This window comes from Bubalus bubalis, chromosome 11, assembly GCF_019923935.1.
Source record: "Bubalus bubalis isolate 160015118507 breed Murrah chromosome 11, NDDB_SH_1, whole genome shotgun sequence".
NCBI classification, from domain to species: Eukaryota; Metazoa; Chordata; class Mammalia; order Artiodactyla; family Bovidae; genus Bubalus; species Bubalus bubalis.
In genome coordinates this window covers 85,881,574-85,952,069 of record NC_059167.1, presented here as the reverse complement: position 1 = coordinate 85,952,069, position 70,496 = coordinate 85,881,574, and the positions used below count along the sequence as shown (strand labels likewise).

The window sequence follows — 70,496 nt, the reverse complement described above, 5'->3', positions numbered from 1 at the left end:
AGGAGTACTGGAGTGGGGTGCCATTGCCTTCTCCAACAGCTGTAACTACTTGCCTGTAAAAGCCTGAAAGAATCTTCACCAAAATTTAAGTGGAGGTAGGGGTGGGGAGGAGAAGGCAATGGCACCCCACTCCAGTGTTCTTGCCTGGAGAATCCCAGGGACGGGGGAGCCTCGTGGGCTGCCGTCTATGGGGTCTCACAGAGTCAGACAAACTTAGCAGCAGCAGCAGCAGCAGGAGTGGGGAGGTGGAAGGGGGAATGGACTGGGTGCTGCAGGGGAGGTTATCACTGAGGGGGCAGGATTTCAGCAACTCCTTTTCTTTCTTTACTTTTCTTCTGGCTTATCCGAGTTTTCCAAATATTCCACAGTGTTTCCTGAATTCATTGTCATTCGAAAATAATAGAGTGAAAAATCAACCTGCTCCCCGCTGTGATGCGTGGCCGCCTCCATGCTAGGGATGGGGGTGGGAGTGCGGTGTGGGGAGGGAGCCCCCGGCAGCGGAGGGGCGAGGTCCCCCCCTCCCCTGTCAGGGAGGAACCCCCCTACCCCGGCGGGACGGCCCCACGCTCCTGCTCGCTTGGGTTGCGCCTGGCTCAGACAATGCGAACACACAATCATTCATTATAACTCAATTACAGTGATTAAAGCTGGTGGCATGCAGAGGCAGGAGGGAGTGTTGCCAACAGAATTTACACTCCGTGTCATCAGCGAGAGATAACAGCAGCTGACGCGGCCGCTCGCCTCCCCTGCCATCTGCTCGGCGCGGGGGCCGCCCGAGGGGCGAGGTGCTGCCGGTGGACCACGCGGCGGGGCGGCGGAGAACTGCTGACTCGGGCTGCCCCCGGGCTGGGGCCGCGACCGCACCGCGATCGCTGAGGAAGCTGCCCTCCGCGCAGACAACGCGGCCCAGAAAGCCAACATCTGGAATGGGGGATGTGGGGAGGCGACGGTACCGGCTCTTCTGGGTTTGTGCCCGCCCATGGCGGAGGCTGATACTGGAACATCTCAGTTTTGCTCCCGTGCTCCTGATGGGTAAACTGAGGCCCAGATCCATGAGAGATGACACACAGGAAGGCAAACCTCATCTGTTTCGCTCTCCTAGGAACTGTGCAGAGAGGAAAGCTGGAAAGTTGGGCCCCTAGCCCTCTGGACTCCGGGGAAGGGGAGAGGCCAGACTTAGGCTTGAGACCTGAAACGGTCAAAGGTGGTGACAGGAGGGGCCCCAGGGGCAATGCAGGGGACACCAGCCACAGGGCAAGGACGCTAGGGGCATGAGGTGGGGCAGTGAAATGGCCATCAGTCAGCAGGCAGCGGATCAGACAGTGGTGGGCTCTGGGCAGGGTGACTCAGAGGGACTAGGAGGATGAGACAGGCCATGGCCTGGGCGTGTATCACCATGAGGCAGAGGGGGGACAGGACAGGGCTGCCTTTTTAGGGGCAGAAGTGTCATCCCAGGACACCAGGCCTCCAGGTCTGTCAGCACCAGGAAACAGGAACCTGTCTATTGGACATGCAGATGAGTGAGTCCCTTATCTGGAAAAGTCTCCATTCTGAGCCCCTGTGGAGTAGAGGTGGGGTGGGGGAAAGAGAGCTCAGGGCTCTCATGTCCCGGTTACTCTGTTACTTGTTCAGCACGCTTTCCAGCTATGCCAAGCTCTAAGGCCATAGTCACCATGGGTAGCACAATACCACAGCTAGAGCTCATGCCCAAATCCCACCACAAGTCTCATTTGCTAAACTGTCAGCAGCTCCTTGGGGGCTTCCCAGATGTCTCTGTGGTAAGGAACCTGCCTGCCATGCAGGGGACACAGGAGGCAGCAGGTTTGATCCCTGGGTCGGGAAGATCCCCTGGAAGAGGGCATGGCAACCCATGTCAGTATTCTTGCCTGGAATATTCCATGGACAAAGGAGCCTGGTGGGCTATAGTCCATGGGGTTGCAAAGAGTCGGACATGACTGACTGAGCAGGCACATACACAGTGGTTCCTTGCTTCCTCCAGGATACATCTGACACCCCGCAGGTGTTCTCCCTTGAGCCTCATCTTTCTCCATTGCCCCAGGGCCTTTGTACATGCTGTTCCACAGCTCTGCCCCCTTCCTTTGGCCTTCCTCATCCCACTGGTCCCTCAGAGCCCAGCATAGGCCTCCCAACCTCCGGGAAGCCATCCTGAGTTTGGAGCCATCTGGGTGCCCCTCCTCTGGATTCTCATCCCTCCCCCAGCCCCATGCTAGTCCCCTTGGAGCGCTGACCACAGAATGTTGGGGTCACCTGGGGACAGGTCTGTTTCCCACCTGCAATCCCGGTAGCAACGGGTGAGCAATGGCCAGGTCCTGTGCATTTCTGGAGTCTCAGGGCTGACTGGATAGAAGCTTGAATGTGGATGAGGGGCCCAAACAGGAGCTGACACAGTGGCTGCCTCACAAAGACTGGCTCAGGAGAGCACACAACCAAGCCCGCAGGCTGGGACAGAGGTCACTGTGAGAGTGAAGAGGGAGGGAGGGGAGCTGAAGGGGTAGCAACCCCGCTTCTGCCAGTCCAGACCTCTCCTGCAGCCATGAGGGCCACTCAGTCCATGGCTGACAGGCCCGCTCTGTGCTGCCTCTCTGGCTCCCAGGCAGGTCAGACAGGGCAGGGCTGATGGCCCAGGGTGAGGCTCGGAGCTGCTGACTGCTGAGGCCAGAGACAGAGAAGATGGGGCTGCCGCCTTCCCTCTCCACATCCCGTGTCAGGCCACCTCGACCCCAAGCAGTCAGCCACCGGGGAACCTTGGCGACATGGTACAAGAGCGAGGTCCAGGCGGGACCACATCACCCTGCCCGGAAAGCAGTCCCTGGAATTCCCCAAGTAGAACCAAAAGAGGAAGATGAGGAGAGGTGTTGGAGGTGGGGGACGTGGTCGGGGAGCCTGCGATGCAAAAGACACGCAGAGTCAAGAAACCTAGGTTTTAGTTTCAGTCTTGACTGGGGCTGCGTGAGGGACACAGAGAGTCCAGTGTTCTGTGGAACTTCCATTCCAAATCACTTGTGCTCTTGGGGCCTCAGTTTCTCCATCTGTCATGGGAGTCATGGACTTGATCTGGTTGGGGGAGAATTCTTTTTAAGCAAGGTGAAGACGCATTGAAAATCATTGCCAATGATAGGCAATCTCCTGGCATAAACCATAATGAAAAAGAATATAAAGAAGGAATGTATATATGTGTATAATTGAGTCACTTTGCTGTATAGCAGAAATTAGCACATTGTAAGTCAGCTATACTTCAATCAAAAGAAAAAGAAAATCATTGCCCACAGAGCAAGAAAGTTTTTCTTTCTAATTCTCGAGGATGCTGATGAGTCCTTAGCACCTCTCAAACACCGCCCCATTTCCCTTTCAAGTAACAAAGAGGGAGTCAGGAGGACTAGAAAAGAGGTGTGGTTAGATTTGTTGACATTACATTTAGTAGTATGGAGACCTTTTTTAAAAGATGAGTGATACCCATTTGCTGCTGCTGCTAAGTCACTTCAGTCGTGTCCAGCTCTGTGCGACCTTATAGACAGCAGCCCACCAGGCTCTGCCGTCCCTGGGATTCTCCAGGCAAGAACATTGGAGTGGGTTGTCTTTTCCTCCTCCAATGCATGAAAGTGAAAAGTGAAAGGGAAGTCACTCAGTTGTGTCTGACTCTTCGCGACCCCATGGACTGCAGCCCACCAGGCTCCTCTGTCCCATTTAGGAGAATGATATAAAGCTTCTCTCTTAAATGCTTATATTTAAGCTTTAAAAGTGAATTTATTTAAAGAATAACTACGAAGTAACTCCCTGCCTGGTGAGTTTTAGTAAACCAGGGCACCAATCACCAGATGATAATTTACAAATGACTGCAATTCCTTGATCCTTGGGTTCAGAGGGTGCTGTGTCAGCAGGGTAGCTCTGCCCTTGTTGGGGGCAGGGCTCAGAGGCCTGACAGCTGTAGGTCCTGGAACCGGGCCAGCAGGGTCAGAGGCAGGTATTACACCCTGATAAAAGTGAGTCAACTGGTAACATCGGTCCTTGGGGCTTCCCAGGGACTAGGGAGTATGTCCCCAAACAAGCTTAAATGCAAATAACTTTCATTGACACGCTGATCTACATCATGCATGCACAGCACTTGGCACTGGTTTCCAAATAGTGCTCTGCAGAGAGGGCCGCCTCTCTGCTGTGCTCTCCAAAGTGACTCAGGCCTGTGGGCTCCCTCTCTTCCTCCTTCCTCCCTCATACTTTGTGCCTGCCCTCATGGGAGATCCTGAGGGTCCTCCAGGCAGGGGTCACCAACCTCTGGGACCTGATGCCGGATCATCTGAGATGGAGCTGATGTAATAGAAATAAAGTGCACAATAAATGTATGTGCTTGGATCATCCCGAAACCACCCCCACCCCAGGGTGGGGAAAACTGGTGCCAAAAAGGTTGGGGACTATTGCTCCAAAGAGTAGCCTCCAGCCCCAGCATAAGGGATCTGTAAAACCTTTAGCCATCCAGGAGCAAACTAGCTCATCACTACAGAGGGGCAGGCCACTCAAGGGCCAGTGTGTCTAAAATGCCTTTCTTTCTCTCAACCCACAACTCCTGTTCATCCTTAAATACTTGGGACAAATGTGATCTCCTTTATGGATATCCTGTTCTGACCCTCTTAGAGCTGCCTGATCCTCCTCACCCCCATAATATGCTGTCCATACTACTTATTAACAACACAGTTTTATAACTGCTCTAATTGTTCAAGTTTGGTTTCCCCACTGATGAGTACACTGCTTGAAGCATGAACAATTCTCTTTGTACTCCATGTCAGTCCCTAGCCTCTGACACTGGCTATGCTCTGTCTGTGTATCTATTCAATCAGTGGGTGGCTGGATTGGCTTGGCTTAAAGTTCTGAGCTAGTTTTCAGTTTCCATTCACTCTACTTCTCTATTTAAGGAGAGGGAACTTTATGTTGAAAGCATGGTTCCTTCAGGCATTCGGTAACTATTTACTAAGCACATATCATGGGACAGGTACTCTGTTAGGAGCCAGGAGTATAGAGCAAACCAGATTTGATCTGTGCCCTCAGGAAGTTCACAGTCAGGTTGGAGAATGAGGCAAGCGACACATGGAGAACAAGAGAAGGATTTCAACATCATAATTACTTAGATGTAAACCACTTAAAATTTAATCTACTTTGAAAGGAAATTCAGGTAGAAGATCAATGAGGTTAAGTAAAAACCTACAACTCTGAATTTGAAGTATCAGTAGATAGGGAACCATATCAATATCTTGTAATAACTTGTATTGGAAAAGAATCTGAGAAAAAATATAGAATACATATTATATATCTATATCGGTTCAGTTCAGTTCACTCAGTCATGTCTGACTCTTTGTGACCCCATGGACTGCAGCACGCCAGGCCTCCCTGTCCATCACCAACTCCTGGAATTTACTTAAACTCATGTCCATAGAGTCAGTGATGCCATCCAATCGTCTCATCCTCTGTTGCCCCCTTCTTCTCCCGCCTTCAATCTTTCCCAGCATCACGGTCTTTTCAAATGAGTCAGTTCTTTGCATCAGGTGGCCAAAGTATTGGAGTTTCAGCTTCAACATCAGTCCTTCCAATGAACACCCAGGACTGATCTCCTGTAGGATGGACTGGTTGGATCTCCTTGCAGTCCAAGGGACTCTCAAGAGTCTTCTCCAAAACCATAGTTCAAAAGCATCAGTTCTTTGGTGCTCAGCTTTCTTTATAGTCCAGCTTTCACATCCATACATAACTACTGAAAAACCATAGCCTTGACTAGACGTACCTTTGTTGGCAAAGTAATGTCTCTGCTTTTTAATATGCTGTCTAGGTTGGTCATAACTTTTCTTTCAAGGAGCAAGCCTCTTTTAATTTCATGGCTGCAATCACCATCTGCAGTGATTTTGGACCCACCCCCCACACCCCCTCCCCACAAAAAAAAGTCAGCCACTGTTTCCACTGTTTCCCCATCTACTTACCATGAAGTGATGGGATCAGATGCCATGATCTTAGCTTTCTGAATGTTAAGCTTTAAGCCAACTTTTTCACTCTCTGCTTTCACTTTCAACAAGAGGCTCTTTAGTTCTTCTTTGCTTTCTGTAATAAGGATGGTGTCATCTGCATATCTGAGGTTATTGATATTTCTCCTAGCAATCTTAATTCCAGCTTGTGCTTCATCCAACCCAGCGTTTCTCATGATGTACTCTGCATATGAGTTAAATAAGCAGTGTGACAATATATAACCTTGACATACTCCTTTTCCTATTTGGAACCAGTCTGTTGTTTCATGTCCAGTTCTAACTGTTGCTTCCTGACCGCATACGGATTTCTCAAGAGGCAGGTCAGGTGTTCGTTTCCAAGGCAAACTATTCAATATCACAGTAATCCAAGTTTATGTCCCAAACAGTAATGCTGAAGAAGCTGAAGTTGAATGGTTCTATGAAGACCTACAAGACCTTCTAGAACTAACACCCAAAAAAGATGTTCTTTTCATTATAGGGGACTGGAATGCAAATGTAGGAAGTCAAGAAACAGCTGGAGTAACTAGAAAATTTTGCCTTGGAGTACAGAATGAAGCAGGGAAAGGGTGATAGAGTTTTGCCAAGAGAACGCACTGGTTATAGCAACACCCTCTTCCAACAACACAAGAGAAGACTCTACACATGGACATCACCAGATGGTCAACACTGAAATCAGATTGATTATATTCTTTGCAGCCAAAAGTGGAGAAGCTCTATACAGTCAGCAAACACAAGACCAGGAGCTGACTGTGGCTCAGATCATGAACTCCTTATTGCCAAATTCAGACTTAAATTGAAGAAAGTAGGGAAAACCACTAGACCGTTCAGGTATGACCTAAATCAAATCCCTTATGATTATACAGTGGAAGTGAGAAGTAGATCTAAGGGACTAGATCTGATAGATTGTCTGATGAACTATGGACGGAATTTCATGACATTGTATAGGAGACAGGGGTCAAGACCATCCCCAAGAAAAAGAAACGCAAAAAAGCAAACTGGCTGTCTGAGGAGGCCTTACAAATAGCTGTGAAAAGAAGAGATGTGAGAGCAAAGGAGAAAAGGAAAGATATACCCATTTGAAGGCGGAGTTCCAAAGAATAGCAAGGAGAGATAAGAAAGTCTTCCTCAGTGATCAGTGCAAAGAAATAGAGGAAAACAATAGAATGGGAAAGACTAGAGATCTCTTCAAGAAAATTAGAGATACCAAGGGAACATTTCATGCAAAGATGCGCTCGATAAAGGACAGAAATGGTATGGACCTAACAGAAGCAGAAGATATTAAGAAGAGATGGCAAGAATATACAGAAGAACTGTACAAAAAAGATCTTCAGGACCCAGATAATCACGATGGTGTGATTACTCACCTAGAGCCAGATATCCTGGAATGCGAAGTCAAGTGGGCCTTAGGAAGTATCACTATGAACAAAGCTATTGGAGGTGATATATATATATAATATATGTATATAGCTGAGTCATTTTGCTATACACTTGAATGGTACAACATTGTAAATTAACTATACTTGAAAAGCTATCAGTAGATTTCATGATGTATTTTATCTTTAACAAATATACAAACACACACATATCCTATCTCTGCTACTGGAAGGAGCTAAATACAGTGACCAATCCATTAGCATCAAGCTAACTCCCAGTATGGCTTCTAAATACTACTTCCCACTAAAAGGAACTAGGGCTTCTTGGAGAAATGGCTGACTCCAGATTTCAGACAGAAAATGTACAAGATGAGAATGTTGTACTAGTAAGCAATGAAGCTATCAAAGACTACCACTGCTGCTGCTGCTGCTAAGTCACTTCAGTCGTGTCCGACTCTGTGTGACCCCATAGACGGCAGCCCACCAGGCTCCCTCGTCCCTGGGATTCTCCAGGCAAGAACACTAGGGTGGGTTGCCATTTCCTTCTCCAATGCATGAAAGTGAAAAGTGAAAGTGAAGTCGCTCAGTCGTTTCCGATTCTTAGCGACCCCATGGACTGCAGCCTACCAGGCTCCTCCATCCGTGGGATTTTCCAGGCAAGAGTACTGGAGTGGGGTGCCATTGCCTTCTCCGAAAGACCACCACAGGCATATCAAAAAGACTCAGAAGGTGTCTTCAAGAAGTTGTCTAAAATAGGATGATTTGAGAAGCAATAAGGATAGCTCAGTTGATAATGAATCCACCTGCAATGCAGGAGACCCCGTTTTGATCCCTGGGTAGGGAAGATCCCCTGGAGAAGGGAAAGGCTACCCACTCCAGTATTCTGGCCTGAAGAATTCCATGGACTATATAGGGTTATATGGGGTTGCAAAGAGTCAGACATGACTGAGCAACTTTCACTTTCAAGGATAACTCCATTTGACTGAAATGTATCAAATATTTACAAATCCACAAGTTAAAAGTGATATTTTAAAAGAAGAAAATCTTTGAGAATACTAGGAAACTAGCTTATTACTTTGAAAACTGAAAAATAAAGTAAAATAAGTAGGTATTTATCTTGCATTTAAACTCTACCTCAAGATAACCAAATGGTTCATGAGGGGTGGTTTCTTTTTATAGCAGTATCCAAGCAAATAGATGAAGGAGTAATAAAATACCACATTTTGTACCCCCTAATGAATTCATGCATCTAGACAATGATCATCCATGACTGCTATCAGACAGAAAGAGAAACATCTAGATAGTACCTGCCTCCTAATGGGTCAATGAGATACTCTTGCTGTTCCTCGGCCCCCCTGCAACTCCCAGTGAAATCTGGATCTAATCAGGCTCCAAGATCTAACTACAATTTAGTGATCAGCACAATTCAGAATATGAGAAGCTTTGGGGACAAATAATTTTGTTTCTTCAATACATTAATGTGTGTATGTATGTGCAGGTATGTCAGAGAGAGAGAGAGAGAGAGACACGGAAATATGAAGAAGGAAACTATAAGACATATCAATTATAATCACTTTGTATGGACTTTATTTGGGATCCTAATTCATATATACAATGTTTAAAAAAAAAATCATGAGGCAATTGAGGAAATTCAAATACAGAGTGGGCATTTGATGACATTGAATATTACTGTTAAGTTTTGGGGTGGCTTAGTGGTATAAATATCACAGATATATTTTTAAAATAGATTTTACTTTTTGGAGATATTGAAATGTTTACTAGTTAAATGATGAAATGTCTGGGATTTGCTGCATAATATTCTGGTGGTCATGTATAAATAGAAGGGGTCTAGGGATAAAACAAGGTTAACCCTGAGCTGATAACTGTTGATGCTGGATGATAAGTATATGGAGATTCATGATACTGTTTTCTCTACTTTTGTATGTTTGGCATGTTTCCTAATAAAAAGCCAAATGGATTCAATCCATGATGTCTCTGCATGAGATAGTTGCCCATGCAATCTACAGAATCATTAGAATCACAAAAAATCTAGGCCGGAGAAGATCCAGGGATTGCTCACCCAGCCTTCAAGCATGACTCCATAGATAAGACCAAGATCTGGAGAGGTCTGGTGACATAGCCAAGGTGACATGGTGAGCTTGGGGCTGTGCTCCTCTGCCTCTGGGCACGTGCACCTATCCCCCCCACCCCACACCCAAATTTCCCCTCTTAGTCACCAGAAACGATGGTGAACCTTATCAAGTCCTGATTTTTCTGGCTTTCTTTCTTTAGTCTTCAATTATGAAATATTTCAAACATATAGAAGATATTCAGTTCAGTTCAGTCGCTCAGTCGTGTCCGACTCTTTGTGACCCCATGAATCACAGCACGCCAGGCCTCCCTGTTCATCACCAACTCCCGGAGTTCACCCAAACTCATGTGCATCGAGTCGGTGATGCCATCCAGCCATCTCATCCTCTGTTGTCCCCTTCTCCTCCTGCCCCCAATCCCTCCCAGCATCAGGGTCTTTTCCAATTGATACTACTAAAACTACCACATAGATTTTTAAAAATGGCTATGTCCCAGTTGTGGTGAGCAGGGGACACTTTTTGCTGTGGTGCAAGGTCTTCTCAGTGTGGTGGCTTCTCTTGTTGTGAAGCACAGGATCTAGGACACGTGGCTTCAGTAGCTACAGATCCGGGTCTCTACAGCACAGGCTCAGCAGTTGTGGTGCATGGGCTTAGCTGCTTGTGGGATCTTCCTGGACCAGGGATCAAGTCCATGGCTCCTGCATTGGTAGGTGGATTCTTATCTACTGCACCGCCAGAGAAGTCCAACCACATAGATTTTTTAAATGTGAATATTTTGAGATTTTCTTCGGATCTTTTTTTAAAGGTAACAGAATGTGATGATGGATAGAGCCAAACTCCCACCTTCCTCTCCCTTCCTTCCCTCCTCACAGATACCAACATCCTGGTGGCAGGCTGTGTTCTTTCCACTTGCGTTTTTATAGTTTGATGTGTATACTCAAATTTAGAATTGTTTTGTGTGGATTTATATTTGGCATAAATAGTATCATATCATATATTTCCTTTTGCAACTTGCTCTTTTCACACAACATTGTGTTTTTGAAATTTATCCAAGTTGATGCATGCAGATCTAGCTCATACATTTTAAAGCCTCCATACAATTTCTTTATACAAAAATGTATAGATTTTTCTTTATTCATTCCTCCAATAATGCGTTATTGCATTACTGGTTATTTACAGTTATTTTTGCTGCTTCAAACAATGGGGCAATGAAAAATCTTTGCATGTATCTCTTTGTGTAAGAGTTTCTCCAGCGTGTGTACTTGGAAGCAGAATTATCAGGTCATAGAGTTGTGTTGCTTCTACTTTGCTGTTGCCAAATGCTCTGTGAAGTGGGTGACCCAGTTATGCTCCCACAAACAGTGTCTGACGATACTAGTCATTCCACATCCTCATGGAAGCTGCATGTTCCTAAACTCAAAACTTGCCAATCCAACGGGAACGAGTTGTTCTCTTTTGCTTTGGCTTTTGGATTTGCACTTCCCTGAGGATGTATGAGGATGGGGCATTTTCACCTGCTTCCTGGCCATTTGTGCTTCTCCTGTGAATCACCTATTTCTTCCCGTTTTTCTGGGTTGTTTACTTCTATGTGCCAATTTGGAAGAATCGTTTACCTATTCCAGTTACTATTTCTGTATCAGTAATAGGTGTCACATTTGTATTTTTTCATGCTTTGTAACTTGATGGCATCTTTTGTGGTACAGGTGTTTTAAATTTTAACACAGTCAAATTGACCTCTAATTTTTTCATTATAGTTCTCAATTTCTGTATCTTGTTCAATGATCCTTTCCCTACTCGGATTTCTAAACGTTTAAGGATTTTAATCCCACTGGAATTTCTTTTTGTACGCTGAGTAAGGCAGAGGTCCATTTCTCCCCATAAAGATAGTCTACTGTGGTCCACTGTCCCAGAACTGTTTGCTAAAAGCTCTTTTCTTCAGTGATACATACTGGCACCTAGGTCACAGACACATTCCATCTCTATGGAGACTTATTTATAGACTCTGTTTTGTTCCATTGATCCATTTGTCTATACGCGCACCAAGAGCATATTTGCCTGCCGACTGTAGCCTTACGTCCCTAATAAGTCTTGCTATCTGGAGGACAAGCTCTCCTTTCTTTTTCCTCTTCACAATTATAGTTGCTATTTTGAGTCCTTTATTCTTCAGATAAATATTAGTATTAGCTTTTCAAATTACATAGAAATCATTCTCTTTGGGTTTTGTTTGATATGGTATTATAAACTGATTGCTGGGAAACAGAGCTTTAAAGATGATACTGAATTTTCTTATCAATGAATATGGTATAGCTTATGATCTGCACAGGTCTTTTAAAAAAGACCTGCAACATTTTTCTGTAACATTTAATGTTTTTCTTCAAAAAGGTTTTGTGTAGTTTTAGTTAATTTTACTCATAGGTCATATTTGTTGCTATCTGTAAAAGCATTTTTATTTCTTTATGCTTTGAAATTGGTTATTGCTTATGAATAGGAATGCTATTGATTAATGAATATTGATTTCAGATCTAGCAATGTGGTTAAACTCTCTTATTTGTTTTAATTGTATATTTTCTACATATATAGTCATACTATCCATAAATAATCATAGTTGTTTCTTTCATTTCAATCATTGCATTCATTTTTTTTTTATTGTTTTATTTTGTCCAGCTGGAGGCTGGTAGAGCCTCCAGCCCAATGTTGAATAGAAACAGTAATAAGAGGATTCTTGTTATGTTGCTGACTTTGAAATCATGGTTCTAAAACTTAATTTTTATCTATTATTGGGTTGCTGCTCATCTGGTTTAGCTGTCCATCATAGCATTAAAGACATTTTCTTTTATTCCTTGTTTGGTACGTTAAGGAAAATCATGAATGTTGAATTTTGTGAAATGTCTTTATCTATTTCTTTTGACTGATGAAACTAGATCTTCTAGCTGTGTTCTTCAATAGTTGGTTGTAGGGTTCTGTGATTCAATTATGTTGTTCAACTCTTCCATATTCATATTAATTTCTCTCTCAGCTTGATCTACCAATTTCTCTTAGTGGTTTGTTAAAACCTCCCATTCCTCTTTATAAAATTCTGTCCACTTTTTAGAATTTATGTAGTGTTCTGAACTTGGGAGCTTCCACTCTACCTTTAAAGTCTTTTATCTATGACATTAAATGAGTCCCCTTTTTTCATGATAGGCTATCAAAATTGTTTTGTTTGCTTTTTATTTTTGGCTGCACCATGCAGCTTGCTTAGTTCCCTGAGCAGAGAGTATTGAACCTGGGCCCTGGCTGTGAAAGTGCTGATTCCTAACCACTGGAGCTCCAGGGAATGCCCTGTTTTACTTTGATTTTATCCAACATGGCTGTCTGTCCACATGGTTAAAGGGAATCCTAATTAGCTTGCTGTTTCATTTGCCAGTATTGGACATTCCAGACTTGCTTTTTCCGAGTCTTGTCAGCTATTGCCAGCAAACACTTGCATGGGTAGCTTCCCTCTGTGATATCCAGGGAGACAAGACCACAGCCCCATCTCACTCTTGCTCCTGGCCTCAGTAATGCAGGAGACCTCCAGGGCCTGCTTCTGAGCCATCAGCCCTGTGCTGGCTGATCTGCTTGGGAAGGGAGTTCGGAGTCAGGGTCAGAGTGAGCATGCTGTGGAGCTTTCTGGGCATTGACAGACATGCCCTAATGGATGTGAGGAAGGCCTAAGCCAGGCAGGGGACATTTCTGTCTTCTGTCTCTCCTTCCTATGTTCTTCATCTCGAGATCACTCATCCCCTGCTCTACCTGTGGGGTCAGTTCTTTCCAAGTTTCTGAATCAATCCTAATGGCCCACCACCCACCCACCCATTCATCCATCTACTCGTTCATCTGTCCAGGCAGCATCAGTATTGTACAAATACTACAAGCTGTGTGATCTTGGAACTTCAGTGACATCATCTATAAAATGAATATAGTAAGAGCTTTGACCTCTTAGGACAGTTATGAGTTTGGAATTACACAATGCTTAAAAAGAAGTGGCAGACACATACTAAGTCCTCTATTAAGAATAGCTATTATCTTCATCCCACACTCACTGATTCAGTCAACTAACATTTCCTGAGCATGTACTACATACTGAGTACCAGAGATACGAGACGCAATCCCCGCTCACTTCCAGGTGGACATCAGGAGAGGATGATACCATTAAATTAACAGCCATGATGCACCATGCATAGTACGTTCCCCAGAGAGCTGGCAGAAGACACTCCAGCAGCACAAAGGAGACACAGCCAGTTTAGACTAAAGGAGTTGGGGGCTAGGGAAGGGCTCCCTTGAAGTGAAACTAAAGTCGAGTGAACAGGGGTTCAAAGAAAGATGCAGGGCATTCCTGGCTGGAAGAGAAACACATAAGTAACCTAAAATCAGAGAGTGGCCTCTCAGGGCATTGGAGGCATGTGTGACTGGTGTGAAAGGTGACTCCAGAGGTACAGGGCTGCAGCTGGGAACCAGTTAAGGAGTTCAGACACAGTGCTGGGCACAGGGCCATCGAGGGGCTCCAAGCAGAGGATTGGTAGGGACAGATGTGCGGCTTAACATCCTACACAACTGTATGCACCAGATAAGCGACCCAGGTCATGTCCATTGCTCCAGTGCACAGAACCCCGGTCTCTGCATGTCAGTTGAGGTGAGGACCTAGAGCCTGGGGCTCAACACAGGCAGTCTCAACCCTCTGAACTGCAGCTCACCCCCTAATATTTCCTCCTCCTGGCTCAGGTCAGAACCCTGGCCTCTGCAGGTCCCTCCTCCTGAGTTTCACCAGCCTGCTTGGCCTGAATCTGAGCCTGGTTTCTGCACAGGAGGGGACTGGCCAACGAGAGGCTGCAGGAATGGGGACTTCAACAAGCTGGAGTGTAGCTAGATCAGGGCAAAAGGGAGAACTAGACGGGTTGGGGGAGGGAGATGAAGGAGGATGTGCCTCTTACTCTGGGCCTTGGCACATGCTGTTCCTTCTACCTGGAACACTCTGCTCCCCACCTCCCTTGGGCACGGCACCTCTTTGTTCTTCGGGCCTTGGTTTGGCTCACTCCTTCCAAGAAGCCTTGCTCTGACTCCACTCTACTGTGTGCTGTGGCATCTTCTGGTTTGTGCCTTCACACATCTCATCCAAGTTATGGGCATTAGCATTAATCTGCTGGTATCTGCCTTCCTTTTGGGCTTCCCTGGTGGCTCAGATGGTAAAAGAATCTGCCTGCAATGTGGGACGGAGAAGGAAATGGCACCCCACTCCAGTACTCTTGCCTGGAAAATCCCATGGATGGAGGAGCCTGGTGGGCTATAGTCCATGGGGTCGCTAAGAGTCCGACAGGACTGAGCAACTTCACTTTCACTTTTCACTTTCATGCATTGGAAAAGGAAATGGCAACCCACTCCAATGTTCTTGCCTGGAGAATCCCAGGGACGGGGGAGCCTGGTGAGCTGCCGTCTATGGGGTCGTACAGAGTCGGACACAACTGATGTGACTTAGCAGCAGCAGCAGCAGCAATGTGGGAGAGCTGGGTTTGATCCTGGGTTGGGAAGATCCCCTCTAGATGGAACTGGCAACCCATTCCAGTATTTTTGCCTGAAGAATCCCATGGACAGAGGAGCCTGATGGACTACAGTCCATGGGGTTACAGAGTTGGACAGGACTGAGTGGCTCACACACACACACACACCCAACGAAGTGGCAGTTGTCAGTTTATGTGACTGTCTCCCGGCTGGCTGAGCACACTGTGGAGAGGGCAGGCATCGTGTCTTACTGACCTTTGCATCCTAGCACCTAGAACCATGCCTGGCATATGTTGGGGTCTCTCCATAGAAATGTTGATGGGATGGATTGGTAGATGGAAGGATGACTGGAGAGATGAGTGGGTGGGTGAATGGATGGATGGATGAATGGGTGGCTGGTGAATGGATGGAAATATGGGTAAGATGGGTGGGTGTGTTCTAGAATGTTCTCAAGGCAGGGTACTTGTTTCCATGACTGTTGTCGGCCATGGCCCTTCCATGAGGAATTTCCTCACCAGTCCTCTTAAAGAAGAGGCAGGAATCCTCATCCCCTAGATAGTAATCCTTGAGACAGTACCGTTCAGTCCTGCCCACTAAGCGGCTCCTTCACGGAGGCTGTGGTATGGGTTTGGGGAAGGGGAGGTGTGAGTCGCGATGTCGGCTCAGGCCCTGTGACTCATGGTGAGTTATGTAGCCTTTATGGGCCTTCACTGTCCCATCTATCAAATGAGGGGCCAAGGATAGATGTCTCTTCAAATACAAGAGTTCCAGTTTTGGTGTAATATTTAAAAACACTTCACGAGTATGGTACATTTTATAGAGTACATTTCTTACTGTTGTCACAAAAACATCAAATGATGCCTAACTGTGCAAATAAAATAAGGCTCCTCATGTTTGTTTGTTATCCTTTATATTAAAAATAGTTCATTCTCCAACACTGTGTTCTTGAAAAATAAAAATGTACACCCCATCTCCATGGGAGAGTCCATGGCCAGTTTTTAATATTTAAGTCTTACCGATCACGCTTCCACCTCCAGCTCTCTGTATGTGTTCCTTGGTGCAGACCCTATGATTTAGGACAGTCACTGCCTCTGCTGGGGTCGGGGCTGCCTAGGGGTGGGGAATAGGGATGGGCAGTGACTCAGAGAGGCCTGAGAGTGAATGGCTCTGCCATTGTTACAAATGGCCTGGACATTTGCACATCATCTGATGTGACCTGAAACCACAAACTTGGTTTCTGGCCAGAAACTCTGGCTTCTGATGACCATGCCCTCTCTGTTTGTTTCAAAGATCTTGCTTTGAGCAAAGGCAGGGTGACCAAGCTGGAAGACCTTCAAAAGCCAACCCTTTCTCTGGGCTTCAGGGACAAGCCTCAGGACAGCACACTTGCCCTGAGAATCAGGATAACCTCAAGCCAGGGAAAGCTCAGCCTTTATTCACTGGTGCTGCCCTGGGTCAATGATGTCCTGGGCACTGTCTTCAGTCAGCGAAACCAGTCTAGCTGTGTGGACAAGCAAACAGGAGCACTGAAGAGTTGCAAATGCTATGATCAGTATGAGCCTGGATTTTTGCAGGAATGGTTAAGGGGTGACTTTGAAAAAGGCTTGGGAAATGGGACCTCCCTCGTGGCTCAGTTGGGAAAGAATCGGCCTGCAGTGCAGGAGTCCCCCTGCAATACAGGAGTCCTGGGTTTGATTCTTGAGTTGGGAAGGTCCCCTGGAGAAGGAAATGGCAACCCCATTCCAGTATTTGTGCCTGTGAAATCCCATGGACAGAGGAACCTGGCAGGCTACAGTCCATGGGGTTGCAACTGTCAGACACAACTTAGCAACTAAACCACCACAGGAAAATGGTATTGAGGTTTTCTGCTACTTTGTTGATGAGGAGGTAGGGGCCATCTTGGGGGATTAGAGACAGAAATTGGAGTGTGTACAGTATTTGGGTTCCTCCCCAAAGATTCGAAGAGGCCTCCCAAACCTTCAAGTGCAGAGGAATCATCTGCAGAGTCGCGAGAGGTGGATATGGCAGTGGATATGGCTTTAGTAGGGCTGAGTCGGGGCTGAGGTTCCGTAAAGTGGAAAGTGCGAGAGGGGAGCGGTGGTGGGGTGGGAGGCAGTAGCGAGGCAAAGACAAGCATGCGCAGTGAGAGGCTCGGGGTGGAGAGGCTTGTGAGCGTCTTTCTGTCAGGACAGCCGCAGCGAGGACACGCAGGGTGGAGGCACCAGCACTCAGAGCCGAAGGATGTGTTCCCAACTGCACTTTCACAGGTCAGGTGTCTCTCCCTGGCCTCCACTGGGAGCTTCCGGACCCGAAGTGAGTCTTGGTCGTCTCCCCATGCTCAATTGTGCCCAGAACCTCTTGGTAGAAGAGCCTTTCTGAGATGGTCTCCCCTTCTCAGCAATGGGCCTCACACTGGCCTTCACTCCCAGGAGCCAAGAGTGGAGGGGAGCATTCTGAGACATTCTTCCCTTCTACCCACTGGGACCTGCGACCCTCAGGCAGAGAGAGAATGCTCTGGCCAAAGACTCCCCCATTTGGCCCCGCTAGCCCTCTGCTGTGATGATCAGACTTTGACAAGCAAGGAAAGCGTGGTTCAAAGGGGTGTTCCTTTACTCGTTTGTGCCACCAGTACAAGACAGAGACGTCAGCCAAACATAGCTGCAGAAGGGCCTTCTTCCTACATGCTGGAAGCTTCTCTTCTGCAAGCCTGACAGGAAGCCCAGCTCCAGCTAAGTGACCCTGGTACGTGCAGTCCAGCTGTCCTTTCGAGGCTTAGAATAAAGGCTGCTCTATCTGGATGGTCATTCCTTTTTTCAAATGTTCAATCCCCTTTCTTAAATGAAATAACAGCAGGCAATCGTTTTTGTGTGCTCATTTGCAGTGACTTTGGCAGGAGTTGGAAACCACATTAGCCCCACATTCTGGAGATTTAGCTCATGGCTGCGTGATGCCCAGGAACCTGGGAACCACCACCCCAGGCCAGTCCTGCACCCCCAAGGGCACTGCCCCCATTTCCTCTCTGTAAACCCCGCCTAAGTGGGGTTGCCCCACAGCATCTGAAGTTAAGCTTAAAAAAGAGGGTAGAGGTTTTCAGGGTCCTGATGGTCATAGACACTTTGCAATTTCTCCGCAAGTTCACCCCTTTTCATCTTTTTCTGCAAAGAGTTGGGCAGTGGCAGCTACACAGGACATCGGTGTTAACTGTGGACTTTGCCTCTGGGAACTGCCCTGAGGAGACCCCCCCCACCCCACCCCGCCTTAAACTGGGGAGACAGCACAGGGCTGCGGTCATGGAAACACTCCCTTTTTAACTGTCCTGCATGATCACTTTCTAGGGGTGTGGGGGCAGCATGGGAACGCTTTAAAAAAAGAAGCACTCACATTTATGGATAACAAAGGAAATCACCCAGGACGTGGGGTAGACAGCACCCCACCCCTCTTCTTGGGGGTGTGGGGGGGGGAGAATGGAGATAAACTACTGGGGTGGGGCAGGGGGAGGAGGAAGAATTAAAACGCAACAATCAAACCTTTAAATAGTAACTTTTAAAAATATAAAAACAGGTCATTACAATGACTTTTCATTTTCTTTTTTTCTTCAGGAATCAATTTGTCTTCTACCCTCGCCTTCCCTTGTGGCAAGAGCCTTAACAACAGGTGGTGGCTAAGCATCTGAGACCCAGAGAGAGAGAGAAACTGAGAGAGAGGAAGAGAGAGACAGACAGACTCTGGACACCCCTCCCCAACCTCAGACAGGTTAGGGCACCCACCATGCCCTTCTCTTCAGCCTCCAGAGCCAGGTAGGGGGAGGGGCTCACCTGGGAGCAAGAGCATTGGAGAGGGGTTCACTGGGAACCCCCCTTCCTTTTCACCAGACATGATCACACATTAGAAAATAACCCATAAAAATGCAGTATAAAAATTATCTTCCATATGCTACATCCACGGAGAGCCCACCACCAGGACTCATAACGGCCTTTAGCTTTTCCTTAAGAAAAAAAAAAAGACCAAAGGAAAAACAAAACAAAAAACAAAATCCTAATACCTCAGAACATTTTGGTACCAAAAAGTGGCACCCACAGGAGCTGATATTCTACCTGTAAGCTGTTTGGGCTCCTAAGAGAGACAGGAAGCCAGGAGAAGTCAGCACGGTGCACCCCCAGCCCAACCCCAAGTCCCCTCTCCCCGCTGCCCTGCCTGGGGTTGGGGGGCAGGGAGATCAACCTTAGACTCCGTCCTGCAGGCTAAATACACATTTTCCCTCTAAGGAGAGAGTAAGGGGTCAGAGGCAGGAAAGTGGGGAGAAGGCATTTTATGAAAGGACATCACTTCTAATTCTTTTTATTCAAATTAAAAAAAAAAAAAGCACCCACATCAGTTGCTATTTTTTCTCTGGTAGCTCCCTGAGCTGAGTTGCTATGCGTTCTTCTAACTTTGTGTCCTTTTCAGGTTGTGTCCGAAGATTAAGTAGGGCTGGAGACAGAGTGCCTTTGAACTTCCATTTCTCATCACGACAACCAAGTGTGCACCAAAGAGAGATGGAGGCGGGGGTGGGGTGGGGGAGACAGACAGGCAGCTTCAGACACTCGAGAGGGGAGCCAAAGGGCTAAGAAGCAGGTGGAACTCAGGAGGCCACAGAAAAATTCACCATGTTTCTGCTGCCGTCAGCCTGGGCGGGCACCCGTCTCAAGCTCTGCCTGTCCGTCAGTCTGTCTGGAGCTGGGTCCTGACATGCCTTAAAGACGATTCCCAGGTCCACATGGAGACACACTCACCCAGGGGGTACCTGATGGCTGACCTGGCCGCCAGCCGTACTGCCGCTCCTCCACCCAGGAGTCTTCTCCCTCTCCCACTCTCCCACTCCCCTCTCCATTCTGCCCCCCTCCCTGCCTCCCCTTCCCAGATGGGAACTTCTGTTTAAAAAAAAAAAAAAAAAGCCACCACCACGAGTGGATTACGAATACAGCAGGCGAAATACACGGCTGGCATTGCCGGTGGGAAGGGGCCTCCTCCCCCACTGACCAGTCCGAGATAGGAGTCTGTTATTTACACTTTTCACAAACCTTGTGCGCTGCACAATTGGGGAACGTGAAACCCTCCCCCACTCCCTGGTACAAACGTGTGGTCCACACTCCAGTGTCCCCGGGCCGGGGCAGGAGGACACATCAAAAGAAAGGGGAAGGGAAAAGATTCATGAGGGTGTATGTGGAGAGCCGGAGCCACGAGCCTCCAAATCTACGTGCAGCCTCTGCCAGCATCGTTATGGGAGGAGGAGGAGGGGAGAAATCCATCGGAGTCCGTGAGACACAGGAGTCCGTGCCCAGGAGTCCCAGCCGTGACGGGCGCGCCCTCTCAGCCCGCCGGAGCGTGGTGCTGGGCCGCTCGCTGCCCGTCCTCCGTGTCTGCGGGGTCTCCCTGGCACAGCCGAGTCTGTGTCTCCCAGAGCTTGACAGCCCCGTCACAGTCCTTGCTTAGTAGATGACCTCATAAACCGTGGCCTTCTTGTCACCAGAGCCTGTTACGATATATTTATCATCCGCCGAAATGTCACAGCTCAAGACTGACGAGGATTCCTTAGACTGGAGGAGGAGAGAAAGGACAGAAATTCACTCTTTGGGGGTACTCAGCGCTCTCTTGGTACTCGTGGAATTCACCCGCCCTCTGCCCACCCTGGAGAGCACGCTGTGAGGCCTTCAAACACACCCCTTCCCATTAGTGGGGCCCCTTCTGCCTGCTTCCCCATAAGGAAAAGCTCATTAACTGGGCCAGATGTGATCTTTACAGTCAGCTCCGAGCAGCAAAACACAACACTTGAGTGTGAGCTTTGCATCCTGAGTTTACTAATAGGAAGAAGCGTTTCTGAGCTGAGAGCAGGTGTCAGTGGGCCAGACCCTCAGTCTGGTAAGCTAAAAAAAAGGACTCGCGCCTAAGTTTTGAATATCCAGTGTAACTAGAGACTCTTGAAAGTTACATGCGTGATGCACCAGATGCCAGAATTCCAAACTGCATCAAGAGAGTGTCTTACTGGCTCTGAAAGAGACTGTGTGTGACTGTGTACGTGTGCAAGACTGTGTGTGTGTGTCTCTCTCTGTGTGTGAGTGTATATGAGTGAGCGAGGGAGAGTGCAGTGTCAGGCCCCAGGCTTTGAAAACCCACACACACAAAAAGCCTCTTCCCTCTCTCACACCTCCTTCTGGATCCTTCTCTGGCCCCATACCTCTCTCCTTATATTGAAGTGTTGAGATGGAAAATGAACTTACTTTAATACCAGACAACACTGCTTAGAAAAAAAAAGCTGCCCAGTTTGCTCAAATGCCCGGTGCACCTCCTGTGAGGACTCAGTGTGCAGGCCAGAGCCAAGAGCATGTTTTTATTCCTCCTTGCTCTAGAAATCCTACAAGAGCCCCTGCTAAAAGCCCTCACTCCAATCGGTCAGATGCCACTAGCAGCAGAGTATGGGTCCCACTGATGTGCCCAAGTCCAAACCCTCGCTGCTGGAGAAGCCGTCTTGGACCCCCAGCAGGTAGGGGTCAGGGCAAGTCCTGCTCTGCCTCCCCCATCCCTGCCCCGTCACCATGGCCAGGCCCGGACTCTCAGCAGAATCAAGAGGGGCACTTGGAGGGCAGGTAGTACCTGGAATATGCTGGCTCCATACGGAGTCCTCCAGGCGTTGAGAAGGTTATCTTTCCCAGTGCTCACAAACCACTTGCCTGCAGGCAAAGGAAACATCAGGTTGTGGGCTGCTGCCTTCTAAAGCAAGACCCGCCCCACATGACCAGCTACCATGGAAACGCGGTGTGACCCGCTAACTAGTGCTGGGCTGACTCTTCCCTTGTGAGAAGCGTTTTGTAATCAAGACATACCACACACACATGGACACACATGGACACTCAGATACTGCCTTTCTCTGCAATCAAGGGGAGGGGTGGACAGGCTGGGACAGAGAAAGGCAGGATCTGCAGTTAATCACAGGGATTACACTTCGCCAGAAGATTCTTTTTAAAGCCACTAAGCTCAACTGACCCATCTCGATTCTACTACTGAAAGATGGCAGGAAGTACTGGGGATGGCGAAGCTCCAAGCAGCTAGAGATCCAGCCAAAGGTGGTGGGTCTCTGCAGGCACGCCACCAGAGCTTTGCCTGCGTTAAAGCTCCAGGGTTCCCAAAGCCCTGGGGGGTGCCTGCTATTCCTGGTCCATAAAGACCTGTTGGGGCTCAGAGAGGCTGGGACTGTCCTAAGCTGCACGGCTAGTCAGTGGGCCGGCACATACTCCAGTCCAGAGCTGTGGCCACCAAAGCCCATGGTCCAAACCACCTGTAGGCAGGTGCTCTGCTCCTGCCCCAGGCCAGCAAGGTCTGGCTCTGGCCTGGTGTCACAGGTGCTTGGTACCCTGTGGCAGTACCTGCATCCTCAGATGCGGGGCGGGATGGGGGTATTGGTCTGGGTCAGGAGGCTGGTTCTGAGACCATGCTCACTTAGGGGGGCTCTGGCCCTTCTCTAAGCTCTGAGCTGCATCCCTGCACAGAGGGCTGGCCAGGCTCCCACTCCCCCAGGCTCACCGCAGTAGGCGAACTTGAGGGATAGCACGCAGCTCTCGTGCAGGTGCAGCTGGTACTTGTCGGGCTTGGTGTGGTGCAGCACCTCCACGTTGCTGCTCTCCATGCCCACGGCCAGCCACTCCCCAGTGGGGCAGTAACCCAGTGAGAAGATCTGCAGGGGAGGGGAGGACAGAGATCAGCATCCTCCAAAACCATGGCGGCGGGGTGCCGGGGGCGGTGCGGGGAGGACAGGAGGAGGGAGAAGAGGGGCACTCCTCCACGGCCCTGCTCAGGAACCCTGTGGGCTCAGAGTCTTACCGACTCCCTCCCCCAGCACCTCCCCACCTGCCATGTGCAATGCAAAGTCCCCCTCTCTCCCCCTCAAGGGAATAGGATCTCATGTTTTATCCCCAATCAACTTCCCAGGTGAGGAAGCTGAGGCTCAGAGAGGTTGCTGACTCTAAAAAGTAAAGCGGCAGAGCCAGGATTCAAACTCAGAGGTGACACAGACATTTCACTTTCAAAGTTATTCTCTCAGTGACTTTTACCTTTCCTTAAGAAAAATATGAGTAAATAAAACAATAATGTATTAAACGTGCAAGATTAAAATATTAACACAAATAATACAATAACAAAAAGTAATAATACTTAGCATTTATGGAATGCTTTCTATAGCCAGGCTTACAGCCAAGGCTTTCAGAGGGACCATTGCAGGTACTCACACCAGACCCATGAAGTAGCTATGACTATTCCCATCCCATGAATGAGAAAACTGAGGCCAAATGCTCAATGGCAGAGGACCTGGGAATCAAGGGGCAAGTGCAACCAACTTCAAAGCCTTGTGGATTCTGCTTCATGGCCACTTCCTCCAGGAAGCCTTCCTAGATGACTCAGCTTGGTCTCAGGTCCATTTGTAATGACTACGTGTGAGGACCCCTTGGTCCCCTGAACCAGCTACTGAGACCCAGGGAGGGAAGGCCCCACGCTGCTCCAGTGGACGGCGAGGGGGTCTCAGGCGCACACCTGGGAGGTGAAGTCGTGCTGCTGCAGCTGCCGGCCCTCCCGCAGGTCCCAGGAGCGCACGGTGTTGTCCAGGCCTCCCGTCCACAGCTTGGTGCCGTCATGGGAGATGTCTATGCAGCTGGCCCCGTCCGTGTGGCCCTGGAACTGCCTAGGAAGGCCAGGCAGGGATGAAGGTAAGCCCTAGGGAAGCACTGACTGCTATGTTGACAGCTGTCCCAGGGAGACGCCAACTCTGCCCCAGCAGAACGGGAAACTCGAGGGCCATGGTCCCTCAGGGCTCCTCTCCCACTCGAGCGTCTTGGCCAGGGCCAGTACTTGCATGAGGTCACAGGGAGGCAGGACTCAGACCCAGCAGCTTTGCTCCCGAGGCCCCACACTTAAGCTCCTCCAAACCAGTCTCAACGCCGCCTCTTCTCCCCACATCTCTGCGTGTCTCAACTTATCTGAGTTCTGCCCTGCCAGGTCTGCTCCAGGCCCCCTCTCTCCGGAGCCTGGTGCAAGCTCCTGGTCCACAGAGCCCTCCCGCCTCTGCTGGGCACCTAGTACAAGCCGTCCTTTCACCTGGGTGCCCTCGCCTGTGCCACCCTGGCCACCCCACAGCACCTTAGACCAGCTGGTCGCAGCCACAACGCCAGCACGGCCTCCCCGGGGCGAGGACACCCCCGCTCCCTCCTGTGCCTCACCTGACCAGCGTCTGGTTGTGCAGGTCCCACACGGCAATGTTCCCATCACTGCAGCAGGAGAAGCAGACTTTGGCATCAGGGCTGATGGCCAGGGCGTAGCAGGCTGGGGCCGAGGACGTCAGCTCAGCCTTGATGCGGGGCGTGGGCGAGGCCAGGTCCCAGATGGTGAGCGTGCTGGCCTCGCCGCCCACGATGAGCGTGCGCCCGTCGGGGAGCAGCTTGCAGGAGCGGATGTAGTTGTCCCTGTTCTGAAGGGGGAGGGGGCAGTGCTCAGCGCCACCCACCTCTCCTCCAGGGGACCAGGAGAGTCACATCCAGCAACACCGAGCACCCTCGCCACATCTGCTCACTTCCTGCCCTTAATCGCGGCTGTCAGGCCGACCCCACTGCTCACTTGTGACTTTTTAAACTTTCATTTCTTCACAGACCCCTGGAGACCAGCATCATCTCCCCTTACAGACAACGAAAGCAGGGCTCAGAGAGGTTTGCCAGGTTGCCCAAAGTCGCTCAGTCGATACAGGGCTGTGCCTGGCCAGGTCAGTGGCGTGCTGCCCCAGGCCCCAGCTCTCCTATAACAGCTAGAAGGGATGCCCGCAGCCCTGGGATCCTCACCAGGCAGTCCAGCTGGGAGATGGGGCTCTTGCTCCCCGGCTGGCTGATGTCCCAGATCTTCACGCAGCCCTTGCCTCCTGTGTAGACGTGGCGCGTGGGGTTGCTGATGGTCACCGCACACACCACCTCCCCGTGGCTGAGAGTGTTGATCTGCCGGGCGTGCCTGGGGATGCCAGGGCCTGCCAGGGCGTCGTGGGGGAAGGGCACGGGCTGCATCTGCCCATCAGCGCTCACATGGAAAGAGTAGGCTCTGAAAGGGGGAGAACCATGCTTCTGCCATCTCCAGTCCTCTAACAGTTTCTCCTAACTGGCCCTAACCCCTGCCTGGCCTGCCTGCCTCCAGGTGTCCCCGCCCTCATCTTAGGAAACCTGGTAACCCCAACCTCCTTGACCTGGTTCCACCAGGGCAGAGACAGCTTCATAGTTCTGCCTTGACTTCTGCCCCTGCTTATAGATCCTCGCTCCAAACCACGTCACAGACCCCTCATTGCCTTGAACACCCTTTCCCGCCATCTATACAATCCCTAGCACTCTGACCCCAGAAAGGGCCCAGCTTGAATGCCACCCCTCCTCTAGGAGCCAGTAGTATTAGGGAAGAAAATCTGCTTGCTCCCCGTCCCTGAATGAATCACAGAGCACACATCAGAGCCGGGGGTGAGCCAGTGTAGTCTGCCTGCTGGTTCAGGTCATAGGCGTGCCAGCTGCGGCTAGAACCCACAGGAACCCCCAGGGCAGGGAAGATCCGTGGCATCTGGTTGGGAAGCCCAACATGTGAAATGTTCCTCCCCTCTCAGAGCCCAGGGATCACCACCTCAACCCCAAACCTTCTCCTTCCCCTCTCAGAGGGAGCCTGGGGGCGATCAGGAGTGCAACCAGGCAGCCATCAATGGGATTGTCCCAGGGGCACCTCTAGAGAGGCAGACACCTTTCCCCAGGAGAGGCCCATCGGGGCAGGGGATGGGTGGGTGGGTGGTGTGCTCTCTGCCCTCCCCAACAAGCAGAAAATAAGTAGTCAAGGCTTACGGTTTTCCACCAGGAATGGAGGCGAGGCTTGAGGGCAGGCCTGTGGCCCGCATGGGGGGGTGAGGGTCAAAGCCAACCTGTAAGGCAAGACAAGGCCAGCCCTTAGTGAGGGGTGCCGCCCTCTGTCCCCCTACTATACAACGCCCCAACCCCAGCTTCCTCCTCCACCACGTCCTGTCCCACCAGCACCACGCTGCCTCTTCAGAGCCCAAGATGGCTGAGCAGAGCAGAGCCCTTGTTCCAGCGACAACACAGGCCCGGGCCCTCTCAGTAACAGCAGACGCACCTTGGTATAACACGTGTGCAGCCCCATGGGCCAAGGCCCTGCCTCGTGAAACCTCCTGACTCACCATGGGAGTCCCACCCCAGAGCGCCCAGAGAGACAGGTGCCAGCCCCGCTTCCCAGATGGAAAGGGGCAGCCCAGGGCGGCTGTTGGTTGAGGTCACGTGGTGACAAAAGGGCAGGGGGTGGGAACCAGGTCTGTGACCCCAAGAGTGTTCCCTTCTGGTTCCTCATGAACACTCTCCCCCAAGGAGCTGCCTGTCACTGGACCCAGAGGGCACCCCCTGCATGCAGGACGGGTCTCTCTACCCCCCTCCATTCCCCTCCCACTCCTTGCCCAGCCCCCCAAAAAGGAGCCAAAAGGTCTACGTACAGCTCCAAAGCTCACCATTGGCGATCGGCCGTAGGCGGCGGCGGCGGCGGCTGCAGCCGCGCTCATCTGGGGCGGGATGTTGTGGAGGCCTGCGTAAGCGCTGGGGCTGGTGAGGGAGCCATTCATCTCGTGGTGGCTCATCATGGCAAAGGGCGCGGCGTAGGAGCTGGTGATGGAGATGGGTGTGCGCAGGGCCGAAGCTGCAAGGAGGCGGACGTAAGCCTGGACGTACCGCCAAGGGGAGAGGGTCCCACCCCCTCCATCCAGGAAAAGCGCAGGCCACCAGGTTGCCTCTGGCTCAGAAGCAATCTTTCCTGTCTTCTCAAGCTATCCACTCCAGGCAGTCCTCCTGGGCTGAGCTCACCTACCAGAGATCCCCACATTCACAGCCCAAGAAGGTTTGAGGTGAGAGATGTGCCCACCTTTTTTTTTATAGAACAAGATTCAGAGGCCCAGAGAAGAGCATTTTTCAGAATCTCACAGAACTAACAACAAAGGCAGACAGACACTGATGGTGTCCCGACCTGTCTGAAGCTCCGTCCACACGCTGAGCTCAACAGTGGCCCCAGTAAGCCCTGACACGAGTGCTGAAGCAGCAGGCGTTCACCTCGGTGTCAAACCTGACCAAGTCCCGCAGAGACAGGCCCTGGGACAGCCTCACTCTGACTCCCTGCCTGGTGCTCTGGCCCGGGGCACACCCTCCCCTCAAGCAAAGTCAGCTCAGCCCCATTGTGCCTACCCATTATACCTATCGGGTCCATGCCTGGAGGTTTGCCTGGCATCGACCGGAGCCCCGGGGTCGTGCTGGTGCCAGGAGTTGGGGCGTCATTCCGCGGGGTTGGCGTGTTGGACTTGAGTCCAGGGGTGGAGGATTTGTCATTCTGCAAGGGGGAAACACAGACACCAAGGGAGGCTATGAAGATTCCTTTCTCCAAGAGCTAGACACCACATGAGGCCTAGTTCTCAATCTTCTGCCACACAGCCCCTTCATTCTTGCCCAGTCTTGTTTGGCAGGGACTGTATTCATTGTTCCCATTTTACAGATGCAGCAACTGAGGCTCAGAAAGAGTAACTAAGCACAGGGTTCAGCCTGTACGTGGTAAAGCCAGGATGTGAACCCAGGCCAAGCCCCAATCCATGTGCTTTCTGCTCCACCCCTCCACCTTCTAATCAGCAGCACTCCAGGTGCAGCCCCTTTTCCAGAAACTTTTTCCCTCTGCCCCAACCCTCTCCAGCCCTCTCCTAGTCTCTGCGGTGCCAGGGGCAGACCCCACATACATGACCAAGGTCTTTGGTCTTGGAGGAGGGCGTGCTGCTGGAGGAGGCCACCGAGGCGGGGCTGGTGGGGGCATCCTTCTTCAGGCCACGGGCCTTGTCCAGCCCATTTTCAGGAGGGGAGTGTGCCGGGCTGACCCGGGGTGTCGCAGGGTCCTAAGGACACAAGTGAGGCAGAGATGTGCTAAGAGCTACGATGAGCCTGAGTCTTCTCTGGTCCCAAGGGGAGGCCACCAGCTCTTAACAACCTAGTCTGACCCCTCTTCATCCCAGAGACAGGGAGACTGAGGACAGAGCGGGTGGGTGGACGGGATCTGCTCAAGATCAAACATGAATTCAGGCCTCCATGCTGAGCAGCTGGCCCTCTTGACTTCGTGTAGATCCCTTCCAGCTCCTCATTCCCAGCTGAGGCTGACCCACGGGGCTCACCACCCCAAAACCCCAGGGATGGTGGGGAGAATAGAGCTGACCTAGAGGACCAGGGGAGCCGGCCCTCCACTGGGATCTTCAGGGGTCTCTCTCTCTGGAGACCCATCCTAGGAAGCCAGCATGGTAAATGACTCCCCAGCCACCAAGCAGCCAAGCCCTGTCTTCCTCCTCCTGACCAGCCTGATGCCCCCAACCCAAAGGCCTCAAACCCAGCTGGAGCTGGCGGTAAGGGCGCAACAGCAGAGACAACAACAGCTCCCACCCAGGACAGGAACCATCTCCAACTCCCCACGCAGAAAGCCACCCTGAGACTGGGAACTGCCCTCACCTCATTGGAAACGTCCACCACTAGATCATCACTCTTGTCCCCGTCACTATCCTGCATGGAGAGAGAAGCCAATGAGAGGCCACGCCCACCCCAGGCTGAGCCCAAACCATCCCATTTCCACCAGCCAGGAGCTGAACCTCAGCCAAACCCCAAAGCGCACACTGTCCCCACTCAGCCCCACCAGCGGCGGCCTCCTCTTTGCTGCTTACTAGTGCAGCCTCCCGGACCCAGGGTCTTCCGGCTCCCACAGCCACCGGCAGCCTCACCCACACCTGCCCCATTATATTTCTAAGCTTCCTTTAACTTGTCCCTCTGGAGCCAGACACCTCTCTCCAGCTGGCCTGACATCCGCCATCACTTGTACGTGTACTGGTCTCGTTCCATCATTTCCATCATGGTGTGGGAGGGGTGATTAGCCTCATCTCCCAGCAACGCAGCTGAGGCTTTGGCCGTGCAATATGCCCAAAGCCCCAGAGCAGCCAAGTGGCTGGACAGGGAGAGCTGGACCCAAGGGCACTGGCTCCCACACCGCATTGCCCCCTGCCCTCTGCCCCAGCTCTCAACCCTGCCCAGCCTGGCACAGAACAGAAACCATGACCACCTGCAGGGTCAAAGTATGAGGGCACCAGGGATGGCACCTGGAGCAGATTCTGAGGGGGCCATGATGGTAGCACGGGGTTGCGGGTCCATCTAGGGAGGGGCCCCTAACTCTCCCCAGACTCCACAGGGCCCAGGGGGACCTCTCTGCTCACTCCCTCCTGGCTGTGGCCCATATGCTCACAGCGCACTGATCTATGCAGGCTTCCCATGCCCAGGCCACCTGCCCTCCTCAGCGGGCCGCATCTCCTCCCCAACCTGTACCTGAGTCTTCCATGACCAGGCCCTGGGGCGGGGGAGGGCTCCTCCTTCAGCCCAGCTGACCCAACACAAACCCCAGCAGAGCCCCCAGACGTACGTATCGGCTCAAACTGTCCTTCTCTTCTGCTTTCCGCTTCTTGGCTTCCATGCTGTAGTCTGCAGATCCCCGGTGCTTCTCACTAGCTCGCAGGCTTTCCGAGGGCGACACTGAGTTATTCTGGAAGCAAGGAGGAGACTCAGTGTGAACATTTCATTCGCGCATCGATATAGCTCAGTGGGGTGACCCGGAAGGTCAGTTGAGGTGTTGTGTGTGCCCTGTAGGTCTTGGCTCCATCAGAGCCTCACCAGGGAGGGACGCCCTCCCAACTCCCCAGATTTGGTTCCTCTGGGAGAGGACCTGAGAGCATGACAATTCTCTTTTGTAGCAATGCTGCTGCTGTTAGATAATTAACCTTGCAAGAGCCACTGGCCTCTGGCCTATTAGCCTGTGCGCTTCATGAAGGCGGGGGTTGCACCTATCTCCTTTTCTACCCCTCTGTGCTCAAAGAATGGATAAGCTGAATTTGTGCAGAGTCTTGAAGACGGATCTGAGCCGACAAACTGGGGCTATGCACAATACCTCATCTGCTAAACCTGACAGGAAGAGGGGACCGACAGGCAGGGGAACTGCCAGGTGCCAAGAGGTCTCCCCAGTGTAAGTACGCAACGGGGCATTTTGTGTGAATGCCCTTCCCTGACGGCTTGGCCTCCCGCAATTTTAGAGAGAAACACCAGGGTTGCAATGAAGCAGAAAACACAATGTCATGAAGCCTCTCCCTCTGAAGATGGGAAAAGGCATAGAGGGCAGGTAGAATTCCCCTCCCCTCTGTGATGACGGCCAAGTCCAGGTCCCGAGACGATGGAAAACGTGCCCAAGGTCCCCCAGGAGGAGGCAACTTGAAGAAAACCCGAGGTTTTTATGCCTGGAAAGAACTAATGAGTTCTCCCTTCAACTACAAAGCAAGTGAGGATGAGAAGAGTTTGGAATTTAAGGCCTGGGAAGAGGGAAGGTGGGCTAACAAGGTGAGGCAGGAGAAACAATGCCAGTGGGTCTGAGGATGGAGCAGTCTTGGAAGTTGAGAGCTTCTCTCAGAGAAGGACTCCAGCTGGTGGTGCGATGGGTGAGTAGGAACGACAGGCGTCACGTGGCCTCCAACAGCAGGCTGGGAGCAGGCAGGGAGGTGCGATGGGCAGGGGTACCTGCCAGCAAACCTCTGTGCCAAGGGAAAGACACCAGAACCCCCTCTAGGGGACACTGAGGTTTGTTCCTTACTAAGACACTACACTGGTGTCTCAGTGGTAAGAATCCACCTGCCAACGCAGGAGACACAGGCTCATCCCCCGGGTCAGAGAGATCCCCTGGAGAAGGGCATGGCAACCTAGTCCAGGATTCTTGCCTGTAGAATCCCATGAAGGGGAGGAGCCAGGCAGCTACAGTCCGTGGGGTCGCAGAAGAGTGGGACACGACTGAACGACCAAACAGTAACACAACAAGAGACTGCACTGCACCTTCCCCTGCCTCACTCGGCACCTTCTGCTGTGCACCTGCCCTGGATCAGGCCTGAGGCTGGATGCAGGTGTGGATGAACGAACAAGATGCAGTCCCTGCCCTCCAGCAGCTGACCGCCCAGCTGGGGCAGGGCGGGGAGCAAAGTCCAGTCCATCCTTGTCCCCGTGCCCAGGGGTGTGTGACAAGCCTACATGGGGACCTGCAGAGATGTCTCCTCAAAGGCGGAAGCCTTCCAGAGGCAGATGGAAAGTCTCCCCACTTCCCCCAGAGGCAGGGTCTGGCGTTCTGCGGGGAGCGGTGCGGGAAGGAGCCACAGAACTTCATTTCCTCCCCTAAGCCGGTTTCTGGGCAGCCCTTCCCTGCCAAGCTTCTGCCCGAAGCAAATTAAAATGGCAGAGTTATCAAGCCTTGAAGAAAATATGGAGGTTATAATGGAAGTGCAGCTTCAACCTTCCCTGCAGCTGGGCAGGCGCGGCAGCGATGCGCGCACAGCCGCAATTCAATTAGCCGCAGCGAGCGCCGGCAGAAAAATCACTGTCATTTCATTTCCTCCAACGGCGGCCACCCCGTGCTAAGCAGAAACGCTCCCAGGCCCTCTGCTCTTGCGCGGGTAGCAAGGAGAGGGGGGCGTGCGGCCGCTCGTGTTTCTCCCCGCGACCCAGGCCGCGGCTCCGAGAACAGCGGGCTCTTTCTTCTGCAGTCAGCTGCAAAGCCTCGCTGCTACCGGAGGAGAGTCATGTCAGGCGTTTAGCGGCATCGATCCAGCCCGCCTCTGGCTGGCAGGCGGCCAAAAAACTAAGTATTTTTTATTGCTTCGGCTAGGCAAGGAAATATGAATGAAGCTACCTCTAATTGGACTCCAGACTAACCCCTCCGGGACAGCTTCCAGCCCGGCCAGTCGGCCCCCCTCCCACTCCGACACGGCCCTGTCTTTCCTGCCGGGGCCTCATCTGTTGACAACCTGGTTTCCAAAGGGCTGATTACGTTCGTTTCCACTTCCCCCGACACCATGGCTGTGCGCACACGTGTGAGCCCCTACCGCCTACCCCAGGGCCGGCCCACAGCCCTCCGGAGCAAGGACGGTGACCCTATTCATTTCCATTGAACTCTCCAGGGGCCCCTCTGCCCTGTCTCAACATCGGCGAGCACTGTGAAGAGCCCCGATCTTGGGGGCTCCTCGTGGGATTCTTTAGCAGAAAGCATTCACAGAGAGGGCGCAAAGCCAAGGCCAAGAGAGATGAGGATGAGGACGTGTGAAGGCAGTGAAGGGATTGAGCAGCCACTGCTCTCTGTGGCAAGTCCGTGGTAAGCAGGTAAGCTGGGTCCTGGGTCCTGTGCTAAGTGGGGTCTTCCTAACTAAGGACAGAGGCTGGCTGAGCAGGAATATTCCCATATTACAGATGGAGAAACTGAGGCTGGGAGAGGCCGAGAGGGCTACCCAATGCCCCATGAAGCCGGGACCAGGCTGAGCCTTGAGGTGTCTAGCCCAGCCCTCTTCCTGTCTAGGTAAACTACCTCTCCAAAAATGCCATCTCCTGGGATCAACACGAAAGCAATCAAAATGGATTTGCAGCTTCAGCTGTTCCTTTCTTATGCACCTAGCCATTCCTGGGCCCAAATGACCTGGATTTCTGAGCACACAGGCGAGAGCCTCGGGGACGGACGTGAGCACTGCTGCTGATGGGAGGTTCAGAATCAGCCCAGTGGAGGGCTGGGGAGGGGACATGGGTCGAGATGGAGAAGCCACCCGAGGAAGCTGCTGTTTAGATGGTTAGTTAACTGCCTGACCTTCCAAGTCCTACTTAACACGAGGTAATAACCAAAGCCATCCTAACAGATTAGATGGCCCCAGATACAAGGACAGCGATGAGGAATAAAATAGCTTTGCTAATCGCTGGAGGATTTTTTTATCCAGACTCCACTGCGCTTATTCAGAAGGCTTATTCACTTGAAACAGAACCTCTGAGCCTCAGTGTGATCAGAAAGATTTACGGCAAATCTCAGAGCTGGCAGACACGCAGGCAGCCTGGCCTTAATGCTCGCTTGTGAGCACTTCTTAAACCAAGTTAAAGCCTGCAACAGGGAGAAACCTCAGGTGTTGGGAGGAAATAAAGACGATACAGGATCATACAGGAGACAGCCAACCTAGGGGACAGGGAGGGACTCCGGCCCCAAATGAGGGAGGGACACCAGGGTCCCGAGCTCTGGGGTCAGCCCCGTGACTCCACAACCCCCCTTGTACGACCCAGGGCTGGCCGGCTGACCTCTCCAGTAATCACCTCTTATATAAAAAGGGGGTTAGTTACAGCTCACTTAGCCCAAATCTTCATTTGACAAACGATGGCCCTAAAGCCTGGAGAGGTAAAAGCTTGCCCAAGTGAAGGCCAATCAACAGGTGACGACAGCTCTTATTTCATGACAACACCCGGCCACGCCCAGGAGCCCACACAGGGTACCCCAAGCACCCTGCACCCCAAACGCGCCCACAGGCCCCAGAGTGCCAGCACTTACCGCACTGGAGTCTCTCTCTTCAGGGACAGAAGGCCAGGAAAGGAGGAGGGTCAGGTCCCACAACACAGAAAAACAAAAAGCAAGGTCAGTCTCGTCCAGCTGGCTTTTATGCTTTGCTAGTTCACGGGTTTTAAAATGGGCAGTGGCCTGGCTCCCTGAGTCACCCCGGGTCAGCCAAGGCAGAGCCATTAGGTGACGTCTCTCAGTTTGGAAATTAACCGCCCCAATTCCATCGCTTCGCCGGGCCACCAGGCCTGGGTGGGGCTGCAGGGGGCTCTGTGGCCTAGCTCTCCCTGCCATGCTGAGAAGGGTGCCAAGATTACTGGTCAGCAGTTTTTAAAGCCACGAGCCTGGGAAGGATCGTGCTATGTAAAATATCCATAGGATCTGAGAGTTGAGAACATTACTGTTATTTTTTTTTTAATTAATTATAGGAGTGGTTTTTTAGTATGGTGGCGTTTGTATCACCCTTCTCTGTTTCTTTGCCAAGAAGCCCCTGGAAGCAGAGGCCTCTGATTATCTGCCCAGTCAAGCACTAGCTCCCTGGTCTTCCTGTCTGCTGCGGACAGGCCCTCTTCCTCTGCCAGGAGGATCGTCCTAAGGCAGAGACAAAAATCTTAGTCTCAGTTCCCAGGACCTGCTACCACTCCCCAGCCCCGGCCTGGGCAGGATGTGACACTCCAAGGCCCTCATGCCCATGAGGCATTGGCATGTGCCCCAGTGAAATCTAAGCATAAATCAAACCATCACATGGTACACCTTGAATGTGATGTTATGTGTCAATTACGTATCAAAGCTAGAAAAAAACATCTGAGGGCAGACCACACAAAGTGGTCCTGTTTGCAAAGGGTCTGCTAGGAAGCCAGGCCCTTTCCCATCCTGATAAAACTAAGCCCTCCTGATGCCCTACAGCTTCCTTGCGGGAAGGGCTGAGTAAAGGGTGGGGGGCGTTCTCGTTCCCCATCTTCCCAGTCCTCTCCCTGCAGCAGCATCAGCACTGTCTCCATGTAGTGTACAGCCCCCTAACAATCTTTACTTGAGCGTCAACTGGGAACCTTTTCCAAGGACCCTCTATGGGTTAAACACCTGGGAACTTGGCCTCTGTCCTCAGAGGGCTAATGATCTCCGTGAGGATAAAACGTTTTCCAGGGAAGGATAGAAGATGACGGCAACAGAGGTCTTGGGACCCCGACTCTTGAACTCCTCTGGGAATTTGGAAAAACCCTCAGCTTGGCCAGGAGGGCCGCCTGAAGGAACGGGACTGGGGCTGACCCTTGGAGAGTGGGCAGGGTGTAGCTAGGAAGACGAGAGGGTACTCTAGGATGAAAGGACCAGATGTCTTCCAGGGCAGAGCAGAGTGGGTACACCTCAGGGCCTGGGGGGTGGGCCTGGGGGATGGGGCTCTGGTCTCCATGCACCAGGAACTTCACTGATGGATGGCTCCAAGGCTTGCTAACTCCTGGTCCTCGGGTGACAGCATTCGCTGTGTCCACTCACAGCAGGGCCTCTCGAGTCTCTGCCCGCACCCCACCCCCGCCCTTGCCCCTGCCCCGGCCCCGGGTCGCACCTCTGTGGTCCAGCTCATGGTGGTTCTTCTCGTCCTTCACTGACAGGTGGGCCTGGCTGCCCAGTGCACCAAGTGCCAGCAGCCCCGAGCTGCTCCCCGTCACTGGGGGGATCCCTGGAGGCTGGAGGCCTGACGGGTGGGGTGGCAGCTGGACCGGGGGGCCGTGTGTGGCGTGGGAGAGGTGCTGCGCCTGGAGCTGCTGTTGCTGCAATGAAGTGGGTGCTGAGCACGGCCGAGCCAGCAGGGCGGCAGAGGCCTGGGCCGCCCTCTCGCTCCTCCAGGAGGCAGCAGGGGAACGCGCACCCCCCCCAAAGCTTCATCCCCAGCTCAGGCCACATGCTGTCATGCTGGAGGAAGTCTGTTAATGGACTGCAATTTAGACACAAGATTTATGATGGCAAACACCACCTCCTCCCCATCCAGGACAGAATTTCTCAATGTATGATTCCCAGCCCAAGATAAATAAAGCATGCATTTAAAAACCACAGTCATCAGGGCTCCCTCTCTGTGGAGGGTGATCCACTTTTAAGCTCCCAGCGGTCACAGTTTTGCTCATGCTTACATGCCTGCCAACGTCAGCAGCCAGCGTCTCCCACCCTTAACCCCAACCCTGGGGAAGACTCCCTAATTCTGAAGAACTCCACGCCTGTCTTACAGAGCAAGAGCAGCACACAGCAGAAGAGTCCTGGGATCAAGAAGAGTTTGAGGCCAGAGGAATGAGAACCAACGTCACTGAACAGGAGAGCGGAGAACAGGGTGAAGAGGGGGGCTTTGGAATTAAGACAGATTTGGATCCAAATCCCAGCCCTGGCACTTACTAGCTGGGTGACCTCAGGTGGGTCACAAAGTGATCTCTTAACAATAGCTAACATTTACCAGAGGGCTTTCCATGGCCCCCCTTCTCCCCTACTTTCCCCAAATCTATTATCCCCAAATTATTATCATCAATAGATGGAGAAGGAAATGGCAACCCACGCCAGTATTCTTGCCTGGAAAATCCTATGGACTGAGGAGCCTGGAGGGCTACAGTCCACGGGGTCCCAGAGTCGGACAGGACTGAGCACGCATGACGACGATGACGACCATCAACAGCAAGGGCAACAATCCCTCCTAGTCAAGGATTCTGCTCCATGGATGTCCCGAACACCTCAACCTAGCACTGGTCTCAGGGTCTTCTCTTCCCCTCGTCCCCTTGTTCTTCCCCAGGAGCCGAGACAAAACACCCTTTATCAATCTTAAGATCGTGTCAAGAACCATGGGCACTGTGCCGCTGACTACACCATGACCAAATATTTCATAGAGATTGAAACATTTCTTGGGAATGACTGGGGCCTCGGGTTATACATACGTCTTTCCTTTCAACAAGCACGAGGGGAGGGAATGGAAATTTACCGAATGCCTGAATGAATGCCTGGGCCCTTTCCAAAGCTTATCACTGACCCTTTCAGCTACCTGGCAGAAGGGTTGTGCCCACTTTAAAGACGGCAAACTGGTACTCAGGGGCTGGAATAGGGTCAACTACCAACATCATCCAAAGAATGTTCCGAAGGAGACCCCCTGCCCCAGAGCAAGAAGAGTTTATGGGGGTGACAGAGAGCCGAAGCCTGACAAGCTCACCTGTCAATGTGAACCGTGGCTCTCTGGCCACTGCTGACAGACGACAAAATACAGAGAAGGCCCACAGCTCTGGATGCACATGCGGCTCCAAGAGGCAGTAAGTGTATCTGAGATCAGGGATTAAAAGCTTCCCAAACGGCTTACCAAGTAAAGAAACTGCCTGCAATGCAGGAGATGCAGGAGACTTAGGTTTAGTCCCTGGGTTAGGAAGATCCCCTGGTGGAGGAAATGGCACCCCGCTCCAGTATTCTCACCAGGAGAGCCCCCTGGACAGAGAAGCCTGGTGGGCTAGAGCTCACGGGATCGCAGAGAGTTGGACACGACTGAGTGTCTGAGCATAGAGCACACATTAAGAGACCTGCTCTTTCTCAACTAAACCACAAACTGCCAACCTCGTGCACCCCCAAATTCATGATCCCCACTTTGCACATGAGGAAACTGAGGTACTACACTCCTAGCCCTGCAGGGCTCATTTTTCAGCAGAGGGGGAAAAGGCTGGGATTACAGCCATCGCTCAAGACCTGGGACGTCTCTTGGCGGGAAGTTTATGGAAGCTGCTGGTGGCCACTGGTCCGGGTTGTCTGCCCTGAGACGCCAGAGCAGACACAAAGTGGAGGTGTCTATCCTAAAGCCATCCACCCCCCAGAGGCAAGGCCCATGGAGGTGCAGCTCGAACGGTTAGTTGGGACGAGGAGCGTCAGTGGGGCGTCCTGCTTCCTGAAAGGTGAGCCAGTGAGCCAGCGCCCGAGTCTTGCAACAGAGTCTATAACTGCAGCTGCAGTGTCTGTATGGAAGACACGGGCTTTCAAAGCTGTTTAGCGTCCAAGAGGGAGACGGTGGTTTTCTGGAGTGGCCCATGAAGCAGGTATGTCTTCTTTGCTACAGAGGAAAGGCAGCTTCCGTGTACTTCTCATCTTCAAGCACAAAAGAGCAGGACCCCCTGCACAGCCAGAAATTCCCCCGAGGTCTGCTCTGGATGGATGGAAGGCAGGGTCAGGAGCAGTCCAGCAGGCTCCAGGAGGCAAGGACAGACAGCCGACCTCCAAGGCTTCTGTCTCAGGGCGAGGACAGATGCCAGGGCTCGTCAGGTCAAGGGTCTGCTGACAAGCATCCTGGTTGTGACAGAGTGAGAAAAAAATCTCCGCAGCGGGGCGGCTGGCAGTGTTCCACCTGTCTCTCCATCCCAGTGTTGCAGGCAGGGCACAGCCATCCTCAGGCTGCTTTCCTGTCCCCATGACACATCTCTGACTTCAGAGGACGAGGGGAGGAAACACAGAGACATCTGAGTGGGAGGGTGACGGGGTTTTCAACTGGGGAGAAATGGGATCAAGCCCCCCATCCGAGGAGGCGCTGGGCTCAATTCTGCAGCAGCCAGTCTCCAGCTTCCACTGTCCCCTCTAAGACCAGGATCTGTCTGTCCATGAAGTGAAAGGAAGTCAACAAACCCCCTCAAACCCCCAACCAGGGGGCAAGGCCCCTCGCGAGCGCCCCCTCCTCTTGCCTTTCACACTTCATGCCAGAACAGCAGCCTGTCAGAGAAGACATCCTGGGGGCAGGCGTGTGTCCCTGCCTCCCTCATGGGGGCAAAGTGCCAGGTCCTGGGCTCAGAACATAGGGCCACTCATTCACAGGGGACACTGACGGGAGGCCCTTGCTGGCCAAGTCTGTGTAACTGGATTATGCGCATCATGCTTCATGCCTCTGCTACCTGATTTAATGCTTCGCTTCTCAGGTTCATGATTTGGGTTAAACCTAGTGAAGTGGTCTAAGCCTTTCCAGGGCTGAGACCCACTGAGGACGTCCCAGCTGTATGAGATGGAGACTCCTCGCCTCCCAGGGGAGGGGAGAGCAGCCCCGACCTCTGCCTGGTCCTTCTACTTCTTGCCCACAGAAGTGGCCCCCCAGCTCCAGGTGAAATTGTGCATCTGTACTCTACTACAGCTTGGAGGGCTCACAACAATGCTGTTACTCCATTTCAGAGACAGGGACAGGCTCAGGGGCGGTGAAATGACCCTGCTAAGCCAAAGAGACCAGAGCCAGAATGCAAGCCCAGCGTGAATTTTCTCTACCATGGCCCCCGGCTGAGAGAAAAGGATGCATTCATTCTAAGGCTCCCTTTCTGCACCATCCGTCCCCCTGTCAACCGAACCCAGCTCATCAGCACTGTGGAGGGAATGCAAGAACCTCAGGACTGGCTTCAGCACATCCTGTGCAATTTGTGACAAGCTACAACCTCCCTCTTTCTCTTCCTCACCCTCACCCCACCCCTACCTCACCTGAAAAAAAATAAGTAACCACCATCAAGGACCCACTGTGTAGCACAGGGATCACTGCTCAATATCCTACAATAACCTAAACGGGAAAAGAATTTCAACAAGAAGAGATACACGTGTATGTATAATCGAATCACTGCTATACACTCGAAACTAACACAACACTGATCAACTATACTCCAGTACAACTATACTCCAGAAAAAAAGCTACCAACACTTTATAATATCCTCTTCCGCTAACAATTTTCAAGGGAACACAGCCCAAATTTGTCAGTGGACAAGTGGGGTGAGTTGGTCACTTGATGCGAAGAGCCGACTCATTGGAAAAGACCCTGATGCTGAGAAAGATTGAGGGCAAGATAAGGGGGTGGCAGAGGATGAGATATTTAGATAACATCACTGACTCAATGGACATGAGTCTGAGCAAACACCAGGAGATAGTGAAGCACAGGGAAGCCTGGTGTGCTGCAATCCTTGGGTTCTCAAAGAGTCGGACGTGACTGAGCAACTGAACAGCAGCAGCAAGTGGGGTGAGAACCCCTCCACCTGCCAGGTTCAGTGACCTGGAGCCAGCGTGGAGCAAACTGAAACGTGAGCTCTGGAAGTGGTGGGTACCTTCAGCTCACTGTGTCTAATCTGCCTAGGGAAACCTTTTGCAAGTTGCTGACCAAGGGACAATACTCTGCCCCCCGCCCCCATGCTCAGGAATCTTTTGACTGTCTAAGGTTCCCTTAATAACCTGGATCCAAGAAGAGAGGATGTGGATCAGGTCTGCAGTAACCGGGTTTTGTAGGCCCTCCACGAGCACACACACACCTTCAGGCCTGCCTTCCCCAGATGGACATGAGTTCCCAGTGGCCCCACAGACCAGCAAGCCTGGGCCTCCGTCAGTCCCTCCATCCCCTTTCACCTGGAGGGGAGACACTAGAAATCCTCTAACTTGTGTGATAAACATGCCCCTCACTGCAGGCACGCCAGTGACCAGGCTTGTCAGATACCCGATCTCTCACCTCTCTCTGACATAAGCCAAGGCACGAAGGCAGAATCCTTCCAGCCCATGCCCAAGAGAGCCCCAGATGACTGACTGAAGCGGGCACATCATTCGACACTTGCCCAGCCCTTCACCTTTCCACAGATGAAGAAACAGGCCTGGAGGAACTAGGTGACTTGCCCAAGGCCCCTCAGCTCCAGACCAGGAGGCCGGGCCACTCCTCCCCGCAGAGGGGCAAATCCAGCTGTGCCATGGGGCAGGTACCAGCTGCTGTCGGGGCCCTCCCTTCCCTGCCTTTTACTGCTGGGGCAGGATTCCAGGCCCCTCACCACCTTCTTCCCATCACTCTCCTGAGTCAGCCGGCCACAAGCCCACTCTCCCTCTCCCTCCTTTGCAGGATGCCCTGGCTCAAGAGCCTGTCCGTAATTCCTGCCTTGTGAGGCTCTGGCAGGCTCAGCGATTAGACGGCTGCCTGCTTAATGACAGGGCGACGGCTGCGTTCACTCAGAGCCGGAGAAGCAATTACCTCGAAAATGGGGGTCACAGGCCCCACTCGTTGGCTTTAATTGAATTCCAATATCTGCCTCGAGCTGCCTTGACCTAACACGTAGCTTCCTAAATACTCCTTGAAGGAAGCAGAGCTAATCCAAGCAGTGCTTCTTCTCCCCAATTCCACTTTTTCTTAGAACTTTTTTTTCAAAAACTATTTTCATAAGAGGATTTTAATTCCAAAGGGGGAGGCGGTCGGGGGAAGAGGTGACCCCACTGTGGCAGGGGTGGGAGGGCTGGGCCTACAGTATGGATGGGGGCAAGGGGCTGGGAGAGGAGAAACTTCAGAGAAGGCACTTCCCACCCTGAGCCCTTGCCCAGCACTCTCAGCACGGCCATCCAGCTGTGAACTGCCACTGAGGAGGAGGACACTGCCCCCACACAGGGCCGGACTGGGCAGGAGGTGGCAGGGGAGGAGTCCCGAGCTGACAGCCAGCCTGGGGCGTCTGGCCTGACTTTGCTCCTGAACCCTGTGTGACTGGCTGTCACTCCCAGCCTCTATAAAGCAAGGGCATCAGTTGAATCAGTCACTCTCCACCTCGGGCGCTTTCATGCACTGCCCCCGGCCCCTCACCAGGACATTTTGCAATGTCTGGAGACATTGTGGGGTGTCACAACTGTGTGTGGAGGTCACCGGCACCCAGTGGGTGGGGACCAGGGCTGCTGCTGAACACCCTCCCGTACAAAGCACCTGGCCCCAAAGTTCATGAGCCTAGAGGCTGCAGGACCCTGGGCTGGGTGGTCTCCGAGGAGATCTCAAACTGTACAATATGGTTTCCCTGCGGGGGGCTCTGCCTCCCAGATCACCAACTAGAAGCAGTAACCACCCACTCATGTTCTCCTTCCCGGCCTCCTCTCTGCTCCTCCTGCACAGCAGGTGAGGGTCTGCCCCTCCCCCACCACTCCCAGGATTCAGACCAGGCTAACGCTCCCCTGCCCAGCCCCCCGCAGGCAACTCAGACCAGAAGGATGGAAGCCCATAACCATCATGGGTGCCACTGACATGATGAAGGGTGAGGATCCACCAGCATCACTCTGTCACTCCAACCCTGCCCTCCCAGCAGTCCTGGCCCAAAGAGATGAGCTGGTCCACCCCTCTCCTGTAACAGATGCAGAAACTAGGGTGCGAGGAAAAGACGGGATCTGCCTGAGGTCACATGGGAAAAAAGTGGAACTAGAACAGAGGGCCCCAGGTTTCTCCCCAGAATCAAGAGCCCAGTGACATTATTCATCCCACCAAGCCAGAACATTCTGCACCTTTAATTCCACCTTGAAATAATGACTGTACTTAAGGACAAGAAGAGGAGTGAAGACCAATCAAAGGGCTAGAGAGACACTAGCCAACCTGTCTACTGCTTCCCAAGCCAGACTATGTTTCAGAATGATCTGGAAAAACACAGATTCCCAGTCCCACCCCAGACTGATGGAAAAGAATTCTGAGGGGGGTGCCCTGGAATGTATATTGTTCAGAAGTTCCTTTGGGGATCCACACTCAGTCAGGAAGACCTGGCCAGGGGTCCTGGCTGGACTTCACACAGGTCCATGATGGGTGCTCAGCCAGGCAGCTCAGCGCACGGGACAGCAAGGCCCAGACCCGAGTGCCACAGCGCGCTTCACAGCACAGAACAGCAGAGACAGTTCTGACCTCAGGAGGCCAAAGAAGGGCGGATCTTTGCCAGGGAAGGGGCAGGCCCCCAGGGAGGTGGGAGAAATCAGGCTGGCCTCCAAGGTGATCCCAGAGCCCACCCCTTCTCTGTTGGAGATGCCAAAAGCCAGGGTAGGATGGGGCTGATGAATTTAGAGGTGGATTAGGGCTGGGTCAGATACCCCTTTAATCTGGGGACTGGGAGGCAACTGGGGAGCCACTGCGGAAGATAGCTAGGTGGGTCCAAGCCCGTGAGACACTGGGGGCACTGGAGCCCTGGGGCCGCCACTCTTTGGGGCCAGCTGAGGTCAGGGTCTGTCTCTGGTTATGGTAAATGGGAGGAATAAAAGGGCTATACACACGGTGAGAGGCAGACTGGGGAGTCCACGTACCCCAATGATGGCGTTCAGCTCTGTCATGGTGACCTGCTTGGCTCGCTCCACCGCCTGCGCCACCTGCTGCTGGTGCTGGAGGAACAAGGTCTGGGTTAGAGGTGGCGGCTTCCCTGCCCGAGGAGGCAGGGGGTGCGGGGACCACACGCGACGGGCAGGGTCACAGTCCTAACAGGAGGCAGGCCAGGGCCACGAACCAAAACAGGACTTGGGGGACGGGGAACCCTTTAAACCCTTTTCAATGAGCATGTATTACTTCTGGAATGAAAACGTCCCATAATTTTAAGTTAATATAAACGAGCCAAAAGATGGCTATTTGTCAACTATCGCCCTCTACCACAGGAAAAAAAAATCTTTATTTGAGGCCTCTGAGAAAGAGCTGGACATCAGACGATGCTGCTGCATGGTTATTCCCCTTCTAAATGCAGCGACAGTGTTGTTGTCCATACAACAGGAAGGTGTCCTGTTTTTAGGAGAGGCAGCCTGAGAACGGAGAATGCTGTGAGTTGTCAGGATGTTTGCAACTACATTCGAAGGGTTCAGAAGAAAAGTACATGTATCTATACTCAACCTGTATCTATCTAAACAGAAAACAAACCAAAAAAGCACGTGTCTAAATAGGGAGCAAACATGGCACGATGAACCCTGATCTAAGCTATGGACTCGGGTGATGACGCTGAGATGCTGGGATGCTGATGGCGTGTGAGGCAGGGTCATCGGTTACTCCAGGGTGGGTTGCTGATGGTGGGGAGGCTAGGGGACAGCTCTGTACCGTCCACTCAGCTTTGCTATGAACCTCAAAGCACTATAAAAAATTAAGTCTTTTTTTTTTTAAATCTTTTTTAGAGCATTCATTCCCTTCAGCCTTGGGGTTGACTGGCTTCATAAGGCAGTTGTCTCCCCTAGTGGGCTGTGAGACCCGAGGGCATCACTTACATCCTGCTTTTACAGGAATTCAATCAGGTAAGGGTCAGTACTCTCGTTCAAGACACCTAGCATCCAGGAGGGAGTGCAGGTGGAGGGGGCCTGGAGGGCAGCCCTGTCCGAGCTGCAGTAAGCTCTACGGGCCCCTCTCGGGCAGCCCACCCATCTGCCCTGCACCAAGGGGCCTCCTTGGAGAGGGTTTTCTCCTACTGCCCTCCAGTCCAGCCCTGTCTCAGGTGGGGGCCGGTGGGGAGTCTCCTGTAAAGAATGCTTAAAGATGACATGACTGACTCGGTTGTCCCTGATGAGTCAGAACCTTTGGGTAAGTGGTTCCCCCCAGAGGGTCTGGCTCCTGGCACTGACTGGACAGGCTTCCTTGCTCTTAGATGTCTCCAGGCGTGCATGCTGGGGCATGGGGAAGCTGAGGCTGGGAATGCTGGCTTGGACGGGCTGAAGGGTGGGAACGGGAAGAGGCAGAGGTACCCACTGCCCATTGTGGCTCCGTCACAGGCCGGGACCCTCCTCTTGGGGCTCAGGAGAAGCAGGGAACAGCTTCCACCGGAAGAAGGAGCAAACGGCCCCTCTGATATGCAAGAGAAGGTTGTAAAGCCCCAGGCTGTCAACTTCTGTCCACGTGAATGGATGGACAGGGGCCGCTCTGGCAAGGCACAGAAGACAAAGCAAAAGAAGGTCTTACCTCTTGTGACAGGAAAGGCATGATCTGTGCTAAAATCGTGTTCAGCCTCTTCGCAATCTCTGTCTGCAAAGGGAAAGAGACTGAGTGAGGCTCAGGCAAATAAATCAAGTTGCCGAAATGTCAGACTGTGGAAGGGCAACCCCCCGCCAAACCACAGGCCCTCGACAGGCTCCATCCTTCCACCCTCTATGGACCTCCTGCCAGGAGGCCTCGCTGACTCCACAGCGTGAAGCAATTCCTTCCCACTCCCTCCAACCAACCCAATTTCCAGGAGCTCCAATTTCCTATCAGAGGTGGTCTCCGTGTTTGGTTCAGAGTATACAGTTCACCTCCTCTGGAATGGAAGCCCTAACCAAAACAATGCAAAGCTAAACAAGAACAACCCCCATACCACCCACTGCGGCGAAACCTTTCATAAGAGCAAACGCAGCGCGGTGAGAAGGAACTGCTTTGCCCAGTGGCCCCACGGGCAACTGCAATTCAGACTCTCAGACGCCCAGACACATCAGGAGGTGGTGGAAGACCCCCGGATGCATGTGCCAAGTGCTCCCTGGGGCTAGCCTCATGCCCAGTGATGTGCAGCTGAGAGGGTTTCCCTCACTCCCACTTCCCACTGCTGCCTCTCCCCCCACAGACCAATCCCTCGCCCTTCTAGTGCTGTCCAGCCGGAAATCCCACCATCGATGCTTCCTTCTGGAGAGATCAAGCCTTGCCTTCTCTAAGATGCTGCTCAGGACGTAACTATCGGAACCCTAGCCCTTCATCTAAGCTGATCACAGAAAGGCAGATCAATTCTCTGCCCTACCCCTAACGCTCCAGAAAAGATCACATTCCGAAAAACATCAACTGGGGGCTTCCCTGGTGGTCCAGTGGCTAAGACTGCGCTCAAAATACAAGGGGCCCGAGTTCAGCCTCTGGTCAGGGAACTAGACCCCACATGCTGCAATGAAGACTGAGGATCCTGCATGTTGCAATTAACATCCAAATAAATCACAGCCAAATAAATAAGTATTAAAAAAATTAAAAAGAAGAAAGAAAAAATCAACTGTTTTTGCCATCCATCTATGTGAGCCATGTCAAATGAAGAATGGTTTAAAAAAAAAGAAAAAAGAGTGGGGCTAAATGGTTAACAGTCCAGACAGGAAGGCTGAGGACCACTGACAGACAAGTCTCAGAATCGCGTCTCTTATCCCATTCTGAATCCCAAGGCTGCCGGGACTGAGGTCCCAGAGCTGGCTTCAGAGCTCTCATGAGCACATAGCAATCTTTGAGAGACAAAACCATGACAACAGCCTTTAAAAATCTGTGATCATCTGCATGTCAAATGACTCCGGATGAGAAATGCTTGTGCATTTAAAGGAAAAGCAAAGCTGTCTGAAGGCTTACAAGCAGACCCGGGCCCTAAGGAGAATTGGTGGGGCCAGCGCTCCTACTACCCCCACCCCCCACCACAACCCGTCCCCAGCCACTGATGAAGATGCCTCTGGCTGGTGAAGAGACGGGTCTCAGGCTAGGAATCTGTGGGCTTTTGTGGCCCCACATCCCGGGGCTGCTGGCTGCAGTGCAGGTTCCAACACAGACCCCCCTTGTCCAGAGCAGCAGGGGCTCCTGGGTGGGGATCGCAGATCACAGCTCTCTCCCGGAACACTCTAGACTGGGCACTGGGGGTAAAGCAAGTCTTTGGTGCGAAAGACTGTCCCTCATATCCTGGACCAACCAGTGCCAATAATGGTCCCATTTCCAAACGCATCCTTGGCTGAGTTCCAAGGGAGGGACCACAGCCATATCTGTACTTTTGGGGTTTACTTCAGCAAGGACACTGTACAGGAGGGTTTGCCACAGCATCCGTGCTAGCCACATATGTGCTCAGTCGTGTCTGGCTCTTTGTGACCCCATGGACGACAGCCTGCCAGGCTCCTCTTGTTCACAGGATTTCCCAGGCAAGAATACTGGAGTGGGTTGCCATTTCCTCCTCCAGGGTATCTTCTCGACCCAGGGATCGAGCCTGAGTCTCCTGCATTGCAGGTGGATTCTTCACCACTGAGCCACCTGAGACGCCACGCTACGCACATTTGGGGCCAGAGAAAACTCTGTTGGGTGGGGCTGTTCCGGGCACTGTAGAGTTTTTAGCAGCAGCCCTGGCCTCTGCCCACTAGATGCCCATCATTCATACTTATAAGGCTCCTGGGACGATTACTAACTATTATATAAATTATTAATCTAGGTAAGTGGAAAGAGTTCTAGTCCAAAACAGGGCCCCTTCTCATTTCTTTTCACTTTTTCTTCTCCCACATTGATTGATAGTGGGAAAGGGAGATGAAATATAACAGTCAGAATTGTATACATCAGGAATTCTAGAAACAATCAGCTCAGTCCAAACCTGTAGAGAACAACATAATCACTCACCTGTCACATGTTTATGCGCCAAATAAGACTAGAAAGTTTTATTTAAAACACAAAGCAAAGAGAAATAAACAAAATAAATCATCCTTACCAATGAGCTTAGGGAGCTCACTGGTCCAATGTCTCTTACCTCAAATGACTGGCATAGCAGAGACTGGTACATGATAGATGCCCAGTAAAATCTAGAGACAAAAGAATCTCACTGGTTTCCCTGCATATGTGTTTCAAGACTTCATATTACAGTGTCCCCTGGCTGGGGATGTGGGCCTGCCTCAGTGTGGGCAGCATTAGGGAGAGGGACAGTGGTGGACAAAGTGCTGACCTACAACCGGGAGATGGAGCGGGCAGCAGCTCAAGCAGTGGTCAAGCCAGACCAGTCACAAGGCACCCAGCGGGTCCCTAGCTGTTGCCCGCTTCTCAGCCAGGAAGGCAGGCGGCAGGCTCTGAACCTTCCCTGTCACTTTGGCCCACTCAGTAACTATAGGTCTTACCATCTTTAAGGTGGGTGGTTATCAAGGAGTCCTGTGTGTGCATGCTAAGTCACTTTAGTCGTGCCTGGCTCTTTGTGACACTTTGGATTGAAGCCCACCAGGCTCCTCTCTGTCCATTGGATTCTCCAGGCAAGAATACTGGAGTGGGTTGCCATGCCTTCCCCCCAGGGGATCTTCCCCGACCCAGGGACTGAACCTAGGTCTCCTCCATCTCCTGCATCAGCAGGCAGGTGCTTTACACTATCGCCACCTCGGAAGCCCATAAAGGAGTCCTAGCTTTTGCTTACTTCCTCTAGCAAACAGGTCAAGTGTCAAGATTTTGTTAGGTGAAGGGACAAAATAAGAAGTAGCCAACCAGCCTTCCCCTTCCCCGCATCTTTTAGCAAACGTGTGGCCATAGGCTGCCTCCAGGTGGAATCTTCCCCTGCAGGGCCTGGTCCAAAGCCCAGCATCCTCTGGTTATGAGGAACAACCTGCTGGGATTCATGGAGCTCCAACTGGTTCCAGGCTTGGCATCCAGGCTACAAGATGACCACGGCTGGGTCGCTCAGAGCAAGTCCCCTCTCATCTCTCCTTTCCACCACGGGGAACAGTTCTTGCCTCCCAACCCCACAAGTCAACCAAGAGTCAGCAGAACAAGATACAGAATATTCCAGAGGCTTGGGATATCAACCTTCAGGCTCTCTCCTGGGGCCCAGACTCAATGAAGACCAGCTTCTCTGAGAGGCAGTAAGGACTCTGGTCCATCATGGGTCAGGACTACATAGGGTTGAGGGGTAGGGGAGGGAGGTGGTGTCACCCTTGGTCCCTGTTCTTGGGTCTGGGGATTTCTTTCTGGGGGGAAGTGGGGGTGGAGAAAGTATGCAAACCCCATCCCTCCCAGCTGGGACTGTCCCCTGCCATGGGCAGCACTGCCCTCCTGGTCTCCCCACCACATGGAAGCAGGAATTGAGCCTTGGTCATCTCTAAACCCATGGCTCGGTGGTAAAGAATCCTCCTGCAATGCAGGAGACAAGGGAGAAGTGGGTTCCATTTCTTGGTTGGGAAGATCCCCAGGAGAAGGAAATGGCAACCCACTGCAGTCTTCTTGCCTGGGAAATCCCATGGACAGAGGAGCCTGGCAGCTACAATCCACGGGGTTGCAAAGAGTCAGACACGACGGGGCAACTAACCACACAGACCAATCCAAACCTGAGTTCAGCATACAGCAGAGGGCCAGAGAATGAACAGGAAAATTGTTCCCTAAATGACTTTAATTCTTTAATGTTTATTTTTTTGAGGGTGGTAACTGAGGACGGGAAGCTCTGCAAATAGAAAGTTGGCCTGACAGAACCACTCTTAACAACAATAATAATAATGGCTAACATCCACAGATCCAGCTGTTCTGAGCATTTTACACGTGTGAGCTCACAGGAACCCTATAGGAAAGGCACTTCCTATAAATCTCCAGTTTTCAGATGGAGAAACTGACGCCTGGCAATTAAGCAACTTCACTAAACGACTTCCTACCAAGAAGCCAAATTTCGACATTTTGAGAGAGCTCAGAGAAGCATTTTTGAAAGAAAAACTACTGTCAGGGTTAATAATTGACAGCATTTCCGATTAGAACAGCTGTTAAAACAGCATTTGATCCAATTCAAACAAGCTCTAAACATTCAGTTCCAAGAAAGGGAAGAAAAAAAGAATCAAGACGTGTGGCTTTAACAGTCAGGACAGGTCACAAATCACAAACTGGAACTAGAGCCTACGTTGGAAAAGTCCTTCTGGCAATGCCAGGCATCCCGTTATCAACATGGCAGCTGGGGCTCGCGGGGTGGACCTCCACCCTTCCCTCCATCGCGGCCTCAGCAAAGCCTCTGCCTTCGAGTCAGAGCCTTGGAGGGGAACCTGGGAGGAGGCGAGTGCCAGGCAGCCGGAGGATGGCTTCCTTTGGAAAAAGGTGTTTGGGGAGCCTGGTGCTGCCTTTGAAAGTTTCTTTTTAAGTGTGGTTCAAAGAAGGCAGCTTTGCTGGTGGAAAAACATCATTCCTCAGAAGGAACTAATCTACTCAACACAGAGAGGCGTGCACAGAGATCCTGCGAAATCCGGAGTCTGCGCTCCCAACTGGCTCTGGCTGCGGGAGGAACATCTGCCCCATGTCTCCATCGAGACTGTTAAGCAAATAAATGTCGGAACACAGGATAGTAGGGGGCGAGTGTAATTTCCCCAAGAGCTGCCTGCTCAGTGTGCCTTAGGAACTCCCATTCACGCAATCATCTCCTCACTGTAGCAGGATCTCGGAGCATCCTGCTATAAACAGAGGGCTTTCTCAAAGTACACTGCTCCAGTCACAGCCGGCCACTCACATTTGCTGTAGTTCCCATCCTTCTGACCTTTGACCCAGGACACTTAAGGGAGATGGAACCTGCCCTTGTCCCACACCCTCAGCAGCCTCTTGCTCCTGGCCTGCAGCCTTTAGCCAGTCTTTGGCTTTTCTTTTAATTTAAATGCCTGCTCAAGAAACAGCTGACAGCCACTTCCCTGAGACTCTCTCTCTGGTATTTAAACTGCCAGGTACTGATCAGGTCTAGAAAATGCAGACTTCATTCTAACCTCAGCCAAATACAAACAAGGAGAGAGAGGAACCTGACTGCTTTAGAGTTCTGAACCCTGAGCCACACAGAAATGACCTGCAGGGCTTTGGGCAAATCCCTTCCCTCATCTGGGCTTCAATTTTATTGTCTGCAAAACAGGGGGACGATAATAAGATCCAAGAGCCATCGTTTAGAGTTTGAGAATACTAAATGCTCCCAAGTTGCTCTGTGACACAGGGATTCCTCCAGAAAGCTCAGAAAAGTAGAGCCGAGCATGAGTTTAAAGGACGAGCAAAGAGGCAAGCCACCTTGAAATGTGGATGGACCTCGAAATGTGGATGGATGCTGAGTGGTGTGGGCGAGACTGGGGCTGGCTGGGGCTTGGTCCTCAGACCAGTCTTCATGGCACGCGAACCATTCGAGTGTGTCCATCAGCCAAACTGCCCACAACAGTCACAGAGCGGGCAAAAGCAGGGATGTCCTATCCTATCTGTGAGTGTCCAGCTGCTCCTGTCTGGGTTCTTTCCATGATTCACAAGGAGCTGCAGCCAGCCAGGAAAGGGCTCAAGGTGTTTCATTCAGCAGGAAACCACTGCTTCCCTGTGAGGCAGCCAAGGGGCCGCTCCTAGGTCCCTGCTTTCGCTTCTAAAACACGGACTTCTTCACCGGACAACCATGCAGGCTCTTAGAAAGAGCTGTGTGATTCTGGAGATGCATTTGTGGATGCGTGTGAGAAAGATGAACTGAGGAAAAGATACCTACGTGAGACCCTGAGTTATATTCCAAGCCATGTGGAATGCTGGCTTTCTCACCAGCTCCCTGTCTGACTAGCCATGTGACCTCTGAAAAGTCACACCCTGGTGGCTGGGCCTCTTGAAGCATGTACGTCTGAGGTGGCCACTTCAGTCTGCTCTGAGGTTCTTGAATTTGAATTGGGTTTTACCTAGCTCTCTGACATATGTCCCGGAGTGTTAAAAGTTAGTCTATCTCACCTTGAAGTAACATCACAAGGGCAGAGGGAGAGGTTGGAGGCTGCACAGAAGCGGAAGCGCCAGCGGCCAAGTGCCACAGTCACCCAGCAATCAAATATTAGAAGATTCCAGAACAATGCATCCGAGCAATTTTACCTTAAAATATCCCATTGCATTTCCTAGGCAATTCTAAATTGATAGGCCCTCGATTATTGGACTACAAGATGAAATTCCTTGCCAGGCAGTTTCTCCTCGGACCAAACTCAGAAAGCACGGAAATAAAATAAGTGGGTGTTTTATCACCAGAGAGAAGGAAGTCCAGGGAGGGATGAGGCCTCCAGCAAGAGCCAGGGCAGGGCTCCCAGGCCCCGCTCCATCCCTACCATGTACAGGCTCAACAAAAAAACAGTTCCACGGTATCTTTAAGAAGGGGGTGAATAAATGACCCACTTAGCAGCCAGGGAGATAATGACCCCTGCTCCTGGAGGGGCCGGGGAGGTTTACATCACAGATCACTCAATGATAGGTGAGCCTCCTTAAAGGCCCTTTTAGCACTGACATATTGATCAAATTATATATAACTACAATGCTATTAAATATTTATGTTTCCGAGGAAGCCTGCTGAATTCTTTATGCCGGGAGGGCTTGGAACAAGAAAAGGCCCAGCCCTGGCATGACCCTGAGGATCTGTCTCCTGGGGGAGGGCAGGGACGCTGCCGGGGGCTGGCCTCTGACACTGGCCCCCATGCCCTTCACACAGAGAAAGGATGGCAGCCCTCATCTGGCAAGGGCAGATGAAAGGCGAGGGAGTCTGGGGGCCTTGGCGTGAGGTGACCCTGCCACGTGCTCTGCTGAAAGGAGTCTCACCTTCCTTTTCTGTGCTCACCAGAAACCTTAGACATTTTCTGCCAAGAGTCCAGGGAGGAAGGGAATTGGGAATGGTGATGCTAAGTGAGGAAGTGAGGGAGTGGTGCGGGGTGGTGGGTGGCGGGGGTGGGAGGGACAGAGTTAGTGTCTAGGCCACTAACCCTGGAAAGAGCTGGCGATGCGACGTCCAGAGACCTGCATGCCTGCCCCAGGTGTGTCCTGCACTAGGACCTCATCATCCGTTGCATAAATGAGGCAGATTTCGGTTCAGGATAATAGTCAGTGCTCTCAAAACCAAATTCAGTGCTGTATGCAAGTGAGTACCCTGTCCTGGAGAGCATTCAACTCCAAACCTACAGACACACGGGGGTGGACACCACTCCATGGGAGGGACCTGGAAATCTGAGAGCCAAGTCCCTCTCTGCCTCTAAGGCTTTCATTTTTCAGACTCTCAGTTTCCATCCACCAGGCTTCCTGTTAACAAGATCCAATAATCTTTAAATATTTGTTCACTTTAATTTCTTGGTTTCTAAAACACATTAAACTCTGCCTGCCTCCCACCCCCACTCCAGGGAATGGTCCTCAAAAAGCCTGCTTGTGTAGATGAACAGGGAAAGTCTTTTCAAATTACAGCTTCTCCCAACACTGTCCATTCATCCCAGGCACGACCAACCCACCAACCCCCCTCCCCATCTCTCCCTCCCCTCCCCATCTCTCCCTCCCTCCCCTCAGATAACCCCCAGCCTCCTTCCCCCACCTTCCCAGACTCCATTGGCCAACTCCTGCCAGGAGGAAAAATTCTCAATTCATCCCTGTGGGGTTGCCATGGCAACCCCCAGCCACCTAATCCCCCTTGGAACATTATGCAAATCTCCCTTTGCCCCTCAACAGGCTGTAAAAGTCCCATTACCCTTGCAGAGGCAGCTCGTTAAATTTTGGGGGTCTCCCTGTAAGGTCATGCTACAAATGAAGCATTGGCTATTGGCTAGGAATTTTAAGGATGGGGCTCTCTGGGAAACCTGGGGGGCAGGAAGGGGAAAGCAGGATGTCAGAGTATTCCTTAACAGACTGACCGTGGGCAGAAACAGCCTCATTTTACCCTCACCACCAAGTTCACAACCCAAGAGCACGTCCTTTTCCTAGTTTAAAAGTGTCAGAGGGGCCTCGCTTCCCCAGACAAAGATGGCAGGAGTGGTGGCATTTCATAGGCCTTAAAAATCAAGATCAGGTATTTAAGAACTTGTTTATATCATCGGCTCGCTCTCAGGCTGGCCTCCTCCCAAACCACCAGCACATTCACCGTCTCATTTCATAGATGAAGAAAACAAAGCCCAGAGAGGGCCTGGCTGCCCAAGGTCACACAGCAAGGCAGTGGCCCTAGAGCCAGACTTCCTCCTCCTCCCTCACGGGTTCTCAAGCAGAGCAGCTTTGGCTCCCCCGGGGACATTTTGGGGTGTCACAACTGAAGTGGTGCCACTGATTAGGAGGTAGAGCAATGCTGCTAAACACCCCAGGGCAACCCCACCACAAAGAATTATCCGGCCCCCAAATGCCAGCATGGCCAGGGTGAGAAACCCTGGTCTACGCATCACTGACACTTACATTTCACTGAATTCTTAAAATCTCTGAGGACTTCCCAGCACTGGAACTGAAGCCCTGACGCACAGGTGGGTCTGGAGGTGGGCCAGTGGGCAGACCACAAAAGACCACACCTTGATGTGGCCTCTGGATAAAGATCATTGGTCCAAATGAAACAAGCCTAGTTCTCACTTCTGAACCCGCCCTTGGTCGACCGTGAGACCGCAATCCAGCCACTTAAACTCTTGAAACATCCGTGTTCCTACTGTGAGGTGGGGCTTAAGGTGTCTACACAGTAGGGCTGGCATGATGGAGCCAACCAGTCACAAATGAGAAAGGGCTCTGGGAAGTCTTACAACATCAGCAACACCAAGGAGCTGGTCCTCGCTCTCTGAGCGGCAGCTTTGGGGACTGTCCTGTTTTGAGAAGCCCTTGTGAGATCTCCCCACACACAAAGGAGTCAATATACATCATCTCACATCATCCTCAAAACACTATAAATGCACAGGCCCATATATGATGCCGCCAGCCACACATGGCTAGCGAATGTTCACTAAAGTTCAACTTGAAACTCAGTTCCTCGATCACAGCAGACACATTCCAAGGCTCAAGAGCCCCATGGGGCTGGTGGCCACCATACTGAATAATAAGACAGACATTTCCATGACTGCAGAAAGTTCTATCAGGCAACACTGCTCTAAAGGTAGGCAGGCATCCTCATCACCTCCGTTACAAATTCAAGTTCACAGAGGACAAATGGGCCGCCAAGTCGCACAGCCAGTAGACCCTGATTGAGGACTCAAACCTAAGTTTGTCTCACTCCAAAGCCTGTCTCTTAGCCACCACGTCAGGCCAGCTCCCAGATCCTGGTCCTCTGCCCCTAACTTCCCAGGATCCCCCCCTTTGAGAACCAACTGACTTCTAATAAAGAAATTCTGATTCCACTGGCACCTTTGTGAAAAAGGGTTTATCAATGACGCATCACCTGGAGGCCTGGGAAATGCCCAATATTCCTGCAGAACCAGAGGACTGAGAAAGAGATGTGGTCAGAGGGACAGAGAGGGAGAGCCAGGGAAAGGTGGTCCTTTGAGAAGGGTGGGTAGGAATCAGGTAAGAGATGAGAAACCAAAAAATGGCTAAGACTCCAAGCTCCAATGCAGGGAGCCTCAGTTCCATCTCTGGTGAGGGACCTAGATCCCACAGGCCACAACTAAGTCCCAGCACAAATAAATAAATTAAAAAAAAAAAGGTTAAGAGAGATGATCACACACACACACACGCCACTACCTTAAGGAATTCCTGCAGACTGAGCTCCACACACACTTCCCAGGTGACCCGGCCAGAGGCAAGCCAACAGGGGGAGGACCCTGGCAAGGGCAGGTGCCTCTCTGGGGCTCTAATGCTCCTCATTTCTGGCTGGCTTCGTAGAGAGCTGTTTCCCTGGGATGAAGTGTGAGGCCCCGGGAGACAGGGTCCCTGGACCTCAGTCCCTCCAGAGTCATGCCCTAGGACTCCTGCTCTTAGGCCAAGCAAGACTCTCCATGGGTGATGGAGCTCTGAGGAAGAGTCCCTGTCTCTTCTCAGAGGAAGGGTTTAAGGAGATGCTAAAGCACCCACTAACCGATCAGGCCCTGGCCAGCTCACCGCCTCCATCTGCCCCATCTCATCTGTATGTCTTCCCACCAGACCATTCAGCCCCTCACTCTAGACCATTTGGTATCACCTGCAGCTTCTCCACAGGGCCACACAGAGTTGGACATGACTGAAGTGACTTTAGCACACGCACACAGCTTCTCCCAGGCCCGTGAGTCTGCCCGACGTTTTCCTGGGCAGGAAGTCTGACAGAGCCTGTACTCTGCCCCACCTCAGCTGGAGGACGGACTCCTGTCCTGGTTCCCCAGTCTACGCTAAACTGCCTTGCTCCTCCCCAGCAGATATCACCACTGATTCCCAAAGCATCTGCCAGGATGTTTAGTTTCAAACCAGGAGAAGAACAGATCTGTTAACTGCTCTCCTTTAAGAAGCCCTGGGAGACTGGATAGGGGCCCCTCCTCCAACCCTTCGTCACACCGTCCTCACCTGGGTGGGTGGTGAAGGCGTTTAAAACCAAAGAAAGCCTCCCCAGCTGACCAGGCAGGAAGAATCACCTCCCCTGCCCCTTGTTGCAAAGAGTTGGAAAGAACTCTTTTTGAGTTTGAGGGAAGACGCAGCCTTCCAGTGCAAACTAAGAAGCTCTCATTCGGAATTAAAAGAAAAAAAAAAGTCGAAGAGCTGTGAACAATGGTTATCAAGGATTTAAAAGGGCAATGAGATAAGGCCCCGGCACTTGGAACTCCAGGCCCATATAGATAGCTAAGGCATGACAAGCATCATTGACTAAGTTACCTCCAAGCCATTAACTCTTGCTTCCTGCTGCTCAGGTCCTCCTATAATCTAAATCCAGCATGCTTTCCTGGCTCTTCCCCATTCCTTATCCCCTCATACCTCTGCTTTATCATCTTTCCCAAGTATCTGGTTCTTCACCCCTCTCCTTTCTTCCCCTCTCACACTGTCCTGTCATGTGAAAGGAGGAGGGGAAGCACTTAAGCCTATTAAAGACACGTTAAAACACAGGTTTATGACATATTTCTTTCTACAATCACGACTTTCACAGCCACAGGCCTCTCTCAGTAACCTGAGAAAGCCTGCAATGTTCCCAGAAGGTCTGTGATGTTACACGGGGTCAGCGAGCCCCTCCAAAAAAAAACTGGAATGTAACAGTCCTGGTCTGTGCATGCTTGTGCGTGTTCAGTCGCTAAGTCATGCCTGACCCTTTGCGACCCCATGGACTGTAGCCCGTCAAGTGAAAGTTGCTGTCGTGTCCATCTATTTGCGACCCCATGGACTACACAGTCGATGGAATTCCCCAGACCAGAATATGAGAGTGGGTAGCCATTCCCTTCTCCAGGGGATACTCCATACCCAGGAATCGAACCAGGGTCTCCTGTATTGCAGGCGGATTCTTTACCAACTGAGCTACCAGGAAAACCCTATAGCCCGCCAGGCCCATTCTCTAGCCACAGGATTTCCCAGGCAAGAATACTGGAGTGGGTTGCCATTTCCTCCTCCAGGGGACCTTTCTAACCCAGGGATCGAAACAGGGTCTCCTGCATTGAAGGCAGATTCTTTTCCTGGCCTGAGCCACCATGGAAGCCCAACAGTCCGAGTCCCCCACAAAATACACACTGTGCACCCATGATGGGCTCAGAAGCCTCTGTGAATACAAAGTTGTCTTGTCCCTTGAAGCGCTCACAGCTCACTGCTGCTCCACACGCTCCCCTCCCACCCCAGCCCCAGTTTAGGAACACAGCCCGATGGCACCCTGAGCATACAGGTCATCTTCACACCTCAGGCCTTTCCTGACACGCTCTGACGCTTTCCTCCTGGTGTGTTTGTCCTGGACCCACAATGGCTGTGAGTTTAGGTTTCTAAGACAAAAATGTCTTATCCGCTTTGCAAACAAGTGCTCCACAAATGTGAAAGCCTGTATTATTATAGTCTCTAACTATAGATCAGAATTTTCACTCTGTCTTCGATAAAGGCTTTCTCTTGGCAGTGTCTAGAGGTGGCGGCAGCTGCCCCAGGATCCCACCTGTGTCCCTCGCACGGCAGGTGAACAAAATGGGGCCCCTCTAAGGAGACAAGGCCACAGCCACAGCCAGACTCAACCCCAACAGGGCTCCCCGGTCATCTCAGCCCCACTGCTAGGAACTTTGTTCTTCCTTCACCCTGTAATGGGTCAGGGAAGGTTTTGGCTACAGCAGTGAAGGGAACCCCTTCTCAAAAGGATATTGCACCATAAAAGTCATGATGTCGTGGGGTGAAGTGGAGGGAGGTATTTGTTCTTGGGCAGAATCTTTGGAGCTGAGTCAATGGGTCCCCCTGTTAATCCCCGAAGCTGGGATGAACGTCCCCTGCAGAAGGCAGGTCCCTGCCCTACTCATCCTCATGATTTCCAGAGGGACCTCTGTACAGAAGGGCCTCCTAAAATCTGCTTTTAAGGGCTTAGAGGGTTCTAATCTGACTCCTCAAAGGCTGACCCCTTTCTCCCTCAGGTGGTCTCTGCCTGCTCATCCACGGTGACAAGGTGACATTTTGGAAGCCTGCCCCTCTCTACCCCCATGCTCACCAGGCAACATCCTTACCCACCGAAGAACTCTACATCACTGCCGGGGAGAACAGCAACTCCCCCGGTTACCTCCTCCAGAAGACCCTCAGGGGAGGCACCCCTCCCCCCACCGCACCACCGCATACCCCACAGGCTGCCTGCAGTGGATGGTACCCAGACCTTACTTCTGTGGCGACAGGAAATCCCCCCTTCCCTAAGTTTCTCCTTAGCCTCAACTTGAGAGGGAACATTTCTTTTGAAAGGCAAGAGGAAAAAAAACAAAAGCCAAGGGAAAAAAGCAAAGAGAGAAGGGGAGAGAGCGCATCTTGGCTGTGAGTCTCAGAGAGCATTTGTTGAAAACAAGATATTGTCCCTTTAAGCATATAAAAACAAGGCCCTTGAGCGCGCAGTTCTCACTCTGGTACACAATTATGGGTGCTTTCAGCTGTCTAGCACTACTTCAAGTGCTCTCTTAAACCAGACTGTCAATGGCATGTTGAAAGCTATTTTGCTGGCTTGCTATCATTAATAGCAAAGTGGAGAGCTGGGCTGATGAGAATTAAATATGGGGGAGGGGGCGGGTCATAACCAGTCATTACAGAATTACCAATATGAGTGAGAAGACAATGCCACTTTGGGGGATAAAGTTCAAACCAGCAGATGATGGTGGGGTAGCCAGCAGGGGAGGGAGACAGACTGCAGGGAGCGGCCCCCACCCCACCCCCCAGCCCAGCAGATGGACGCGGGCCAGCCTTGGAGAGCCATCTGGGGACGGAGGAGCCACAGAGCAGCGAGTGTGAGCGCCGAGAGGCCTTGGAGATCACTTCGCTGCAACATGTCACCACCTCGCCTCCCACCCCAAGTGGAGTCCCTCCTCCCCTCCCCCCGGCCGGTTCCCAAGACTTGTGGACTTGTGGCTTCCGGGACACACAGCGCTGTTTCCAAGGGCTGCTGCCACCCCCAGAGGAGCCTCCGGGGACGCCTGCCTAACGAACACGGCCCTCGCTTTAAGACTCGGCTCAGGTGACAGCCCTTCGGTGTAGTCTTCGCCGGTGTAGTCTTCTCTGACCTGACTCCCCTTTCCCAGGAAGAATGAGCAGCTCTGTCCCCGGGTGCTCCTCCCGTGACACTGGCCCTGTTAGCACTTACCTCACTGCATTGCAATGACTTATTTAGATGCCCGACTCCCCCCGAGGAGGGACGGGTGTCTGTGAAACCAGCCCCAGCCCACACCCAGCACATCCCAGGCCCCTAATACCCGTTTTGGGAATCAGTCCAACCCCCTCATTTGACTGATGAAGAAACTGGATGCTGAGCCAGAGGAGGAAGTAGGAGGAAGCCCCGCAAGAGCAACTCCCCCTCTCCTACTCACAAGGCTGGGGGAATGGGAATTCCACCTTCTGACACCCTCTGATAGTAATCCTGAGCAAAGAAAACGCAATGTTTACTGAGCACCTATTATGTGCAAAGCACACACAGGAGACCTCAAAAGAGGGGCTCCCCACAGACACTGAGACTTTCTGCATGTGGATCAGTGGGACACCGCACTGAGGTCTGGCCTGGGCCACCTTTCCCTGGTATCCCAGGATTTTGTACCAACGAGATGAAAAACATCTTCCCCACACAGGAAGAAAAAGGGAATCCATCCCTTGACTGACTTCAACAACAAAAAGGAAAAAAAGGATCTCTGACACAGACTGGCCCTTCCTGTACGAGGGGAAGGAGGAAGCCACAGACAGAAAGAGGAGCTCTGTGCCCACCAGGAGCTCCTGGTCCGGCAGGATTCATGAAGAGTCTTCAATAAGGTCCCCACCCAGGACCAGTTCCCATGATCGGTAGGGACCACGTGCCCATCTCTCAGATCATTTCAATAATAGTGTGGATAAGAAGGAAAAGAGCCAGAAAGCACACAGACCCTCACTCTGACAGCTCCATAAACAAGAAGCAATAGGGTCCAGAGAAGGCTGGAATGGACGGCAGCCTTGAGGGTCCAGGGGGCAGATTCTTCCTAGGTGGTCAGGACAAGGTGAAGGGAGCTTTCAACTTGGTGGACCCCAAAGTGGAGCGAGGCCGATACCCTACTCCACTGCTGAAGAGAATGAGAGGAGAGACAGCTCTGGAGAAGAGCAACAAGCCAAAAACGTCAGAAGGAAACTGAGGCTTTAGAGGGGTTCCTGGATCCCGGTATTCTGACCAAAATAAATGATACTCAAAGGTATTTTTTCTTAGCCCAATTCAGATGCCACACAAACAGGGCTGCCCTAGTATGAAGAAATACGTCCCCTTCAATTTGAGTGTCCCAGCTTCTCCCTACCCAGACTGACTCGACTCCTGGGCAGGGTTTTGGTAACTTCATCACTTGCTAGTCCCCTCTCGCTCCTCACACCTTTACAGTGGCCACAGAACTTCAAGATGGTATGTCTGAAGGTCTTCCAGCCCAAGCCCCTTTTTATGTGGGTGTGAGGGCCCAGAGAGGGGAAGTAATAAATGAAAATGTTCCATCTTCCTTTTCAGCCATGTCCATGGCCACCCCCATGGCCATACCCATCCTCAGGTGAAAGATTCACAGGTTCTATCACCTTACCCTACCTGTGAACCTTATCTCCGGGATTGCTAGTTATGCATTGTGTTTATTTCCAGGCGCAATGAATCATTAGTTGTGCAAATAGCTGGCAGTTCAGAAGAGGACCCTGGGCAGGCAGAGACGATTCAGCTGATACGGTTATACAACCCGAAATGGGGGACTTTGGACTTTGGTGTCGCCAGGTCTGTAGCCTTAACCTCCTGAGATAATAATGCAGAAAGCAGCAATGGTAATTAAAGACACAGAGTGCTATTAGTTAATACACGAGCACTCTCCATTTCTTGAGTTTTGCTAAGAGAGCTGGGTCGGGAGGAAAAGTGGCAACAGCAGCTTCTCTGGTAACTTACTGGACTGGATGGATCTGGAAACCTCAGCTCCCCCTGCCTGGGCCTTAGTTCCTTCATCTGGACCTTGAAAGGTTTGCAGCAGAAGCCAAAGGGCTCTCCCAGTTAGAACAGAAGGTCAGAGGAAGGGCTGCTTGGTGATGGGAAAGTGGGGGCATGACACATTCCCCAAATCAATAGGCCTCCAGTGCTCTTCCAAAACCTCAGTGATCACCAGCAAGGGGTGAAAAGGCAGCCTGACACAGCTTTTCAGAGCATCAGTGCCTCAAACCCTATGCACTAACAATCGCTCTGGAACGCCTGTTTCTACACTGGCTTTGTGATTTGTGGCTGACACTGGAGAGTGTCAGCCTCTGTGGGAACAAGATGGGAACTGATGAGCTGGCCAGCCATCATCGCCTCCCTGGCCTTGCTGAATCACCCTTGACATCCTGCCTAGAAGCAGAGGCTTGGAGGAGGTGGGTGACCTCTTGAAATCTCAGGCCAGGCCCATGATTCTGTAATCTCTGCTTTGCCACAATTAGGGAGGGAAACCGAGAAGGGGAGGAGAAACCATGGACTGTGTTCTCTGGGATTCATTCGACAGCTTGGAGAAAGAACACAGAGGGTGACGGCCAGGAGAGGAGCCAGCCACAGTAAGCGTAACCTCTCAGTAAAATAAAGACTGGCTGCACGCACCGCATCAGCTGCCTCTGTCAATACTCAGGCCCATCTGGCAGAACCTGAGGTTCCGAACTAACAGGCATTTCCCATTGAGCCAGCAAAGGGCTTTTGAAAAAAATATGTGGTGGTGTTGGTAAGAGGGGTACGTGTGTGCACGCATGTGTGTATGTGTGCATGTGTGTGTGAGCTGGCTGAGGGCTGCCACCCTTCCCAAGGTGCTAGCTCTGGAGATCATCTATTATATAAAAGTACAGACAGTCCCCACCCCCACCCCTGAGCTTCAAGATGAAGAATCCAGCCTGTTTGTTCCAGGCAGATGTAATCACACGAACAGTCAAGTCTAGAGGGCAGGACACTGCATGAATAATTCAAGCACTCCAGTCACTTGATTGTGTGTGCAGATAAAACACCAGTCAACCGCTAAACAGGTCAGCTGATAAACTTGTTTGCTCAGGCCTAACCACCATCCGCCAAATGCACCCAAGACCCACACTACAATTAGTGGCCTGTTTTCTTCTGCAGAACCCTCGCAAGCCTAGGGAGGTGGCCAGCCCCAGGAGGTCAGGACTGCATTTCTTAGTGCAGGGTTTCTTCACCTCCTTGCCTCTTTGTTCCTACACAGCCACAGGGCGATTTCACCCAACTCAGAGGTTGCTGTAAACCCAGCAAAGGCACTGTGCTCAGAGCACAGACAGTCCTGCTGGGAAGCAAGTGGGAGCTGAGGCTCCAAGGCAAAGGTGAGTGGCAAATAGGGTAAAGTGCTCGGTCTGGAAGCCAGAGGCCCACGTTTAAGTCCCACCTCTGCCCTCCTGGCTTCCCTAAAGCCTCGGTTTCCTCGCCTATAAAAAGGGGGCAAAGAAGACATCTATCTCCCTCTGGCAGCTCAGAGGATTAAATGAGATCATGTCGCCAAACCTCAGGCATTCTCCTCCTAAGAACCCAGGGTCTGGGAACGGGCCAGAAGCCCCAGATGCACACAGCTGCTTCTTATGTAAACCCCACCACTGAATGCACTAGGAAGGTGAATAACTCTTCCTGGGTTCAGAGTGGCCCAGGACTCCAGGAGCAGCTTCGCTCCAATAGCCAAGGTGGATTCTTTGTGCCAAAGAACCATCCACTTACAGACACAGGGAACACCACCCATGCAGACCTCAACATGCAACGACATATTACACCTTAATTACGAAGCTCTTAGAAGAACGGCTGCTATAAATTTTAAACCTGGGTGCAATTACCCTCTTTAAACACACCCAAGATACCAAGCACTGAGGACAAAAAAAGAGGGGTGGAGAATGGGAGGAGGTGGCATCTTGCATAACAGCCCAAAGTCCTCGAACACCTGGGACCCCCATTTCACTTCACACATTCTTAATGACCAGTCGGATCCAGCCAGTTCCACTTCAAGTTAGGCAGTCTCTAGCCCATACTCCCGGGGGCAAACATCTTTACTTACAAACTGGTGTCTGTTTATGATTCTTGTGGGTCAAGGAGTAAAAGCCTGGTAGCCTTTTCCCGTGTCTCCCTAAAAAGCTAATCCCTGACTGCCTCCCCACATTCCTCAACAAAATCAGGCCCCTTTCTGGCTGCCCTTCACCCAACACTGGGGTTCCCTCCAGGAGGGGGAAGGAACCTGGATTCCAAAGGCTCTCTGTGAAACCACTGGAGCGGGCAGGCAGGAATCTACAAGCATTCCAGAGGTCACCTGCCCTTCTCACCTGCCCTGGGTCCTGCCCCCTTAAAGAGCAAAATTTAAACCTTGTAAACCACTGTTCATTTAGAGCAGAAAATCCATTCAAGTCACGGTCACCAAAGGCTAGAATGAGTCAACAGCCTTCTGAGATTTCAAGAACACCAATTGTTAAAAAGAACCACCGGCCCGCGCCATTTCTCCATGCCAAGTCAACGCTAATCGCTGGCCAAGCCAAACTATAGGCGGCCTCTCCTCGGAATACAAATATACAAACAGGCCTCTCCCACAGCCCTGCCCAGTGCCCAGGACAGAGTTACTGATATGCCCTGAGATAAAGGTGTTTGTATTTGCCCGGTTTGAGGTATACTGTTATTAGAAGAGTGACAATACAGGGTAGTTTACATATCCATCACACACCAGCTAAACTGGTTTGACTTCAGGATTTCAAAGCTGAGCTCAACACCAGGCCATCTCAGAAGTCCTGGCTAGGCTGCCCCTGGGCTTGTTACTTCACCCCTCAGCTTCCCCCTGGAAAATGGGAATGACCAAGGCAGCCTTTACATTACGATGGAGATGAGAAAGTTGCCTCATATACATAAGGTACTGGGCTGTAACTCATCCTGGATTTATATTTTTAAGCGGTAGGTAGCCTGTTCCCTTAAATTTTGACAGCTCAGCCTGACTTTTAAGACTCTTGAAGTTTAATCTTATCAAGGTAGAACATCACATTTTTGCACATGTGCACACACACACACGCATGCACATACACACACACACACACACACCCTCCTGCCTTTCCTTTTGTAAATTTTACATTAAAACAGATTAAAGCAGCCAGCCACCTCTGGGTTACAGGAGTTTGTAAAGCGGATCCTGAACGGACAATTTTCCTTTTGCTCCTTACCCCTCCACCAAGATCCAAGACCAGGACAAACTTCACAAGTTCGGATTGCTAAAAGCTCAACATGTCTGAGAACTCAATCAAGCCTCAGACCCCGCCTGTCAAGAGCTGGATCTGTAATTAGATACATATCCTAAAGCACTTACCTGCTTGTGCATCTCAATGTTCAAACCGTAGGACATCTCGTAGTACTAAAAGTAAAAAGAACTGCCGTTAACTCACAACACCAAAATCTGTGTTCCAGAATCGGCTTTGGCCAAATGGTACTTTTAGGATACATTTGCTAAAAAAGTTTAAGTCAAACCCCAAAGCCAGCTACAAAGGGGCTGAAGAGATGAAGGACTCAGGAGTGTTGTTCTCATCTCACAGAATGCCCTATGTGCAATAATACCCTATGTGTAAGAAGAGTTGGGCCCTCCCTCCCGCCAGCCCTGCCTGTGCCATATATCCTGTTTATACAACGCTCGGGTTCAACAGGGAATCAATCGTGTGAACACTGGGGCCGCTTGCCCTATCAGAGTTCTTTAGCAATGTGTCCAAGGTCTCTTATGTGGACAGCAGTGCAGGGAGTCCCACATAAGGACCTCCAGTGCCCTCCTCACCATCAGAAGATTAAAACTTGCTGGAAGAGACACTGGGAAAAGGGAGGACACATCTACACACTGCCCCAGGGTCCATGAGATTCTCAGTGGGGTGATCCCTGAGTGAGCATGGAGGCAAAAGGCTCCTCCACTCTCAGGAACCCCTGGGGAGAGAGAGGGAAGGGGAGAGGTCTTATGTCCCACTCTGGCTAAATCCCAGGGCTGCAGAGCAGAGAAGTTTCTACACACTCCCAGGAGGTCTCTAAGAACGACTTTTATCCAACCCCGAGACAGGACAACCAGCCCTCAGGGAAACCTTCAGAACACAAATCAAAGGCGCACAAAGGTAGTGTACAAGGAGAGGGGTTGGGTTTCTCTTTCTGCCCCTCCTCTCACCCACCCTCCTCCAAGTGGCCCGGGCTGACAGAGGCTGGTGAAAAAGGGTCGGATGGCACACTGGGACTACACCCGCTGCGGGGGCCGCCCCGCGGAGGCTGGGCAGGGCTCCCCAGGCCCACGCCACCCTGGCCGAGTCCCAGCCGCCTCTCACCATCACATAATGGCGCTGCATCTCCGTCTTCTCGTTCGCCAGCTTGTCGTACTCCACTTTGAGGCTACGAGGGCAGGAGGAGCCGGCTCAGGCCTGGGGCCTGCACAGCCTCCTCTGGGACCCCAACCCCTAGGGCGTCTCAGAGCCACTTGGCCACTTTCCTGACACCCACCCCCGGGGGTACTCCCCTCATCCCGCAGCCTCGGGAGGAGGGGGACATGGGTCCCCGACACAGGGAGGAGGAGTGTAACAACTTGAAACTTCCCGCGGCCGAGCGAATGAACTTATCCCGGGCGCGGGGTGGGGTGGGGTGGGGGCCGGGACCCTGACGTTGGCTCGCGACCCCTCGCAACCCCCAGAACCCGGAGCGAGCCGGCTAGCGCCCCGATCCCTCAACTTCCCTCACCCCGGGAGCGTCACGGGGAGCCGGGAGGCTGCTGGCAGCAAAGGGTTAAGGCGCCGCGCTCGGAAAGGGGAAACAAAAGGAGGAGGCCCGGGCTGCCCCGCCGCCCCGGGGTCGAGAGCCCGCTCAGTCCCCGAGGGGTGGTGGCAGGAGCCGCGGCGGGGACGCCCCCGCCCTGCCAGCCCCGGGGCGGCCCCCACAGGCCTTACCTGTGATATTGAGCTTGAAGGAACTGGAATTCGTCTTTGATCCTGTCACAAGACTCAGCCACCGTGAATTTAAATCCTGGCTGCCCTGGTTGATGGGGAGCCTGAAGCCGGCCAGGACAAGACAGGGGAGGGGCGGGGGCGTCAGACCCGGCTCCAAGCTGCCCAGGCCCCTCAGCGGCTTTCCCCGGCCTCCCCCCGCCCCCACCTCTGCCAAAGGGGCCTCCCACAAAGCCCAGAACCTTCCCAACAAGTTTCTCCGGTCCCCGACGGGGAGGGGGGCGCCCTAATCTCTCCCTCTCGGCTGCGGGGCTCCTATCCCTTTTACGAAGGGGCTCCTATTCCCAAGTAAGACGGGGACAGAGGAGACACAACGAATGAGTTGGGAGACTTAGGTGAGGGGGCGGGAGACAGCATGAAAACAAACAGTTCCCCAGGAACACTGGGAGCCCCTCACGCCATTAGGGCGGAATTAACCTCCTCTCTCTACGGCGCCCCCCCATCCCCATCCTTTGTGTGAGCGCGCGCGCGCGCGCGCGCGCGCGCACACACACACACACACACACGCACACATACCATAAAGGTAGCAACAAGCAAAATGGAGGTGCCAGATAAACTGCCTCGTTTACCCTGCCATGATAGATGCTTAAATAAACCGAGTTGCAATTACTCACCGGATGTCTGCCTTGCGGATACATGGCAGGGAGGGGTCGTGATTCCGAGCGAGTGGAAGCGCAGAGAGCCCGGGCCGGGGAGGTGCGGGGGAGGGGGGAGCCAAACCCGAGCGGGGGGCGGCCGGGAAACCGAGAGCTCGCCCCCGGCCCCCCCAGCCCGATCTCGCACCGAAATCCCAGAGTCCGGCGCCCGCACCAAGCGGAGACAAAGAGCCGAGGAGCAGGCGGCAAAGTCGTCGGCGGGCGCGGGCTTTGTGCACCTAGGGCTCCGCGAGCTGCGGCCGGCCGCCTTCCCCCCGCTGCGTGGAGCGCGTCAGAGCCGGGGACTGCGCGGACATCGTCGTCTCCCCGGCGGGTCCGGCGCGGGGTCCCGAGTCTGGGGGCCCCTCTTGGGGCAAGCGCGGGCGCCCTCCGGTTCACTCAGCGCGTCGCGCCGGGAGTGGGGGCGCGCCAGGGCAGCCCCAGCATCCGGGGCGCACGGGTCCGATCCCAGGGGCGGCTCTCGGCGAGAAGAGGAAGGAGGCAGGCACCGAGGTGGCGGCTTGGGGCCGCAGGAGCGCCGGAGGGTGAGGGCGGGAGCCCGGCGCTGGCGCTTCGACGCCCCCCCTCGGAGAGGAAAGCCTGCTGTTCCGTCTGCTACTGCCGCCGCCGCCGCCGCCACTGCAAGCCCTTCCCAGGGCCGAGGAGGAAACTCCGGGTTCAGTGGGTGGGAATCAACCGCCCTGGCATCCTAACTCCAGTAGGCACTACAAGCCGCCGCAAGGGTGTCCTCGCTGCTCCCAGTTCGAGCGCCGAGTCCCCAGCGAGGAGCGCTCTGTGCCGCCACCGCCGACTCGGAGCGCGCAGGCAGAAGAGCGCTGGAGGGGAGACGCAGCTCGAGACCCGGGAGCTCTGCGGCTTCCTTCCTTCGCCTCGGCCCGGCTCTCCTCTCCGCGCCCCAACACTCCCCCCCACCCCCAACACACACCCAGCGCGCGCACGCGCGCGCGCACACACACACACACACACACACACACCAAAAAAGTGCCCCGAACCTGCGGATACCACACACAGACAGGCGAGTGGGACGAGCACGAGGTCTGAACTGCCGCGAGAGCAGTTCCAAATAGGGACTGAAAAGTAACAAAATAATGTGGCAGCTTCGCCCAGCGCTGGCCAATGGGAGCTCGGGGCCCCCACGTGGGGCAGCCGGACTCGGCCTGCGACTGGGCGCCGCCGGGCGCGACGTCACAATGCCCTCTTGTGTCTAAAACTATGCATGAAAAGTAGCAATCAGGCCCTACCCGCTGGTGACTTTCGCATGGGAGTGAAAAACAGCGCTCCTCAGATCAGGAATTAACCGAAAGACATATAATAAATAGATATATATTATAGTCCAGGGCTGCTGGGGGTTTTTTCCCCCCCTCCTCTCTTTTTTTTTTCCCACGATATACTAGCAAATAATCATTTGGCGGGAGGGGAAAAGAGGAAAGACAGAATAACAACAAAAGAAAAAGAGACAAGCTGTACAGTCCTCAAAACCTGTGGCTGGTAGCAATGTATCAGTTGATTCTGCAGTGGCGGCGAACGATTCCTCCCTCTAATCTCATTAGGTCTGCAAAGCAGCCCAATTAGATACTATAAAACAAACAGAATCACTTTGTCACTTTAATGTTTTCACTTCACAAGATTTAGGACCGATAAAATGATGGCTCCCAAAGTTGCCTCCCACCTTAATTTTGATGGGAACTGAGAGTGTCCCCTTCTTTGCCCCTTCTGCTCACCCACCCCCACCCCCGCCCCCGCGGCCCCCAGCTTTTCTTCTTTGTTCATTTGTCCTTTACGGAAAGCCAAATAAACAGCGTCTTTGATGTGCGGCGGCTGCCCGCGAGGACATGTCGGAGGAACTCTTGCTTGGCGGGCTGCGCAGATAGAAGGGCCCGTCTGTCCGCGGACACCCTGCACAGTCCGCGCTGTCCCCACTCGGGGACTCTTTCCCGGTGTAGACCGCTACGCCTTCGCCGCAGCTGCCCAGTAAGCGCCGGGGCCAGGGAAGCGGAGTCGGGAATGTGGTGGCGGCCTTACCCCACCAGCCCGGGAGCTTCGAGTTCCGACCCGGTTTTCTCAGCCTGCCCCCGGCAGTGTCACGGCGTCGGCGGAAGCCTGCAGAGGGGCGCGCGTGCGAGCCTGTGGGCGTCTCGGCCGCCAGCCTCGACGCCCCGGGAGGCGCAGACGCTCACCCGCCCCCGTTCGCTCCTCTCCCACCCCCACCTCCGCGCCTCCGGGACTCCCCGCGCGGTAGCACAGGCCACTCGACTCCGGGGGCCAGTTTGCCCGCAAACCCATAGCCTCCATCTACTGCGCTCGGGGTTACGTCAGGGCAGACGGGCCGGGGGGACACGGCCCTCGAGCGTCGGGGGGCTGAGGGGGGGGCCGCGCCCTGGGCTGCAGGGGCACCGCCGGGCGGGGGGCCCACTTGGGCCCCCCTCCCCAACATCTCCGCGAACCCGCACGCACCCGGGGGCCGGCGGCGGGCCCGGGATCTATATTTTCCCCTCATTAGGAGCTGGAGTTCGCTTTTGCATTTTAATGAGGAGCTGAGAGCGAGCGGGCGCTCGGAGGCCGGTGCGCTGGGAGTTACACGTGAGCGCCCGCCTCGGAGTTGAGCCTCCCCGCGTCCCCTCCGGCCGCCAGTCCCGAACCGCGCTCCTCTCTTCATTTATTTATTTTCCTAAATAAAAACATAAATCGTGTGCGCCACGCACTGAAGAGGGGGGTGGGGAGAAGCCCGGCTCGACAGATGCGAGCATCTGGCCGCAGCATTCATTAGACACAAAATGGCTCCTCTTTGGAGCTTCCTTCCACCCCACCCCGTCCCCCTTCTCTGCCCTCCCCCTTACGTCACGGGTGGGCGCACCCGCTTCCCACCCGCCCCGCCCCTTTCTCGCCCCTGCCCCCACGTGGGGGCCGCAGACCCCGCCCCCTAGCAAGGCTCAGAAGGCCAATCAGAGACGGTTGATGAGAGTCTCAGTTACTGATTGGCTAAATTGCCGAGCCCTGTCAGTCGGCGACCAAGGCTGTCAGTCAAAACCACGCGGGGTGGGGGAGCGCTGACAAATGCCGAGGCTTCTGAGCCTCCCGCTTGCAAATAGTGCTTGGAATGGCTGCTTAATTAGCTTTGAATGGCTTTTCCTTCCAGCTCAAACAATCTGTCACTACCATGTGGTATAAAGGAGCCATGCATAAAAAAGTAAGCAGAGGCTAAATATCAATTTGATTTTGTGTATCAAAGGAATATTTTATTTTTCTCCCTAGTAATGAAACGTATCAATTTAAATAATAAAAGGTAAAAACACACACACAAACCAAAAAAAGGAAAAAAGAAGGGGGGCTGGGGAGAAAGAAAGAAGGGGAAAAACCAAACTCCACGGTTCTCCGACTCCTGTGCAAGCCTTAAACAGGTAATTTCTACGGCCCACGTTCAGGAGGAAGCCTAAAGAGTACACCCATCCCCACCTCTTTCAAACTTGCATTGTGTGTTCTGTTGTCGTCCAGAGGTCTAGGAGGAGTGATGGGGGAGGGGTGGCCCGTAAAAGGGGAGGTGGGGGCGAGGAAGGGGGCAAACTTTAAAGGGAGCTCTTTGAAGCTGCTAATCAAAGTGGAGGGGGGTTTTAAAACCCCATAAACTTGGGATCCCGCAGCAGGTCTCGATTTGGGAGCTGAGAGGGAGTGAGGGGTGGGGGGAGAGAGTGGGTGTGCGTCTCGCCCGGATTTATTAAACACAATGCCTTCAAGATGCCCGGGATGCGGCGCCTGGTCCGGCCTTCCCTCTCTCCGTTCTCTCTTAAGATTGGCTCCATTGGCGTCCGCCCGCAGTTGGCCGACAAACCTAGCCCCTAGGTCGGGTCCACTTGGATCGGGGCCAGAAGAGCGGTCTGGGGTTTGGTGTCGCTCCTAGCCGGACGACCTCTCTCCTGGTCGTTGAGCCAGTGCCCTCCTGCCTGGTAGACTCACGTCGAGTTCACCTGTGAGCCTCAGCGCCAGCCCTGGAACCTTGGAGCCCTCGTGTGATCGACCTGGTTTTGCAGAGAGTCGCCTTCTCGGCAGGATTCCACTGGAGGACCCCACCACCTAGTCTGAAATAATAGCGGCACCAAAGCCCTTTCTATGTACAAGGCAGGACACTGCTACCCAGGCACTCCCGAAGGAAGCGGCCTGACTGGTAGCCTTGTTTTATAGAGTAAAAGAGAAGACCTAGAAAGTCCAGTAATTTGCCCCAGGCTGGGCATAGGTGTCAGGATTCGAGTCCAGGGCAACCGGTTCAACAGCCAACTTCAGCGTCGTCTTTGATAGCAGGAGCTGGACCCCTGCGAATATGTGCTAAAGGAAAGGCATTCACTCATTCATCTTCATTCATTCATTCATACTGAGGGTCTGGCGATGAGGTCACAGGCCCAGCTCCCCAGCGCTGGGCTTCCACTGGCTCCTCACAGAGCATCATTCCCAGGTCTGCTGGGTGTCTGGCCTCCAGCATGTAGAGGAGCAGAGAGGTAAAAGCAACTAGCCCAGCTCTCCTTTCAGATGGCCACTGCTTTACCCCCACCTTGCCACACCACAAAGTAGGAAAAACAGGGAGAAAAATAATTTTTTATGCTCGAGGTAGAAAAGAAAAAAAAACATGTATAGGACACCCCGCCCAAAGTGCTTGACAATTATTTTTCAAGAAGGAGGGGAGTGGAGAGAGAGTTCAAAC

The 70,496-nt window shown here is 52.5% G+C and overlaps 1 protein-coding gene across 14 annotated transcripts; it reads right to left on the bottom strand.

Moving 5' to 3' along the window:
* Positions 1–18,524: 18,524 nt before the first annotated feature.
* TLE3 (TLE family member 3, transcriptional corepressor) lies at positions 18,525–66,867 on the bottom strand. Of its 14 annotated transcripts, none has more exons than XM_025296229.3 (20): positions 65,765–66,865; positions 65,094–65,194; positions 64,482–64,545; positions 63,497–63,541; positions 44,139–44,201; positions 42,488–42,592; positions 35,051–35,255; positions 33,484–33,500; positions 29,521–29,640; positions 28,566–28,616; positions 27,812–27,964; positions 27,273–27,414; positions 26,549–26,733; positions 25,878–25,954; positions 24,855–25,104; positions 24,243–24,490; positions 23,560–23,707; positions 22,558–22,708; positions 21,631–21,707; positions 18,525–20,576 (listed from the first exon to the last, which is right to left on the bottom strand). In XM_025296229.3, the coding sequence occupies exons 1-20, from the start codon at positions 65,786–65,788 to the stop codon at positions 20,469–20,471; spliced, it is 2,334 nt and encodes a 777-aa protein (XP_025152014.1). In that variant the 5' UTR covers positions 65,789–66,865; the 3' UTR covers positions 18,525–20,468. The 14 variants fall into 14 exon arrangements, with proteins under 14 accessions (XP_025152014.1, XP_025152012.1, XP_025152013.1 ...); XM_025296227.3 differs by having other exon boundaries at positions 26,534–26,733; positions 65,765–66,864; XM_025296228.3 differs by having other exon boundaries at positions 26,534–26,733; positions 27,282–27,414; positions 65,765–66,864.
* Between the last annotated feature and the right edge of the window lie 3,629 nt (positions 66,868–70,496).

Coding starts and splice junctions, on each gene's coding strand:
- TLE3 (XM_025296227.3), bottom strand. CDS start 65,788: ATGTATCCGCAAGGCAGACATCCG. Junction 27,965..28,565: donor TGGTGGACGTTTCCAATGAG/GTGAGGGCAGTT, acceptor TTGTGTCCTTAG/GACCCTGCGACACCCCGGGT. Junction 22,709..23,559: donor AGCACGACTTCACCTCCCAG/GTGTGCGCCTGA, acceptor CCTCCCCTGCAG/ATCTTCTCACTGGGTTACTG.